Source organism: Silurus aristotelis (genome assembly GCF_946808225.1).
Source record: "Silurus aristotelis genome assembly, chromosome: 11".
In the NCBI taxonomy this organism is placed as follows: Eukaryota; Metazoa; Chordata; class Actinopteri; order Siluriformes; family Siluridae; genus Silurus; species Silurus aristotelis.
In genome coordinates this window covers 20550189-20612708 of record NC_139584.1, presented here as the reverse complement: position 1 = coordinate 20612708, position 62520 = coordinate 20550189, and the positions used below count along the sequence as shown (strand labels likewise).

At 37.6% G+C, this 62520-nt stretch overlaps 2 protein-coding genes across 7 annotated transcripts; one reads left to right on the top strand and one right to left on the bottom strand.

Annotated features, from left to right (window-relative positions):
• Positions 1 to 19056: 19056 nt before the first annotated feature.
• stac3 (SH3 and cysteine rich domain 3) lies at positions 19057 to 28830 on the bottom strand. 2 transcript variants are annotated; one of them, XM_083553371.1, is made up of 13 exons: positions 28624 to 28830; positions 27541 to 27611; positions 25424 to 25502; positions 24871 to 25027; positions 23359 to 23456; positions 23189 to 23246; positions 22485 to 22582; positions 22104 to 22167; positions 21202 to 21248; positions 21023 to 21114; positions 20239 to 20290; positions 19988 to 20125; positions 19057 to 19465 (listed from the first exon to the last, which is right to left on the bottom strand). In XM_083553371.1, exons 2-13 carry the CDS (start codon positions 27555 to 27557, stop codon positions 19367 to 19369), a joined length of 999 nt encoding a protein of 332 aa, XP_083409497.1. In that variant the 5' UTR covers positions 27558 to 27611; positions 28624 to 28830; the 3' UTR covers positions 19057 to 19366. The 2 variants fall into 2 exon arrangements, with proteins under 2 accessions (XP_083409497.1, XP_083409496.1); XM_083553370.1 differs by having other exon boundaries at positions 28654 to 28829.
• A 3390-nt stretch (positions 28831 to 32220) lies between these two features.
• kif5aa (kinesin family member 5A, a) lies at positions 32221 to 58792 on the top strand. Of its 5 annotated transcripts, none has more exons than XM_083554422.1 (30): positions 32257 to 32784; positions 33642 to 33729; positions 34815 to 34888; positions 35323 to 35427; positions 36072 to 36120; positions 36386 to 36441; positions 36531 to 36618; positions 41848 to 41972; positions 44465 to 44569; positions 44733 to 44881; positions 45108 to 45256; positions 45568 to 45785; positions 46365 to 46433; positions 47318 to 47524; positions 47852 to 47998; positions 48095 to 48283; positions 48391 to 48508; positions 48717 to 48766; positions 49538 to 49644; positions 49955 to 50056; positions 50169 to 50229; positions 50786 to 50857; positions 50997 to 51101; positions 51227 to 51443; positions 51792 to 51933; positions 52037 to 52101; positions 52203 to 52230; positions 55145 to 55319; positions 56863 to 56949; positions 57442 to 58792. In XM_083554422.1, the coding sequence occupies exons 1-29, from the start codon at positions 32656 to 32658 to the stop codon at positions 56866 to 56868; spliced, it is 3195 nt and encodes a 1064-aa protein (XP_083410548.1). In that variant the 5' UTR covers positions 32257 to 32655; the 3' UTR covers positions 56869 to 56949; positions 57442 to 58792. The 5 variants fall into 5 exon arrangements, with proteins under 5 accessions (XP_083410549.1, XP_083410548.1, XP_083410547.1 ...); XM_083554421.1 differs by having other exon boundaries at positions 55133 to 55319; XM_083554423.1 differs by lacking the exon at positions 55145 to 55319 and having other exon boundaries at positions 32221 to 32784.
• Positions 58793 to 62520: the final 3728 nt, after the last annotated feature.

Genomic DNA, 62520 nt, shown 5'->3' with positions numbered 1-62520 from the left:
TAACTATTTATTTGTATGATACAGCTGCAAATAGGTATTTGAACACCTGAGAAAGTCAATGTTAATATTTGTTAATATATAATATTGTATATATATATATATATATATATATATATATATATATATATATATATATATATATATATATATATATATATATATGTATATATATATACATACAGTGAGGAAAATAAGTATTTGAACACCCTGCTATTTTGCAAGTTCTCCCACTTAGAAATCATGGAGGGGTCTGAAATTGTCATCGTAGGTGCATTAATTTGTATGATACAGCTGCAAATAAGTATTCGAACACCTGAGAAAGTCAATGTTAATATTTGGTACAGTAGCCTTTGTTTGCAATTACAGAGGTCAAACGTTTCCTGTAGTTTTTCACCAGGTTTGCACACACTGCAGGAGGGATTTTGGCCCACTCCTCCATACAGATCTTCTCTAGATCAGTCAGGTTTCTGGACTGTCGCTGAGAAAGTTTGAGCTCCCTAAAAAAGATTCCCTATTGGGTTTAGGTCTGGAGACTGGCTAGGCCACGCCAGAACCTTGATATGCTTCTTACAGACCCACCCATTGGTTATCCTGGCTGTGTGCTTCGGGTCATTGTCATGTTGGAAGACCCAGCCTCGACCCATCTTCAATGCTCTAACTGAGGGAAGGAGGTTGTTCCCCAAAATCTCGCAATACATGGCCCCGGTCATCCTCTCCTTAATACAGTGCAGTCGCCTGGGCCCATGTGCAGAAAAAAAACCCCAAAGCATGATGCTACCACCCCCATGTTTCACAGTAGGGATGGTGTTCTTGGGATGGTACTCATCATTCTTCTTCCTCCAAACACGTTTAGTGGAATTATGACACAAAAGTTCTATTTTGGTCTCATCTGACCACATGACTTTCTCCCATGACTCCTCTGGATCATCCAAATGGTCATTGGCAAACTTAAGACGTGTCTGGACATGTGCTGGTTTAAGCAGGGGAACCTTCCATGCCATGCATGATTTCAAACCATGACGTCTTAGTGTATTACCAACAGTAACCTTGGAAAGGGTGGTCCCAGCTCTTTTCAGGTCATTGACCAGCTCCCCCCGTGTAGTTCTGGGCTGATTTCTCACCTTCCTTGGGATTATTGAGACCCCACGAGGTGAGATCTTGCATGGAGCCCCAGTCCGAGGGAGATTGACAGTCATGTTTAGCTTCTTCCATTTTCTAATGATTGCTCCAACAGTGGACCTTTTTTCACCAAGCTGCTTGGCAATTTCCCCGTAGCCCTTTCCAGCCTTGTGGAGGTGTACAATTTTGTCTCTAGTGTCTTTGGACAGCTCTTTGGTCTTGGCCATGTTAGTAGTTGGATTCTTACAGATTGTATGGGGTGGACAGGTGTCTTTATGCAGCTAACGACCTCAAACAGGTGCATCTAATTTAGGATAATAAATGTAGTGGGGGTGGACATTTTAAAGGCAGACTAACAGGTCTTTGAGGGTCAGAATTCTAGCTGATAGACAGGTGTTCAAATACTTATTTGCAGCTGTATTATACAAATAAATAGTTTAAAAATCATACATTGTGATTTCTGGATTTTTTTTAGATTATGTCTCTCACAGTGGACATGCACCTACGATGACAATTTCAGACACCTCCATGATTTCTAAGTGGGAGAACTTGCAAAATAGCAGGGTGTTCAAATACTTATTTTCCTCACTGTATATCTGTACACATGCTTGTTAGTGGTGATGAAATGGTGTGTATCTGTAAAGATGGTAATTAAAAACAACAAGGAGCATAAATAATTATTTACATGAATTCGTTTACAGTTGTTAAACAAAAAAATAAAAGTGAAAAAAAAAACCTGTAAAAAAATACAAATACATGTACACGAAGAAAACGAATTTACATGCATGTACAATATTTGGCTACTGTTAGATGGTTGACAACTGGCCGTCAGAGCCATAATGTGGTTCATCCTCAAACTGTTGCCCAGTGAGGGGAGCCCACCATTTAATATAATGTTTTTGTATGATGTAACATTAATATTTTACTTCTAGATGCCTATAATATTACAGCATGACAATACCCTTGTGCACCAAGGAAGTTCCATGATGATGTGATTTCCATTGGTTGATGTAGAATTGTCCTGCACATAGACCTGATCGCAACTGAACATTTATGATTATCTTTGGGATAAACTAGTAAGCTACACCCTTCTCTCATGACATCAGTCAAGACAATTTTTGTATGACTGAATGGATTAAATAAACGGGTAAATCCTCAAAGCTGCCTACCAGAATCTAAAGGTTAGCTTAAATCTTAATTCAATTCAATTCAATTCAATTCAATTCAATTCAATTGAGTTTAGTTAAGTGCAGTTCAGTTTAATTTAATTCAATTCAGTTAAATTCAGTTCAGTTCAGTTTAATTTATTTAAGTTTTTTGTACAGCACTTCCAACAAGGGACCTTGTCCCACAGCAGTTTTATATAAATAAATAGCTTACAAATATACATTTTTAAATTTATTAATTTGTCTTGATAACTTTATCGCTAAGACGAGGGTTAGTGATCAGAAAGTCAGGGGTTCAAGTCCCAGTAACATTGAGATGAAGCCCCAACTATATAGTGTGGTGGCCTACTATATGCAGGCAACCTTTACATTTGTTAGAGGGCTTTCAGCATATCTAAAAAATTACAGTAACCAAACACAAATCTCATAAACACCTGAGAAACTTTTATTTATCTCATAAATAAAACTTCAATCAGCTTTGCTTTCCTCTTCCTAACGTCACAGCCTTTACAGTGTATCCATTAGTCTTCAAACCACAACATTCCAGGTTAATGCATTGCAAGGTGAAACTAGCAGCATTGTTCCCAAAAGGAACCCAATACCTGTGGATCTTCCCTCTCTGTGCACAAAAAACACCTCTTTCAGTGAGATTTCTTTCAAGACACAAAAAGACACACTTTTGTGCTACTTAAATAAGTCAGATTTGCTCTGAATTTTAGATGCCTCCTCAATATTCACTTCACACAAAGATGCATATTGCTGAATAAGTAATATTTTGCTTCACATATCCTGTTTTGAAGCTGGGGTCAGTGCCCCTGAAGCGGAAAAAGGTGTCAGGATCTTGCTCAAACTTGGCAATACTGGGATTTGTATCCCTAATGGTCTGGGTACAATCACAGAGGTTATTTAGGAGAGTAGCTGTACTGATTGAAATCATAGCTGAATGTTAAATTTTGTGACATTTTGTGACATTTTGTGACAGAGATGCTACGTAATTGGAAAGTTTAGCTTCTAGCTGCATGTGGTCCTAGTAAAGGTATTTCTGTCTTATCCAAGTTGAGCAGAAGGAAGTTATCAAGCATCCACTGTCTAATGTTCTTTACAGTCTCCTCAACATTTTTAAGCTGATCTCTCTCATCTGGCTTTGCTGAAATATACAGCTGTATTTCATCAGCATAGCAATGGAAGCGAATACCATGTTTATGTATAATTTCACCCAGCATTCAAAAAGAGAAAAGCAGTGGGCCTAAGACAGATCCTTGTGGAACACCAAACTTTACCTCAAAGAGTGTGGTGAACTCACCATTTACGTCAACAAACTGAAAGCGATCAGTCAAATAAGACCTAAGCCAGAAGAGAGCTGTTCCCTTTATTTCAACAACATTCTCAAGTCTAGCAAGTCAAGTCAAGTCAAGTTTATTTGTATAGCGCTTTTCACAACAGACATTGTCTCAAAGCAGCTTTACACAAATCAACAGTTAAGGTGAATGGTGTGAATTTGTCCCTGATGAGCAAGCCGTGGCGACTGTGGCAAGGAAAAACTCCCTTAGATGTTATGAGGAAGAAACCTTGAGAGGAACCAGACTCAAAAGGGGAACCCATCCCTATTTGGGTGACATCAAGAGTTTGATCATAAATCTTTCAACAATACAGAACACTGGAGAGTGAGAACTAACATGATTACTGGAGTATAAGATTATAAGTGATGTTCTTTCTGCAGTCTTATACAGTCTATATGGTTAGTAGTTCCTAGTTTTATAAGCTCAGCATTTGTGATCATCACAGATCCAGCATCAGCTTGCTGCTCTGTACCTCTAAATAATGAATTTCTAATCCTGTCTAATCCTCATCACTCCCAATGAAAACTTCAACATCTTCAGCTCTGCTACCTCCAGCTCCACCTCCTGTCTTTTACTCAGTGCCACTGTCTCTAAACCATACAAAATCACAGGTCTCACCACAGTCCTATAAACTTTCCCTTTCAAACTTGCAGATACCCTTCTATTACAAATCACTCCTGCCACTCTTCTCCACCCACTCCACCCTGCCTGCACTCTTTTGTTCACTTCTCTAACACACTTTCCATTACTCCTCCACCTTCTTCATCTCTTCTCCCTCTAAGCGCACCACTCCACTGCCCTCCCTCTCATTCACACACATGTACTCTGTCTTACACCTACTGACTTTCATTCCCCTTCTCTCCAGCGCATACCTAGACCTCTCCAGGCTATTCTTAACCTGCTCCCTACTCTCAACACAAATAACAATATATTCTGCAAACATCATAGTCCAGGAAGACTCCTGTCTGACCTCGTCCGTCAACCTGTCCATCACCACTGCAAATAGGAAAGGGCTCAGAGCCGATTCTTGATGCAACCTTCACCTTGAACCAGTCTGTCATTCCTACTGCACACTTCACTGCTGTCACACTGTCCTCATACATGTTCTGCACCACCCTCACATACTTCTCTGACACACCTGACTTTCTCATACAATAGCACAATTCCTTTCTTGGCACGCTGTAATACACTTTCTCTAAATCCACAAACACACATTGCAACTCCTTCTGACCTTCTCTATACTTTTTCATCAACATGCTCAAAGCAAATAATGCATCTGTGGTGCTCTTCCTTGGCATGAAACCATACTGTTGCTCACAGATGGTCACCTCTTCTCTCAGCCTGGCTTCCACTACTCTTTCCCATAACTTCATGGTGTGACTGATCAACTTAATTCCCCTGTAGTTACTGCAGGTCCGCACATCTGCCTTATTCTTAAAGATCGATACCAGCACACTCCTTTTCCATTCCTCAGTCATCCTCTTACCTTCCAAAATCTTGTTGAACAACCTGGTTAAAAACTCCACTGCCATCTCTCATAAACATCTCCATGCTTCTACCGGTATGTCAGCTTGTCCAACGGACTTTTCACTCTTCATCCTCATAATCAATGCTCTCACTCCCTCCTTATTAATCCTATCTACTTCCTGCTTTTCCATCTCCACACCATTCAACCTTCTCTCTTGGCTTTCGCCACATCCCTCTCCACCTGCTGCCACATCTCCTCGTACTCCTGTTTACTTTTCTCATCACTCTGTCGATCCCAATTCTGTTTTGCCAACCTCTTTCTCCTTATGCTTTCCTGCACTTCCTCATTCTACCACCTTGTCTCTTTGTCTTCCTTTCTATTTCCAGATGTCAGACCAAGTGCCTTTCTAGCTGCCTCCCTTATCCCTTCTGCAGTAGTTGCCCAATCATCTAGCACCTCTTCACCACCACCACCGAGTCCCTGTCTGACCTCTTCCCTGAACATCACACTACAGTCTTTCTCCTTTAGTTTCCACCATCTTATTCTTCTTTCAGTCCTTACTCTCCTCCTCTTCTTTTTCACCTCTAAATACCATCCTACAGACCACCATTTGATGCTGTCTAGCTATTCTGTCCCCTTTCAACACCTTACAGTCTCTAATCTCCTTCAGGTTGCATCTCCTACAAAGAATATAGTCCACCTGTGTGCACCTCAACTCTTATAGTCACCCTATGTTCCAATTTCCAATTTGCAATTTCTATCATTTTAGCAAAATCTACCACCATCTGCCCTTCCACATTTTTCTCCTTAAGGCCATACCTACCCATCACCTCTGTTCCCCTCACCTACATGCCCATTAAAGTCTGCCCAATTACCAATCTTTCATTCCTAGGTACACTCTCCACCACTTTATCTTACTCACTCCAGAATTTTTCCAGAATTTTATCTCACAGTCCACTTGTGGAGCATAGGCACTGATGACATTTATCATCACCCCTTCACCTTCCAGCATCATATTAATCACCCTGTTACCACCATCATAGAACAGTTTAAACCCACCTCCAATATTCCTGGCCTTACTCCCTTTCCACACAACATATCTACCTTCTCCCTCTCCATCATATCAGCAATTCAATTCAATTCAATTCAATTTATAGTACCAACATTTAAATTACCAACCCTAAACTCTGCTATACTTTTCCTTTCCCTGCTGTCTCTGTAGATGTCTTCCTCCTCTCCTTCTCCTTCAGTAGCCCAATTTCCACTGGTACCCTGTTGGCTAACTAAACCTGTAGTGGTCGTTGGTAACCCAGGCCTCGACTGATCCGGTATGAAATTCTGATTCGTGTTCCGCCTGTTTGATTTGGCAAATGTTTTACACTGCATAACCTTCCTAATGCAACCCTCCCCATTTATCCGGAATTGGGACTGGCACTTAGAGTGCACTGGCTTGTGCAACCCTTAAGGCTGGGTTATTAAACTTAAATTTACTTGTGTAATTTTTTTGTAAATGGTTGATGGCTCTTGTTTTCTCTCTCTTTTTTGACTTTTAAATATGTGAGTTTTGGTAACCCAGCCATTAGGGGGGCACAAGCCAGTGTACTCTTAGTGCCGGTCCCAAGCCCGGGTAAATGGGGAGGGTTGCGTTAGGAAGGGCATCCAGCGTAAAACATGTGCCAAATCAAATATGCGGATCACAAATGAGAATTTCATACCGGATTGGTCGAGGCCCGGGTTAACAACGACCGCCACAGGTATCGTTAGCCGACAGGGTACCGGTGGAAATTGGGCTACTGTTGGCCGAAGGAGGAGAAGGAGAGGAGGAAGGCGTCTACAGAGACGGCAGGAAAAGGAGCAGTGTAGGAGAGTAGAGGTTCGGGTTGGTACTTTAAATGTTGGTACTATGACGGGTAAGGGGAGAGAGATAGCTATTATGATGGAGAGGAGAAAGGTAGATGTGTTGTGTGTTCAGGAGACCAAGTGGAAAGGGAGTAAGGCCAGGAACATTGGAGGTGGGTTTAAACTGTTTTATCATGGTGTGGATGGGAAGAGAAATGGTGTAGGGGTGATTCTAAAGGAAGAGTACAGTAAGAGTGTAGTGGAGGTGAAGAGAGTTTCTGATAGGGTGATGATCGTGAAGGTGGAAGTTGAAGGGATGATGATAAATGTCATCAGTGCCTATGCTCCACAAGTTGGCTGTGAGATGGAGGAGAAGGAAAGATTCTGGAGTGAATTAGATGAAGTGGTAGATGGTGTACCTAGGAAAGAACGATTGGTGATTGGGGCAGACTTTAATGGGCATGTAGGTGAAGGGAACAGAGGTGATGAGGAGGTGATGGGTAGGTATGGTTTTAAGGAGAGGAATGTGGAAGGGCAGATGGTGGTAGATTTTGCTAAAAGGATGGAAATGGCAGTGGTGAACACGTATTTTAAGAAGAAGGAGGATCATAGGGTGACGTATAAGAGTGGAGGAAGGTGCACACAGGTGGATTATCTTCTGTGTAGGAGATGCAACCTGAAGGAGATTGGAGACTGTAAGGTGTTGGCGGGGGACAGTGTAGCTAGACAGCATCGAATGGTGGTCTGTAGGATGGTTTTGGAGGCGAAGAAGAAGAGGAGGAAAGTAAGGTTTGAAAGAAGAATAAGATGGTGGAAACTGAAGGAGGAAGAGTGTAGTGTGAGGTTCAGGGAAGAGGTCAGACAGGGGCTTGGTGGTGGTGAAGAGGTGCCGGATGATTGGGCAACTACTGCAGGAGTGATGAGGGAGGCAGCTAGAAAAGTACTTGGTGTGACATCTGGAAATAGAAAGCAAGACAAGGAGACGTGGTGGTGGAATGAGGAAGTGCAGGAGAGCATTAGGGGAAAGAGGTTGGCAAAACAGAAGTGGGATCGACAGAGTGATGAGAAAAGTAGGCAGGAGTACAAGGAGATGCGGCAGCAGGTTAAAAGGGATGTGGCGAAAGCCAAGGAAAAGGCATATGAGGAACTGTATAAGAGGTTGGACACTAAGGAAGGAGAAAAGGATTTATACCGATTGGCCAAGCAGAGGGACCGAGCTGGGAAGGATGTACTGCATATTAGAGCAATAAAGGATGGAGAGGGAAATGTGTTGACTAGTGAGGAGAGTGTGTTGAGAAGATGGAGGGAGTATTTTGAGCAGCTGATGAATGAGGAAAATCAGAGAGAGAGAAGGTTGGAGGATGTGGAGTTGGTGAAGCAGGATGTAGATAGGATTAGTAAGGAGGAAGTGAGAGCAGCGATTAAGAGGATGAAGAATGGAAAGTCGGTTGGACCAGATGACATACCGGTAGAAGCGTGGAGATGTTTAGGAGAGATGGCAGTGGAGTTTTTAACCAGATTGTTTAACAGGATTCTGGAAGGGGAGAGGATGCCTGAGGAATGGAGAAGGAGTGTGCTGGTACCGATCTTTAAGCATAAGGGAGATGTGCAAACCTGCAGTAACTACAGGGGAATTAAGTTGATCAGTCACACCATGAAGTTATGGGAAAGAGTAGTGGAAGCCAGGCTGAGAGAAGAGGTGACCATCTGTGAGCAACAGTATGGTTTCATGCCGAGGAAGAGCACCACAGATGCCTTATTTGCTTTGAGGATGTTGATGGAGAAGTATAGAGAAGGACAGAAGGAGCTGCATTGTGTATTTGTGGATTTAGAGAAAGCGTACGACAGGGTGCCGAGAGAGGAGTTGTGGTATTGTATGAGGAAGTCAGGTGTGTCAGAGAAGTATTTGAGGGTGGTGCAGGACATGTATGAGGACAGTGTGACGGCAGTAAAGTGTGCAGTAGGTACGACAGACTGGTTCAGGGTGAAGGTTGGACTGCATCAAGGATCGGCCCTGAGCCCTTTCCTGTTTGCAGTGGTGATGGACAGGTTGACGGACGAGATCAGACAGGAGTCTCCCTGGACTATGATGTTTGCAGATGATATTGTGATTTGTGGTGAGAGTAGAGAGCAGGTTGAGAAGAGCCTGGAGAGGTGGAGATATGCGCTGGAGAGAAGGGGAATGAAAGTCAGTAGGAGTAAGACAGAGTACATGTGTGTGAATGAGAGGGAGGGCAGTGGAGTGATGCGGTTGCAGGGTGAAGAGGTGAAGAAGGTGGAGGAGTTCAGGTACCTGGGGTCAACAGTGCAAAGTAATGGAGAGTGTGTTAGGGAAGTAAAGAAAAGAGTGCAGGCAGGGTGGAGTGGGTGGAGAAGAGTGACAGGAGTGATTTGTGATAGAAGAGTATCTGCAAGAATGAAAGGGAAAGTTTATAGGACTGTGGTGAGACCTGCGATGTTGTATGGATTAGAGACAGTGGCATTGAGTAAAAGACAGGAGGTGGAGCTGGAGGTAGCAGAGCTGAAGATGTTGAGGTTTTCGTTGGGAGTGACGAGGATGGACAAGATTAGAAATGAGTTTATTAGAGGGACAGCACATGTAGGATGTTGTGGTGACAAGGTGAGGGAGGCGAGATTGAGATGGTTTGGACATGTGCAGAGAAGGGACATGAATTATATTGGTAGAAAAATGCTGAAGATGGAGCCACCAGGTAGGAGGAAAAGAGGAAGGCCAAGGAGGAGGTTCATGGATGTGGTGAGGGAAGACATGCAGGTAGTTGGTGTAAAAGAGGCAGATATAGAGGACAGGGTGGTATGGAGACGGATGATCCGCTGTGGCGACCCCTAATGGGAGCAGCCGAAAGAAGAAGAAGAAGAAATATGTGAGTTTTGGTAGTTACATTATTCCAAATCTTTTGAAAAACTTTTGAAAGGGAACAGTCTCTTAAGTGCAGTGTTTCAAGTTCCAGATCAGTAATGCTTGCAATAGTGGCCTGTGTGTTTACATCACACCTTCAGAGTAGGCAACAAGGTGGCCCTGAAAACAACAACACATGTAATTCTGCTGGACGAGGCAATATTCCTGGTAGAGTGCACAGAGGATGACATAGAGAGACTATAGGGCAGGTATTCTCATTGACATCTTTAACATCTCCCTTTGATTCCAACATACTTTAAGGTCACTACCATTGTTTCCATAACAAAGAAGTTTTAAGTGTCCTGCCTCAATGACTACCATCCTGTCACACTCACTCTCATCATTTTTAAGTGCCTTCATGATCAAGAGCCTTCTTTCACTTGACCTGTTATAGCATGTGCGTTGACCTAACCAATCCACAGACTAAGCCTTCTGCATCATATTCAGTTACATTTGATTTTCCCCTAACTCCATCTGGCCATCACCAACAGGGACAAAATGAAGACCTACATTTGAGTGCTGTTTATAAACATAGAATAGATTTCAACACCATCATTCCTTTGCATCAGGTGAATCAAAACGCAGTGTTGTGCCTCATCACCAACCTTTTGCAACTGGATCCCTGGACTTCCTTACTGTAAGTGCTCAGTCAGACCTGATTGGAAACAGGGTCTGCCGCAAAACCACGCTATAGCCCCTCCAGGCTTGTGTATTCACTCTGCTGACCCAAAATTGTGCAGCAATGCACAGCTTGAACCATATCACCAACTTAGTCAAAGACACAATTTTGGTGGATTTCATCAGCAAGAACAATTAATCAGCATTTTGTGTTAAAGGTTTTGTGTGAAGTTCATATACATTTTATATTCTAAAAACCCCTGATACACTCAAACACACTAACTACCATAACTTATCTAACTAAATGCTACTACAAGTAGACAGTGAAAAGGCAAAAGTTAAATAGCATGTCAAAACAGCAAATGCCAATGATGACAGAAGAAGAAATATCAATGAGGGTGTGCTCACGTGGGCTGAGCTAATTGAAAATAGCAATAGCATTGAAAATGCCCATTTCAATCATCAGGGCAATATTTAAGATGTTCCAGTCACCTGGAAATGTGATAAATCAGCTTAGAAGAGAATAATGTTGCAATGCATTGTGAAAAGAATGGTTTGAATGGACAAAACAATCTTCAACGAAAGATCATTGCAAGCTGGAAAATTGCAGAAGTTTGCCTTTCGTAAGTGCCTTTTGTCTTTCGTATGAAAGCATCCAAACTACAATCCACCATTCACATATATCACCACAAGTTGTTTGAAAGGGTTTCAAGAAAAAAGCCTCTACTCTCATCCAAAACCCAACTCAATTGTATTCACTTTGCTAAACACTCCTGGAACTAAAAATGGAATGAGAATGGAATTTACCTCTCTGAGGTAAAGTTTGGTGTTCCGCAAGGATCTGTCTTAGGGCCACTGCTTTTCTTTTTATATAATGTATGCTGCCTTTGGGTGAAATTATACATAAACCTGGTATTTGCTTTCAATGCTATGCTAATGATACACTGCTGTATATTTTAGCAAAGCCAGATGAGAGAGATCATTTTTAAAATGTTGAGGAGTGTGTAAAGGACATTAGACAATAGATGCTTGATACTTTCCTTTTGCTCAACTTGAATAAGACGGAAGTACTTTTATTAGGACCACATGCAGCTAGAAGTGAACTTTCTGATTACGTACCATCTTTGGATGGTGTTTCTGTTTTAGTGTGTACAGTAGTCAAAGACCTTGGTGTGATTATTGACCGTAGTCTTTCCTTTAAAGCTTACGTGAATAACATGACTAGGATGGCCTTCTTTCACCTTAGAAATATTATTAATAAAATTAGTGCATAAATAAGCTTTAGTTAGTTCAGAATGCAGCAGCAAGGATCCTTACTAGATCTAGAAAATAAGACCACATCACCCCTGTTTTAATCAGTCTACACTGGCTTCCATTTAAAACTCTCATTAATTATAAAATACTTCTACTGACATAAAGCACTTAACCGTCTCACGCCACAGTATCTGAGTAAACTTCTGTACCAATATGATCCTTCATGCCTATTTAGATCAAAAGGAGCAGGCTATTTGTTGGTACCTCAAATCAGATCTTTCTCTTATAAAGCACCACAGTTATAGAACACTCAGATTTATTGACGGTGGGGTGGTGGGCCGTCTCTTATCCCAGAGATCCCTCATGTCTGTGTTACCTTCTGGTTCTCCCTTTTAGCTATGATGCCATAGCGAGTCTTGCCAGAGTCCCCAACCCCAACAGTGTCCTTAGCTTTCATACAACACTAAGGACACATAATAATCCATATACTGTCCCTGTCACCCCTCATTTCTCTCTCTCTCTCTCTCTCTCTCTCTCTCTCTCTCTCTCTCTCTCTCTCTCTCTCTCTCTTTCTCTCTCTTTCTTTCGGTCAAGTTAAACATGCTCCTGAGGTTCCAGTGACCACTGTTCCCGCCCCTCTTCCCTTCTCAGATCTGACCACTTCATCCTGGCCTGCCTCTGAATAGTGTTCTCTTCGATTGGAGGCCACGTGCAGCTGGGGATGGTTTCTCACCCTGGGATCCATGATATTATGGAGTAAGAACAGGAGCTTTGAGGTTTTGGATTTAGTTTATTGTAAATGTCAACAGTCTGCAACACTGTCTCAGGACTACTGATCTGATCACCATTGCTGCACACCTCAACATTGTTTATCTGTAATAAATGAACATTCGGTGCAACCCAGATGAGGATGAGTTCCCTTTTCAGTCTGATTCCTCTCAAGGTTTCTTCCTCATGCCATCTTGGGTAGTTTTTCCTTGCCACAGTCGCCACCAGCTCGCTCATCAGGGACAAACTTACACTTAAAAAGAACATCTTATTCATTCTTTTTCACCAGATTATCTGTGTAAAGCTGCTTTGAGACAATGTTAATTATTAAAAGCGCTATACAAATAAAAATTAATTTAATTTAATTTAATTAAGTTCTATGAAATCAATATAAAGCTTATGGGTAACAGCAAAAATTGGTCTGGCCTCACAAACAATACAAGGCAACATAGACTCAAATATCAACAGATATTAAATTAACACCTGACTGCATCTGCCAGAACATGTAAAATCAGCCATGGATGAAACTTTCAGCAGGATAATGATACATTTTTTATTTTTATTAAATAAATAAAAGAAAAAAGAAAAACCCCATAAAAATCCATGAAAAAAATATTTTGCTGACCAAAAAAAATCAAGATCCTACTGCAGTCATCCAAATCCCCTGACTGTTACCCCATAGAAAACCTGAGGGGTGAACTGAAGAGGAGGGTTCACCAATTTGAAGGATCTGGAAAGGTTCTTCTCGGAGGCATTAGTCTTTGATTCCTTGTAATCTATTCTCAAACCTTATCAGGCATTATAAGACACAGAGATGTTACAGTATGTTGTAGCACAATAGAATAAACTAAAAGGGGTCTAATAACAATAAACTAATATTTAACACAGATATTTTTGGATAAAAATCGTGTTGTGTTTGCAATTGCTTGATATTCATGAAAGTGGTGTTGTCATTGCCATTTGCTGTTTTGATTTTGCACACTTGTTTTTACTCATTAGAGTCACTGTATAGGTTCTGGATTTTGACTGTGTCTTTGTGGTAGGATTTAGTTAATAACTTATAGTCGTTAAAGGGTCGACTAAAAAACAAGCTTTCTCTCAAGTAAATGCTGCATTCTGTCATTGGCTGCTTTAACATTCCCTTACTTCTCTCTCTCTTTTTATAGAAGGACACATCAGACAAAGGGTGGGGTGCCATTTTGTCTTGGGTGGTGTATTAAGAAAAGCAACCCTGGCCCCTATATCAGCTGCACACTCTTGGTGTGATAGAGCAAATACAGCATGATACAGAAGAGTGAATTATCAAATGGGCAGTCTGGTGGTGGGTGTTTTTTGTAAGTGTGCGTGTGATTGAACACCAATTGCTCAAGCTGTTTTCCTGACTGCCCAAACATACTGTAACACATTTATTCAATAAGGATAAAGTGGAGACATGTCATTAATGCAGTAAAACCAAAAACGTCATAATCAATGTTTCAGCTTTAGGCTACTTTCCTAACACTACTCTGCAGATTTTTTAGGTGCATTTTCATGGTGTAAATCTCTCATTCTCCCATTCTTCCAAGTGTTCTATTGAATTCAGAGCCAGTTGCTGGGAAAACCAATGAAAAACACTTTTAGCATGTAATGAAACCATTTTCAGATGATTTTGGATTGTGACATGGAGCATTATCATACTAAAAGTGACCATCAGAAGAGTAGAAGATTAAAAAAATTTGATTTATGCTGTTGCACTAAATTCATGTCTGACAAAGAATTGCTCAATGTATTGTGCATTCTGGTATGCGTTTGTGTTTACCACAATTTTGCAAAATGGTTTCTAGTCTAGTCTAGTCATTCTCTATTAATCATACAAAACTTTTTTGTTTCTGTTTTTTTACACCAATTTAAATACACTCTAGAGATTATAGTGCACGAAAATCACAGAGGATTAGCAGTTTGTCTGGCATTTTCTCCGAATCTGATCATGTGAACAATACCCAAAGCTGCTTCACAATGAAAATTGCAGTCGCCACTTTAACAGAATTGGTCCAACAATGCCACCTAGAGGTTTTAATTCAAAATATTAAAACAAAAGTAAATATCTGGAAGAGCATTACTCTATGATTTGGATAGTTGTTGTGGGATTCTCATTCACTCACTAGAACAGTCATAAAGTCAGGCTATGATGCCAGGAATGAAGGCCTGGCAAGAAACTGGTTGTTCAATTTATCCAAGAGGTTAGGGTGATGAAGCAAGAGCTTTGAGCAGAACACGACTGTTTTTGGACGCTGATCACCATTGAAATTTGAAACCCCCCAAACCACCATTGTTCAGCTGTTTAGCTGTTCTTCTGGCAGATCTCTTCAGCTCTTTCCATAAAATGTCAAGTCCTCTGCCATTTCTAACATCCCACTGAGAAATTGTGTGTGTGTGTGTGTGTGTGTGTGTGTGTGTGTGTGTGTGTGTGTGTGTGTGTGTGTGTGTGTGTGTGTGTGTGTGTGTGTGTGTGTGTGTGTGTTGCTACACAAAGATGTAGAATTGCTAACAGAGGGTCTGCAAGTTTGAAAAAGAATAGAAAACTAATTAATGAATATTGAAATAATATGAATTTATTTATTTATTCTCATTGATTTTAAACCCTTAATGAGTTGAACCAGGTAAGCTATGGGTGAGAAAATCTACAAGTATTTAATACACACTACAAACATTATTTATTTATTTGCTTGTTGTTATTTATTTACTGTCAGGTCACAGTCAGCAGACACACGGTGGACTCTCTCTGTGCAGGGACAAGATGTGGAAGAGCAAAGTCAATATGACAGAGAGCAAACTAGCTCATTGCAGTAAGGATGCCTGTACATCAGCAAAGAGGAGATGAGGAAATGTCAGCGGGAGTTCGCTGGGGATCACTATTTACACTTAGCCTCTGGCCCCACAAGTAAGAGGACTCCATTATGAGAGCATTACATTTACAATCTCTCCCAAAAATCCTCTTATTCTTAGCTTTCCATGGTCAGAGTTTCATGACCCAATCATTTTCTGGTCTACACAACAAATCACTCATTGCTCCAGCTACTGTCATAAATACTGTCTTGAAGCACCCATCACAGCCTAGTAACCATTACAAATGTGAGACCTGCATGTAAATGTATGATTAAACTTCCCCCAGAGTACCAGAAACTCCAAGAAGCATTTTTTTAAGCAACCTACTTCACCCTCATGTAGTTGAATTTATCCCCTGTCAAGGGTGAAACACAAGGCAATAGAAGACTACAATCAAGTAGAACTAAATTTAGACTACACCTGGCTGTCTTCCTCTACAGTTTCAGTGGACCTCTTCTTTGTGGAGAAAATAGATGGTGGCCTTCAACCCGGTATCGACTACAGTGGTCTAATTTTTCGCACAGCAAAGTACCTGGACCCCTGAACAGCTCTGTGAAGCAAACATATTCACCCAATTGTATCAACGCAGTGTCTACAACTTGGTACCAATCAGAGAGGGGGTTAAATATACAATCACTTTCAGTATTGCCACTATCTACTACAAATACGTGGAAGTGGTAGAGTGGCCCTTTTCAAAGACTATCAGGAAATGACGGTGTCTCCGTCTCCTTTATTGGCTCGTTATAAGGACTTCAGCCACACTGCACATCCACTCACTTCATGGCTGAAGGTAGGGTGGGCTGGGGTGTGGTGTGTGTGTGTGTGTGTGTGTGTGTGTGTGTGTGTGTGTGTGTGTGTGTGTGTGTGTGTGTGTGTGTGTGTGTGTGTGTGTGTGAATCATGCATCTCTTTTTTTTTAATGCATTGCTGCCTGAGGGCCTGAAGATCATGGGCATCCAATATTGATTTTTGCTCTTGTCACTTGTGCACAGAGATTTCTCTAGATTCTCTGAATCTTTGGATGACATTATGTATGGTAGATGATGAAATATTGTTTGCAGTTGGATATTTGGGAACATTATTCTTTTTTATTTTTTTTTTATTTTGTATATAACTGTGGAATTATTATTATTTGTTTAATTTGTTTCTAGTAATCTGTTTGCTTATATTATTTTACATATGCATTAGATATAATGGAGATTCTTACAATCTATTAAAGACATTTATAACGTGCTGCTTCGTCATTTGCTTTGTTGATTTTTTTGGGATGATCTTTTTCCACTTACCATCCACCACCCAAACACACACAAACACACACACACACACACACACACACACACACACTACACATAACTGCAAAGAGTTCCTCACAAGCAAAAATCTGATACAAAAATAGCTGCTTTATTTAGAAAGTGAAATGTATCTGGATAGTATATAAACTGGCATGAATCTTTGAAATGTGTGCCATTTTTCTTAAAGAAAATTTGTAGTCCAATAACTCAGGGCCTCTATATGCACAGTAGATAAAACAGATAAAATCAGAATGTCATTAGAGTGTAAGATACTTAAAATCCAAACTGGCATTTAAAACATAGGACCATTGATTTTCATAATTTCTTCTACACAAATTATTTATATTACCTATATCTTTTCTATACCTATACACACACACACACACACACACACATATATATATATATATATATATATATATATATATATATATATATATATATATATATATATATATATATATATATATATATATATATATATATATATACTGTGTGTGTATATATATATATATATATATATATATATATATATATATATATATATATATATATATATATATATATATATATATATATATATATATATATATATACAGTGAGGAAAATAAGTATTTGAACACCCTGCTATTTTGCAAGTTCTCCCACTTAGAAATCATGGAGGGGTCTGAAATTGTCATCGTAGGTGCATGTCCACTGTAAGAGACATAATCTAAAAAAAAAAATCCAGAAATCACAATATATGATTTTTAAACTATTTATTTGTATGATACAGCTGCAAATAAGTATTTGAACACCTGTCTATCAGCTAGAATTCTGACCCTCAAAGACCTGTTAGTCTGCCTTTAACATGTCCACCTCCACTACATTTATTACCCTAATCTAGATTCACCTTTTTGAGTTCGTTAGCTGCATAAAGACACCTGTCCACCCCATACAATCAGTAAGAATCCAACTACTAACATAGCCAAGACCAAAGAGCTGTCCAAAGACACTAGAGACAAAATTGTACACCTCCACAAGGCTGGAAAGGGCTACGGGGAAATTGCCAAGCAGCTTGGTGAAAAAAAGTCCACTGTTGGAGCAATCATTAAAAAATGGAAGAAGCTAAACATGACTGTCAATCTCCCTCGGACTGGGGCTCTATGCAAGATCTCACCTCGTGGGGTCTCAATGATCCTAAGGAAGGTGAGAAATCAGCCCAGAACTACACGGGAGGAGCTGGTCAATGACCTGAAAAGAGCTGGGACCACCGTTTCCATGGTTACTGTTGGTAATACACTAAGACGTCATGGTTTGAAATCATGCATGGCACGGAAGGTTCCCCTGCTTAAACCAGCACATGTCCAGGCACGTCTTAAGTTTGCCAATGACCATTTGGATGATCCAGAGGAGTCATGGGAGAAAGTCATGTGCCCAGATGAGACCAAAATAGAACTTTTGGGTCATAATTCCACTAAACGTGTTTGGAGGAAGAAGAATGATGAGTACCATCCCAAGAACACAATACTCTGAAGCATGGTAGCATTAAGCATGGTAGCATTATGCTTTGGGGGTGTTTTTCTGCACATGGGACAGGGCGACTGCACTGTATTAAGGAGAGGATGACCGGGGCCATGTATTGCGAGATTTTGGGGAACAACCTCCTTCCCTCAGTTAGAGCATTGAAGATGGGTCGAGGCTGGGTCTTCCAACATGACAATGACCCGAAGCACACAGCCAGGATAACCAAGGAGTGGCTCTGTAAGAAGCATATCAAGGTTCTGGCATGGCCTAGCCAGTCTCCAGACCTAAACTCAATAGAGAATCTTTGGAGGGAGCTCAAACTCCGTGTTTCTCAGCGACAGGCCAGAAACCTGACTGATCTAGAGAAGATCTGTGTGGAGGAGTGGGCCAAAATCCCTCCTGCAGTGTGTGCAAACCTGGTGAAAAACTACAGGAAACGTTTGACCTTTGTAATTGCAAACAAAGGCTACTGTACCAAATATTAATATTGACTTTCTCAGGTGTTCAAATACTTATTTGCAGCTGTATCATACAAATAAATTGTTAAAAAAATCATACATTGTGATTTCTGGATTTTTTTTTTAGATTATGTCTCTGACAGTGGAGATGCACCTACGATGACAATTTCAGACCCCTCCATGATTTCTAAGTGGGAGAACTTGCAAAATAGCAGGGTGTTCAAATACTTATTTTCCTCACTGTATATATTATAATATTATGAATTCCAAACTAGTTTTTTGGTGAAAAATATAACCAAGGTGGATTTTTCCCTGCAAAAGCAGACTCAAGTTAAAGTCAATGTATGTGTTTTTCCAATGTAAGGCATTTTTCCAAGACCCTGAAACCTTGTGCACCAAAGTGTTTCCTGAGATTTTAGGTTTTTGCAGTTTTAACCACAATGAAAATTCTCATTTTTATTTTTATGAAACTGTTTTCTTAATAGTTTTATTTAAAATATATTTGCATCTGTGTGTGTGTGTGTGTGTGTGTGTGTGTGTGTGTGTGTGTGTGTGTGTGTGTGTGTGTGTGTGTGTGTGTGTGTGTCCATCCATGTTGTTATGATTCCAATCTTTTGTGCTTTTTTGATTGAACCTTTGATAACATTTGGATTCTACTCTATTTCTTTATATTGGGGAAAAGCTCAAACTTTTTTGTTGGTTAGGTTATATTGGATGGCACAATGTAGGCACATTGTTCCTTCTGCCATGTTCTCATTTAGATCTCTTGTAGTAAATCAGCAGGAAAGAATCCAAGTTTACGGCCTGTACTGACTTTCAGATAGCCGTTCACCTCCTCTCCTTTCTTCACCACTATCTGCAGGATACACACAGGAGAAAAGACACTGTAAGCTCAGATTCTAACTGGTGGTGAATCTCAGTTGCAGGATAGAGACACTGCACATTTTATTTAAAAATCATTTTAATTTTTTTTCAAGTAATATATTTATTTTTGCTCAACAAGACAAACTGTTGTAAATAAACAATCCCCTTTATTATTTTAATGTAAGTTTACAATAACAGTAATGCGTGTTACTGTACTATTACTGTCAGTGAGTCACCTAGGTAATCACTACTACAAGACTACCACTAGAGGTCGTGTTTGTAATTTAAACAAAAAAATACATTTTAGATTTTACACAAAAAACACAAATAATAATCAAATGTTTATTTTATGCTTGTAAAATGATTTATGCCATTGTTTTAAAAGCTATTAAGACTAATAGAGTTTTATATTGAACAGCATGTAATTGAAGTAACATGTAATTATCAAGGACAATTTAATGTTTAATTGTTATACTGTTGAAAGAGTTTTTAACTGTATGGAACACACACGTACCTGGTCCCTCTTTAGTGTGATCTGACCCATCTCCCTGTTTCCAACAAAGGAACGTGTAACCTTATACACTCTCTCTCCAGCACGCACCCTAATAATGTAAGTCATGGGAAGGTAACCTGTTTTCTCCCCAATCTTACCCTAAACACACACACACAAACACACACTTTATTTTCTTTAGGTTACAAGAAAGCAAGTAAATAGGAGAAACATAGGAACGGTTCAAAAGTTGTAGAGTATCTTTCAAAACTCACCCGCCACCATTCTTCATTAGAGTCGTCTATCACAGTAATCCGATCACCAGGACTAAATAGAAATGACAACAATAAGCAGTTTAACATTAGTAAATATCTGTTGTTGTGAGCAATTAGTAAGGCTGAATCAAAAATAACAACAGCATAGTTATGAAATCATAGTATGGTAGAAAAAAAATGTAATCAAATTAGCCCAACTAATATTGGCACTTTTGATACATTTGAGCACAATTGTCTTTTTAACTTTTGAATATTCACAAAAATACTTTGCAAAATGTAAATGAATCTATGAAAACTTATTTATACAACTGAGCAGCTGAGGGTTAAGGATCTTGTTTAAGTGTCCAACAATAGTGCTGGGATTTGAATTCTAAACCATCTAATCAGAAATCAAAGACCTTAATGACTGAGCTACCCCTATGAATGTAAACACAATTTTTATGTCCATTCCAGTGGAATCTCCTCTTCAGTTCACTGCACAGATTTTCTTTGGGATTTAAGTCAGGGAACTGAGATGGCCATGGCTGGATCTGGATCATGATTTATTTTTTTTGGCAGTAACCAGTTCTGTGTTGATTTGGTGCTTGTTTTGTATAATAATCCTGCTAGAAGATTCAACCACAGCCCATTTAACAGTACTTAATTACCGCAATGAAGTGGAAATAAACATTTTCATTTTCTCTGTGTGTTTGTGTGTGTGTGTGTGTGTGTGTGTGTGTGTGTGTGTGTGTGTGTGTGTGTGTGTGTGTGTGTGTGTGTGTACAGACAAAAATTATACACTTACTGAAAGTCCAGGTCATCCTTCTCAATTGCTTTGAAGCGGTACAGGGCCAGGTAGTAGTGACTCTGACTAAAGGTCTGCTGCTGCTTTTTATTCTTTAGCATTTAGCAGACAAACACACGGTTAGTTTAGCATTTGATATTTAATCAATTTAAATTATTTAATGTTAACACATTTGTCACCTTGTCATCTGCAGTTGCTTTGTCTTTTTTATCCGCATCCTGCTTTCCTGTAACAAAAATATATACATGTATTATATTTTGCAACACCTTAATTTTTTTCTTTAATGACATGAAACCAAAAAATTTTAAAAGTTTTACTGGTAAAAGCAGAACATTTATTTGAGGAATTTGTTTGGTTTATCATTTGCATTATTTGTCATTTTTGGAAGGAATCTACATGATGTGTTTTGCCATAATTAAAGTTACAAAGTTATATATTTGGGACAGTTTTTGAAAATGTGGGAAAATCTTTAAGATCCTTTTTGTGTTATTCATTTTCTAAAGAGATTTGATTCTCTTTAGGAAAGAGAAATGATTGTGCTATAACAAATGTGATAACAGGAAGCTGTAACTAACTAACTTATTAACTAACTAAACAAAAATAAATGAATAAATAAATATTAATAAGAAAGTTGCTAAATTACATTAGACTGAATCTTTAACTATAGTTAATGTAATATCTACTGATCATAAACCTGGTCAAAAAATAAATAAAAATAAATAAATAAATGTATACAGTAAACCATTCCAGTGAAAGTCTTAACAATATAATAAAATATTTGGCAGATGGCACAAAAAAAGAGCTGTTATATAAAAAACATTTTAAATGTAACTATACTGAGTAGATAATTTTGTCAATTTGTTCGGATTTCATTCTCAGCAATCTTCTTAACTACTCCCTAATAATAACACTGAAATATTGTGTTAAAGAAAACACATATTGCATTAATTTTGCTTATTAATTATTATTCTTTTCTTAATCCACAGCCCATTCTGCTATATTCTGGATTAAAACATGTGACGAGAAGCTATTGATAAGTAAGAGCAAATTATTTATTACTATAATATACTATTACATTTACCTTCACCCCCCTCTTCACCCTCTTTGGGTTGCTGAGCCTCCTCTTCCTCCATCATCATCATCATCTTAAAAGAATATGTTGAATAAATTTTTATTATAAAGAACACAAACCTTTTTTTTAATTTTAAGTTTTTTTTTTTTAATAACTTGGAAATTATTTATCATTTTAAATAATGTAGTAGAACGAGAAAACAACTGAAGTAAATCTCTGAAAACATCTGCGCATTGCGAACAGTTTCCGGTATATTTGTTTGGAATTATAATATAGCCTTGTTTCCCCCTATTTTGAAGCATCCTGTATTATCACTTCACTGCTCTTCTCCCATTTCTGAATTTGAAAATTAACTTTATAGCTTTAACTACATTTAAAGTGTTCACTTACATTCTTTTTATCCTCTGAACTTTTCTTTCTCTCTTTATTTGCCATGATAACTCCAGTTCGCAGCGTGTCGAAGACTGGGTCAGTGCGATTTTGCTGCCCTGCACACACGTACATATATACTGTATAATGTATGAACACAAAACTACAGTTTTTGTATCTATGGTTTACACAGATCATTTCTAGAAACAAACTTTAAATGCTTAGACCAATTCAATCTGTATACTGTATGGATAAAGAGCATCCCTAGACTCTACAGTGTGAATTTGAGCTCATTCAGCACAAGTGGCTGGGTACTAATGTTGGCACTCAAATGAACACTCCCAAAACAAGGGCTTGTGCAGACCGGTCATTCACTCCAACCTTATCAAACTATTTTCTCCATTCATTCCAAACTTATCAAACTATGTCTTCCTGGATCTCACTTTGTGCACAGGGGCATTGCTGTAACAGGTTTGGGCCTGTTATATCCAATAAAGGGAATTATTAAAGCTACAGCATAAAAAAGACATTCTAGACAATTATTTCCTTTAAACTTGTCGCCAACAGTTTGGCAAAGAATCACACAAGCAAAAGGGTTAGGTCTTTACATCATTTTAGTCATATATTGGAGGTAGAAAAACATTAATCAATAGAACATATTTAGACATAACTACTATAATATTTTGAAAGGAGAGTGTAGTTAGTTTTAATAACATGATACTCACCACTATTTATCTCCTGATCATACAAAGGGGAGCTGTATGCTCTCCTAAAACCTGGAGGCTAAAATAAAACAGTATAATTGTTCATGTTACAGTGTTGTGTTCAAATGCAGTGGACATTATGCTATAGTTTTATGCTCTTAATTAATTTAAAATATTAATGATTATCTCACTATTTTGCCGAAGCATCTCTGGAACTCCACATAGGATTGGCATGCATGATGAATATTTGTCTTGCAGTTCTTGCAGCGCAGAGCAAATTTGTTATTGACTAAGAAGAAGGGAGATTACAGAGAGATTACTGTGGCAAAAAAAACCCCCACTAAATTATATTCAGTATCAAAAGACATATCTACATTGTACTGTATTCAGATACTTGTAAATTCTAAACATGTGTGGGTTTGCTTTCAGATAAAGAATGTGTGTGTAAAAGCTCAAACACATAATCATTGTAGAATGCTGTGCATAACTAATAGTACGTTATGCACAGCATTGCATGGCTATATACCCTAGGTAAAATAACAGTAAGCAAAAACTATGGAAATATGACCATACTCTTAAAATTTGGCCATTTTTGTGAAACAGAAATGAGATCGGAATAACTGTATAAATAACTTATTACATTACAACTAACCATTTGTATTACATTCCTAATCATGTTTTATAAAAATGTGTCTCACAGGATCATTCTGTATTAAGAAAATAATTTTCATAGTTCATCCCCATCACTGATCATAACGCATACACCACAGTTACATAAGCTATACATCAGAACCAGATAACTCTGTTTCTCTGTACTCTGTATGCCAGAACAACAGAACTATAGTAAATGCAAAAAGGCTGTGGCATTAGGAGTTTCTTGCCTCGTATGACACAGCATTTTTGCAATACTGATGTGATCAGAGATATTTATAAAGCTATTTGTCTATAGTGAGTGTGCCAGGGGTAGATGTCCTTGCCTGTATCATATCAAGTTGCTTTTAGGTGTTTGTTCTGAAGGTAATAATACGGTAATCTTTTTCTTTTTTTATTATTATTATATATTATTTGACTAATTCAAAAGTATTGAACACTAGTTACTATACAATTTAATAGAAGGACAGACATTGATTGTGGTTCACAATCATGTTAATGACTAAACTAAATACACAATGCCATAATTGTTTGAATTGTTAATTATTTTATTGCTGCCTTGTTGGTAGAAATCTTTTGTAAAAATATCAGGGTTGTGATGTACAGTGATAACTTGCTACATGACATCAGGAGTTCTGGCAGGATGTAAACAAGTCTGTAGAGGACATGCCTGTACTCTTATTAAATGTGTTCCACAACAAAGAGTGTAAGAGACAAGGAAAGCTTAAATTCCTTATCTGCATGAGATAAATGATCACTTTGAAAGCTTTTATTTATATATATATATATATATATATATATATATATATATATATATATATATATATATATATATATATATATATATATGAAAGCTATTTGTATCAGACATAAAAATGTGTGCAAAATCTAAATATATGCAGATCTGATAAGCTGGCAACCCCTAAACATATCAGACCCTAGATCTTAGCATCTACACCATAAAACAATATTAAAACAATAATACAATCTGAAATCATTCACTGTACCACCTTTAATCAATATGACAGTAAGAATGTGTGTCAAACACTTACGGACAATCATTCGAGCACAGACGTCGCAGAACTTGGGCTTCTTGCAGTAATGATCCTTAAACTTATGTGGCCTGTCATTCACTAGGAATACAGGCTCAGGAGTTGGGGGAGGGGGGGCCTCTTCTTCCTCTACCTCTTCATCATAGACAAAATATACCTGAGATAGAGACAGATAGTGTGAAAAAGAATAAATCATTTTAATGTCTTAGTTATAGATACTGAGCCTGTTTTTTGGGAACTAAGTTGTTGGAAAGGCTCAAGATCACTGTGTGTTTTGTTTAACGCATGTTTTATTGCACATTTGAATTTAATAGTCAGTTCAAAGCTTTACCGTAGTGGTTACTAGAGAAAAAATTATGGGGAAAGTGAGCGAGTTTATAAAAGAAAAAGCTAAACAGGGAAAGTGTGAACAGCATCGCTGTTCTTTAACAACAACATAACACCATGAGATTACTCAATTACTCTGGATTGTACCACATAAAAAAATGCATATGGCTGTGAACATTTATCCTTGGATATTCTGAAGCTTCCAGTCTCTAACAATAATACATACAGTGTTTTCATCCTCTTTGACGACATTATCAGGTATGGGAGGGTTATCATGGATATCCAGAGAGTCCTTATCTTCTAGTCTGTAATAAACACACAGAGACTTTGTTGTTAAATGTTGTTTGTTGTTTTTCTGTTGTTATTATGTGGTTTTCTGTTGACATGTACAGTGGTGGGCTGTCCTTACCGGGGTCTTGAGTTATATGTCATAATTATTAATAATTAATGAATACTAATAATAATTAATTACCATGCAGAGTTAAATTCACTTTTATTTCATTTTATAAAATGTTTATCCACAAAAGGTTTTGCAAGTTCTCCCACTTAGAAATCATGGAGGGGTCTGAAATGGTCATCGTAGGTGCATGTCCACTGTAAGAAAAAAATCCAGAAATCACAATATATGATTTTTAAACTATTTATTTGTATGATACAGCTGCAAATAAGTATTTGAACACCTGTCTATCAGCTAGAATTCTGACCCTCAAAGACCTGTTAGTCTGCCTTTAAAATGTCAACATCCACTACATTTATTATCCTAAATTAGATTCACCTGTTTGAGGTCGTTAGCTGCATAAAGACCTGTCCACCCCATACAATCAGTAAGAATCCAACTACTAACATGGCCAAGACCAAAGAGCTGTCCAAAGACACTAGAGACAAAATTGTACACCTCCACAAGGCTGGAAAGGGCTACAGGGAAATTGCCAAGCAGCTTGGTGAAAAAAGGTCCACTATTGGAGCAATCATTAGAAAATGGAAGAAGCTGAACATGACTGTCAATCTCCTTCGGACTGGGGCTCCATGCAAGATCTCACCTCGTGGGGTCTCAATGATCCTAAGGAAGGTGAGAAATCAGCCCAGAACTACACGGGAGGAGCTGGTCAATGACCTGAAAAGAGCTGGGACCACCGTTTCCAAGGTTACTGTTGGCAATACACTAAGACGTCATGGTTTGAAATCATGCATGGCACGGAAGGTTCCCCTGCTTAAACCAGCACATGTCCAGGCACGTCTTCAGTTTGCCAATGAACATTTGGATGATCCAGATGGGAGAAAGTCATGTGGTCAGATGAGACCAAAATAGAACTTTTGGGTCATAATTCCACTAAACGTGTTTGGAGAAAGAAGAATGATGAGTAAAATCCCAAGAACACCATCCCTACTGTGAAGCATGGGGGTGGAAGCATTATGCTTTGGGGGTGTTTTTCTGCACATGGGACAGGGCGACTGCACTGTATTAAGGAGAGGATGACCGGGGCCATGTATTGCGAGATTTTGGGGAACAACCTCCTTCCCTCAGTTAGAGCATTGAAGATGGGTCGAGGCTGGGTCTTCCAACATGACAATGACCCGAAGCACACAGCCAGGATAACCAAGGAGTGGCTCTGTAAGAAGCATATCAAGGTTCTGGCGTGGCCTAGCCAGTCTCCAGACCTAAACCCAATAGAGAATCTTTGGAGGGAGCTCAAACTCTGAGTTTCTCAGCGACAGGCTAGAAACCTGACTGATCTAGAGAAGAGAGACATGTAGAGATGTGAGAGACATGTAGAGATGTCTCTCACAGTGGACATGCACAAGATCTTTGAAATGTATTAGTTTACAGTATATTGATAACAGATAAAAATGTGCGAATAAGTTTTGATTAATAATGAGTTAACTGATGACAATCATGCTAAATCTTTCTCTCTCATACAAACACACATGTTCACATGCACAAGACATTGCAAAGAGAGTATAACTGACATTAAAGTATAATGGCAAGTGTATGTTGGTGCAAATTTGTATCAATATATGCTGATACATACACTGATACACTTACAATTTTCACTGTAAAACCAACACCCGATACTGTCACAGTGAAATTTCATATAAATAAATGACGTTACTCTTTCTCACACAAATTGTTTCATGGTTTTTATTTTAGAAATAAATTGTATTTATATTGTATTAAGTTGTATTAAAATGTTCATTTTTATTAAATTTCTTCTGATTTAAAATCACCTAATATTTTTTCTGTAGTCATGATTCGTTTTTAGTTATTATAGACTTCTTGTTAGTCAGGACACTGTCATACATAGTTTGGTTTACAAAAATTTAAGAAAGAAAAAGGTTACTTACTGATCATACTGGGCCATGGTGCAGTGTTTAAACCCGTATAGACTTTGTAGTGATCAGATTCTGTGGTTGTTCTATAATACACAAACACACACACATGTACACAATAAAAAATTATACTACATTACGTTATATTCTTAGGTGTTGTTGCTTCATATGCAGTGGTTGCCGAAGTACACAAACCATGCAGTTGAGTAAAAGTAGAGACACACCAGTAAAAATACAAAAGTATTTGCCTGCAAATGTACATAAGAATCAAAAGTACTATGATTTATTATTTCTATTATGTTCCTATTAGAATTTTTGTCACAATACTCTTTATTAATGAACTCAGTTTATGTGAAAAGACTCTAATGTTACTCTTAGCACACCGATCTATAAATAGAATGATATTAATGAGGCAAACACTGATTGAGATCATGAGCCCAAAGCTTTTTTTCAACTACTTAAAAAAATTACATAAATAAGGCAACAGGTGTTGTGGTGTAAGTTAGAGAAGTTTGTTCCATCATTTATCCCTCTAAATGTCCTGCTTGCTGTTGAACTGACACTGAACCGTATGTTGGTGCTTAGTAGACACCACCAAGCGGCAATCAAAACAGAGCGCTAGCTCTACCCTGATTGGTGGCTTGCTGCATATGTGACCATTTATGTTTTTATCCACTCATAAATAAAAAGGAACATCTGATTTTGCAAAATGTACTTAAGTAAAATGTAAAAAAATTTACTTTAAAATGTAGTGAAGTTAAAGTCTCCTCGAATGGAACTACTTCAGTAAAGTACAGACGTGAAAAAGTTACTTAAGTACAGCAACACATTACATTTACTTTGTTACAGTCCACCACTGTTCATATTACATCCAATGTTCAGGCAAACGAACTGCTACACACAGACGGACATAACTCTGCCTCAGCAAAACTAAATTTAAATCTCCTGCCAGACAGAGTTCAAGCAGTCAATATGAATAAACATGAATTACATTTTGAGTATTGCCTAGTATTATAAATGCTCTGCTATAACTTTTATTAGCAGCATAATAAGCACACAAAGGCACATGAGCATACATATAAACACAGAGATACACACTCTGAAAAGACCCAGGCCAAGACCACATACCTTCAGGTGGAAATAAACCACAGCTGACCGATTCAGTTTATTTTAGTTAGGTTTTTTTTTTTTTATCAAAAGTATTACAGCAAAATAATCATGTTTTTAAAGTCCAGGGCAGTGGCTGTAAGAGTAAATATCCCCTCTGGCTGTATGTGAACTATAAACCACAGTTGTTCTCCTGATCATTAAAATAGACATATGTCTGTGTGTCATGTTGAGTGGTTCAGACAGGTGAATGCCTCAGATGGTGGATGACGAAGGGTAATAAGATACTTGCTAACTCTACCTCTCTCTCTCTCTCTCTCTCTCTCTCTCTCTCTCTCTCTCTCTCTCTCTCTCTCCTCTCTCTCTCTCTCTCCCTTTCTCTATCTCTCTCTCTCTCTCACACACACACACACACACACACACACACACACACACACACACACACACACACACACACACACACACACACACCCTATACTAGTTTTCATACTAGCATATATAGCCATAGACATCGATCTACTGTAGGTTCGGATGGCAGAGATACATCCCTACCCTCTTTCATGAACTGTCTCTACCGACATTTCCTCTTTTAATAAAATTGTCTTACTGTAAATTAGTAGCTAGCTGATATAGTTTGAATGTGACTCAGCAATTTGTCACAAACAGCTCAAAGTGTTGAAATGAAGCAGTTTTTGGTGCATTCCCCTAAACGAAAGTCATGTTTCCAAGCTAGTTATTAGATCAAATGTTGTCCATTACTATTGTGTCTATGTTGTTGGCCAGTATTTTATATGTGCGCCTAAATGTAAGGTTTAGCAAGCATACATGTACAGTCTGTACATATTCAAATCACAAATAGCATCATCTAATTATTTAAAGTGTTGCATTTTCAAAAGTATTTATACCATTACATTAATTCATTATCACTATGAAATCTCAACTTCAAAACATGGAATTCATTTTGGATAAATTCACATTTACACATGAGTAATTTAATAAGTAATAGGTAATAGAAATAAATGAAACCTTTTCATGCAATTTTCTTTTGCTGATTTCAATGTGTTTCTAGTTACAGTTCTGTTTTTGGGTTTTCTTTTAGGTTAGGTTTCTGAGTTCTCCTGTTTCATTCTAAAACATGCCAATAGGGTTTGGGTTGGACTGGCAACTAAATTGTTCCTCGGTGTAAATGAGAGTGTGAATGTGTATGCGCACAGTACTCTGTGCTCAGGGAGTATTTCTAGACTGTACGAAGCATTTGGACACAGGATGTTAATGTTTTTAATGAAGGAGTTTCAGTGTTAAACATTTATTCACTCACCCGCTCATGTTTATTAATATTAAACTGTTAATAGTTACATACACTGTGACAATTGTGCTTAGAGAGGTGTATAAACATTGACTGTAGAAATTAATATCTAAAAAGCAACAAAAATTGTTTTTATGTTAACCCAAATTTTGAGTTGTCAGCACAGCAGAATGTTTTGGTTTGCCATGTAAACCCTACATTTATTTCCTGATTAATTTATGTATTTAGTTTTTTTTTTCAATTAGTTAATGCTTTTTGTTGTGTATAAATGATAATTATACATTTATTTGTATTTAAATGTTGTGATAATTATTTACTTATTCAAACTGTATTTTAACACACTTGGTTTAGCTGTTTTGTTTGATTTCTAAGTAAAATATAAAAAATTTGGATTTGCCTGATCCCTACTTCTGGTTGGTTTGCATCACATTTAATCCCCTTACTGCTGGTGAGGAATCCATCTTAATGTTTTTTTTTAAGTGGTGCTATCCACAGTATTCTAATGGATCATTACTGTATGATGTCCATGTGAAGCCATCCTCATCATTTAATCCCCTTACTGCTGCTGAGGATGGGTTAACATGGATACAGTGGATACTACCACTTGAAAGAAACCATTAAAATGTATTTGGATTGCAATTAATTATATATAGGTTTGCTGCAAAAAAAAGTACACAGTTATAGAACAGATTTATCTATACTATAAAACTGGTGTCAACCAGATGAGGATGGTCAAGTTTCTCTAAAGGTTTCTTCCCTAATATTATCTCAGGGTTTTTCCTTGTCATTGTTGACTGTGGTTTGCTCATTATGAATAAACATAAAAGGAAAGGATTATTTGTTTAAAATGTATTTTCTGAATCTGTTTTTCGTGTTGCACAGCACATCTATGTTCATTAGACCCGTTTTTCATTTCTGGTTGTTCATGAGCCCACTCCAAACTGTCCATCAGCTTCTCAGCCATGTGATTAGGATACAAACAACTAATGTAAATCATTTATTAAAGTAAAACATATTTGGGGAATTTAAAGGTCACATAAACTTTCAAAATGATACAAAATGATTACCACAAAGAATCTATCTAGGTGGAACTTAAAATGGAGGTTTGGCTTGTTGTCCATTCACTTGCATGGGGATGGGTGGGGTTAAAATGTCAGATGTACTCAAAAACATTTTGGCTTCAATTTCAGCCCCTGTTACACCTACTGATCCTCCCATTTCTACAGATTTTGATATTGATTTTATATACCAGAACATATTCTGAGTTTATCTTAACACATGCTGTTGGGTAAGGTGTAGAATCCCACATTCTGGGTTGCTCTTAAAACTCAAAAATTTGTTTCATTGTGACCATGTAATAGGGTTGTTGTTGCTCTTATTCATGAAATAACCCCAAATAAATATTGTGATTTTCTGTGATAAGGTTTTGTTTATTTTATGAAGCGTGTTAATGAGGATTGTATATTAATTTGTTCTGACAGTATATACATGTGCATATTGAGAAAGTATAATAATTTAATAAATTAAGAAATGTATCCTAACATGTGTGAGTGAAACTGCTTAATGAGGAATTGACATTAACATGCTGTTTCTAGGCCCTGTGCTCAGATCAAAATTCTCTTAAACGTCCTCCGTGCACAGGGTTGGGTTCCGAGAAAGCATGATTCAGAAAAGCTTCATCTTTCAGAGTCTCACACAATCTGATACAAATCCATGCATCACCATGCAGGGGTGAGACTCCCAGGCCCATCACCCCACCCATCTTTTCCAGACCCTGCATCTCATCCCATCCATCATCTTAATACTGATCTTCAGACTACATCAAATATGAATGCTCTCATTTGCATCCATATGGAAAACACTGGAGCTGTTCGTTTAAAACAGGGCCTTTTGTTGCTATGTGTTCCCCTGAATATTGTGCTCCACTGACCTCTTTGCTTTGTCATTGTCGTGGAGCTGCATGATCACTGCCTGAGTAGCAGGTTGCCATATCGCGCAATAACATTCAATTGTTACATTTACCATACATTGCCTTAGAAATGAATAACTTTTTTCTTTAAAATTCTTTAGAGTATTTTTTTTTTTTTTTTAATAAACGGGATCCTCATTTTTCATTTGTCTGACTTACTCGGTTTAGTACTCGAGTTTAGACAAAATAAAATGTCTATATCTTAAACAGACCATTCTTTAAAATCAAACATTGAATATATGTAAACAGACCGAAAAAGAGAGATAATTTGAATGAAGTAAGTGATCCTTAATGAAATTTCGGGACGATCTTTATTCGCGCTGCAGGAATAATAGGAACAAGGTTGTTTGTGATGATCTGGCAACCCTGAGTCTGGCTGCACGCACAGCAGACCGCACCCTGGCCTCCGCATCCGCTATAAACTGAGCGCAGCATCCTTCGCAGCATCATCTGCTAATAGACCGCCATCTCGCGCAGCCTGTCCAGGCAAAGCAACAACAACAACAACAACAGCAGCAACACTATTTTTGGAGGAGGAACCGTTTTTAACCAGCTTCATCCACAAGTCAGAAGGTCGGAGCCGAGATATTTCGAGCGTCTCTTAAAATCACACGCTCCTGATCGCGGTGTCATCCGGATATTTGGACACTGCAAGTATTTACGCCATTCCAGGACCATCCGCAAACCCTGACACTGTTCGTCTCCGAATCCTAAGAAATTCCCTGCTTGCGCTTTTTTTTCTGCCAGCATGACTGAACCTGTCGCAGAATGCAACATCAAGGTGCTGTGTCGGTTTCGTCCTCTGAACCAGGCCGAGATTCTGCGAGGAGACAAATTTCTTCCGACGTTTCAAGGAGACGACAGCGTCAGCATCGGGGTACAGATGCTTTATTCTTTTATTTTCAAACAATAAAATAAACCATAATTTCATAATTACAAAGTGTAATGATTAGGATTAGTATATTGATATGACGTCTACGATAGTGATAGAAAAAAAAAGGTCAAGATGACGGCCCGGATGACGTCATCGCGATGGTTTTATTCATCTTTGCTATAAAAAAAATTAATTTGTGTTTGGACACATTTGTACACATTTGTGATATACACCAATAAAAGGGCTTGCCTTTTTTCACCTTACAGTGAGACTTGATTGTAGCCACACTGCATTGCACTAGGCCATGTCCTTGGATTTTTATTTTTATTTTTGCTTTTTTACACTATGTCTGTTTAATCATCATGCCATATGATGCTAATACTGCCCAATTAGCCTGTTATACATGATATAATTCTTTTCAAATAGAAAATCCTTTGCTCTTAGAATAAAAAAGGCGGAGGTGCGGAAGGGATGTGCAAAGAAAGATGACCTCAGAGGTTGAGCTTAATTTAATATTGCAAATAAATCAACCAAACAGGAAAGTGCATTCAGATAGAGCTCAGGTTTTGTTGAACTTCATTGAAAACTGGTATCGTATTCAACAAATCTAATTGAGGGAGGGTGGGAGGTGAGTTTGAGAGGGTAGTAATGATACATATTCCTGGTGCTTTGTTTGGGAGTAAATGGTAGCATTCAATTCAACTAAAGTCTTTTGGCTCTGGATGAGGCCTGCTCCCTGCATTAATCTTATAAAAACGGAGATCTAAAATACACTGGAGAATGCATTTCTCTTAGATGAATATACAGTATATACTTTATATATATTTTTTAATGCATGGGTGTGACTCTTGCCTCTTTAGGGGAAGTCTTATGTATTTGATCGTGTGTTTCCAACCAACACCACCCAAGAGCAGGTCTACAACACCTGTGCCAAGCAGATAGTTAAAGGTAAGGCCAAAACTGCTCACATATCAGCATTCATCAGCATTCATTCATTTAAAGGTATCAGTACAAAGACATTCGCTTGCACTTGCATCATGTTGAATAAAGGTGAATTTCTATCATGAAAAATAAGGGAAATTTAAACATTAAAGATAATCCTATTAGTATTGGTTGATTGCTTTGTGCTTACATTTATTTAAAGTCTTTTGAGGAAGTGAACTTAAATGATGTTCAGAAATTTGAACCTTTATGTGTTCTCTGGTTGGCCTCAGGGGAAGACTTAAATGTTCTCTGTAGAACCCAATATAGAGTATTTCTATATCTTTAAGAAAACGCTTTCAGTACAACCCTTTTTTAGAAGCGAAAAAGCTTTAAAACATTACAACAAAAGGGTTCATCAAAGGTTTTGTGAATACACCAGCCAGTTTTGTTTTGTAAAAAAGGTTTGCAAAAAAATTTATTTTCCTATTAAAATTTATTTTAATAGGAAAACACTCTGCTGTAGGGTTCTACAAAGAAACACATTAGTGCCAGGTTTTATATAGAACATTAGGGGTGTCCTTAGAAAGTGAAGCCAAAAACCTAAATAAGTGGAATTTTCTAAATTGTTCGAATAACATATTAACATAGAGGTTAATGTTTTGAAAAACATTCGAGGTTTGACAGTGTGTATGTATGTAACAATAATAGATCTATATTTCCAGTGCAGTAGCATTGCATTTATGTGTAGTGATCATTAGAATGGTAGCTCCTCTATATGAGTACAAGGATAGACAGATTGTTTATATTGTATACATGGAACAAAAATCCTATGTCCACACACAACAAATCAAATGAGACCCCTGACTCATCAGCCAATCTGATTTCAGGTTGTTCTCATCACTTAGGCAATGATGACTTCAATATGCATGGAAGGTATAAGAAAAATAAATGACCACATGTCAGTGCAGTTGCATCATTGACTGTGCTGATCTAATGAAGCAGATGCAAGTCAGCTGTGTCCAAGACAATAAATTGAAATAATGATGGGAAAAAGGGGAAAGTAATCTTTTCTGGATTTTTTGTGTGTGTTTGTACCTACAATCATGCAGATGTACTGGGCGGCTACAATGGCACTATATTTGCTTATGGGCAAACGTCTTCTGGAAAGACCCACACCATGGAGGTATGAAACAATTCTAGCTGCTTTTTAAGTAATCCCAGTGCTGTTACCAACCTGGAACTGATTATTTCTTATAAACATACATCCTAAAATGTTTTGTTTCTCTTATACTACAATTTTATAGGCCAACAATTAAAAAATAGCAATTTATTAACAAGGAATCATACTTTTGATTTGAATAGAATTACATTTAATGGTGTGAAAAGTCCACGTTCACTTTAACAGCTGCAAACATTTGTTGAAAAAAATTTTTTAATAGCAACTTGTGACAAGAGGAAAAACATTGTCTAAATTCACTGACACTGAGTGTGTCCTCTTAAATAAACATCTTTTACATTTTGTGGTTTTGTAAATCCCAAATGACAGAATCAAAGCCACGATAATATGCTAATATGAATGGTATTAATAATAATTCTATTATACCGATTTGCTTTCAGGGCAGCCTGCATGACCCTCATGGGATGGGCATCATACCCCGAATTGCTGAGGATATTTTCAACCATATTTTTTCCATGGATGAAAACCTGGAGTTCCACATTAAGGTATTTGATGACTTCAACACACACACACACACACACACACACACACACACACACACACACACACACACACACACACAAAAAGATTGTTGAAATTATTGTTGAAAGATTTATGACCAAACTTTTGATGTCACCCATATGAGGATGGGTTCCCCTTTGAGTCTGGTTCCTCTCAAGGTTTCTTCCTCATATCATCTAAGGGAGTTTTTCCTTGCCACTGTCGCCACGGCTGCTCATCAGGGACAAACGCACACCATTCACCTTCACTGTTGTTTTCTGTAAAGCTGCTTTGAGACAATGTCTGTTGTGAAAAGCGCTATACAAATAAACTTGACTTGACTTGACTTGACACACACACACACACACACACACACACACACACACATATATACACAAATGTTTCTTCTAAGGATTTTCTAATGACAAAATTACACTAATAAAAAACATCCAAATGTCCAAATAAGGTCTAAACTGTTGACAAAATTTTGATCCCACCAAGATATAAATTTTTTTGTACATTTTTTATGACTAGTAGTAATCACTAATATAATGATTGTAATCCAAAAATTATTACTTATATTAAATGCATCTGCTTTACCAAACCCATAAGTCTGTGTCTCTATCTGTGTGTCTTAAACAAATGTTAGGTGTCCTACTTTGAGATCTACATGGAAAAGATCCGGGATCTTCTAGATGGTTTGTTGTATTCTCTCTCCTCTCTCTCTCTCTCTCTCTCTCTCTCTCTCTCTCTCTCTCTCTCTCTCTCTCGTTATACATATATACACACATATATATATATATATATATATATATATATATATATATATATATATATATATATATATATATATATATATATATATATATAAATATATATAATAATTTTTTTTTCACTACACTATAGTTTTTGCCATTCCGCTATTCTGTTTTATTTACGTGCCCTTTCACATTCTGTATGTAGTCACCAAGACAAACCTGAGTGTACATGAAGACAAGAACCGTGTCCCCTATGTTAAGGTACACATCCTCATCTTTCACATTTTATAAATTTGTTTACTATTTGTAATTAAGTTTAGATCTGACTATTGCCTGTTACTCACTTTCAGGGCTGCACTGAACGCTTTGTCTCAAGCCCAGAGGAGGTGATGGATGTGATTGATGAAGGAAAGTCCAACCGTCATGTTGCTGTCACCAGTAAGTCTTTTAACACACTATTTCAAAATTAGTCCATTCGAGTGTGTGCATTGATTCAGTTAATATTTGTAACATAATTTACTGCTTATTGTCTGTATATAAGAAAGCAATGAATGAGGGAAATATTTGGGGAAAAATATAATTTTAGTATGACAAATACATTTTATATGAGTTGATGACATGTGAAGACTTTTTGGCTATTAATGAAAATTTTGTTTTGCATTGTTATGCAGTAATGTATGGCAGGTTCTTTGGTTTCCCGCTATAATGTTTCATCATAAACAAGATGGTTATTACCAGTTATTGGTCTTTAATGAGTCCATTAAATTTCAAAAGAGTGTCTAGAATATCACTCACAAAACAGCCTCAAATGTATTATCAATCACCAGATATGCAATATAGACCAAAGTATTGGGGCACCTGACTTTTCCAGTTACATCCACCTCAAATTGTTGTGACATAGTTTGAGGTGCACAATGGTATACAACAGCTGTGGCTGCATTAGCATAAACATTTCGCCTCACTTATGATGGGTTTGGTTGTGACTTGGCATTTACACTTGAACTTGGAGATCTCAACCTGTTCCAGCATGACAATGCCCCTGTGAACATCTTCCCAGAAGACTGATGGTTGTTAGAACAGCAAATAGGGACCAAATGTAAAAAAAAAAACCCACACACAAATCTTATGATCAGGTTTTTACAAATTCTTTTAGATAATTGCTTCTTTTATTTACTAAATGTCGATTTTGTGCTGAGAGTCTGTAACAGTCTGCAGGAAGTGGTACAAACATGATTCTACAGTATTTATGAATATCTAAAATAAACTTTAAAACCAAGATGTAAGACATGATTTCAGCTGGTGGTCTCTCCAAGTTGAGGAAACCAATATATTAACCACATATAAAATCCAACACTACTCCAATATGTAATCATACACTCTCTGAATACCAAAGTTTGGGCTTTTATGTTAATAAGTGTAGTGAAAGATTTGATCTGAACTATTAAACATTAAAAATAGATGAGATGATTTGTATATCAACTCACTATATAGGTAGTCTAGATAAAGTTGAAACTGCATCTTTTTCTCTTGTTTTGGCCTTCCATCCACACTAAGAGTTTTTTTGTTCAGCAAAAAAAAAAATGTATGTAAACCTCTAAGGCAAAAAAAAAAACCCACACATTAAAGAATGCATAAATTAAGCTCTATGTAGAATTGGTCTTCTCTGATTTTGTTCACTACGGATGAAAAAAGAGACTATTTGCATTCTGATTTTGAACCTGCTGAAATGATTTATTTAAAATATTAAAAATATTGAAGTATACTGTAGGAATTTTAGTGTTTAGTGTCACTGCATTGGTTTTTGTTATCTGTGTTGCTGCTGAATAGTGGATCAGTACATATTACATGTGTGGTATGTATTGTGTGATCCTTCAATTATTCAGTGCTTATAAAATTTTAAAACACAAAAAAATAAAAAAAAACTGTTTGATTCTAGGATTTTTTTATTTTTATTATTTCATCATTGTAATGTGAATCATAAACAGAGAATATATATATGAATATATGAATACATGAATAAAGCATGGCTTATGTGACTCGACCAGGTATTTATTCACACACAGTTTGATGAATAGACAGTGTGGTTTGGGCATATTATGATCACTGCCTTCATCAAAACAATTAGTTATCATTCTAATTATAACATGTTACTTTGACATAGGAGATTAATAGAAAAAAATACATAATTGAAAAAAATATATTATAATAGAAAAAATATATTTTACTCTGCAAGTATTTGAACAAATAAAAACATAATTAAATTACTTATATTTAAAGTTGTATTTTTTTCCCCAAATGATATTTTGTATTATTAATCAGTGCAATAAAAAGATAGAGTTGATCATTTTATATATTTTTTTCATAGTCTTGTACTAATACTAAAGATAATGATATTAAAGTTTATATTGATACCAAATAAAATTTATTGTAATTTAACAACATTAATGTGATGTGCCTAGTTTAATCTCGTATATTAACTGAATTTCTACTAATATGGAGTTTTGAGCAGCTTGGTTTCTTTCTTCATAACAATTCCCTACATCTTTCCCGAATCACTATGCGGTTAATTGAACCATACAACATTACTCATGCTTGTACAGCCAGTGTCACCTAGACACTAAAGATGAGCACTCACTACATGCTCAACGTCTTCAGTGTTGACTATCTTAAAGACACAGTGTCGGGCTTAGACATCCCCAGTGCTGACTGCAAAGAGATGCTTATGCTGGCACAAAGCTGCTGATGCTTGAAAGCTTGGCTAGCAGATTTATGTTTTGGCAGAGTCACATCTGAGCTAAATATCTGCACTCTAAACAGCTCACCACTCACATAATCGACAACCACTAAGCATAAAAAGTACAGAAAGTAACTTTCTGGGTAAATTACAGATCTAGTGGCATAGCTAAAATCGATGATTCACAAGCTGAGACTGTGCAATGGCCAGGTTACATGAGCCTCTAAAAGGGTTCAGATAGTTCTACAGTTCACAACTACGAATTTAGACAGTAAGCTGAATCACACCAAAGCACACTGGCACATGTTTCAGTGAATTGGAGAGCATAAGCAGGTCAGATTGGGCAACAGAAAATCCACTGATGACTGTATTACACCACTGGTACTCCCATTAGACAGTGCTCTAAATTCAGATTCATACTTTCCAAGCGCAAAATGCAGACATGCTGATTACATTATAATTCAAATGTATGATCTTGTTGGAAGAAATGCTAGCTAATTTACTGCTAGCATTAGAGCAAGTGGTCCCTATTGGTAGTGGTGATACACCTATGCAAATATATGGGCTAACTCTTTTACACACAGCTCTCAAATGTTTTAATGATCCACCCCACTGGATGTGTACACATCCATCATGTCCACTGTTAAATGCACTATACAAATTACATTGAACACATATCAACCATGCAAAATCTGTGCCATTCTTTGGATCAGCATCCATATAACATGAACATAGCAACAAATAATATCAGAATCTAGACAATACATGTGGCATTTTCTAGGTTAATGCAACCAAGTGTGGATAGCTACAAATCATCAGGGGCAAATTCTACGGGGGTCCCTTAGGAGATTTATGTCCAATTCTCTCTGTTTCTGTATAATTTGTTTTTTGTATTTACCTTTGCTGTGCAAACATGCTATGGTTTGCATCCAAGGATGTGATGACACCTTTTTCATGTCTTAATTTCAGGCATTATTATGCTCGCCTCTCAGTTTCAGCTAGGCTGCTTTGTGTGTTCCTGGATGCCAGGTTTAATAATGACAGCTGTCACAATCCAACTAGGGTTGCTGGAATTATGTTTTTCAGCAGTGGGATATTAGCCTGCAGCCAGAATTCTTTTCAGCACTCTCAACAGTTGCTTGTCCTTATCCCATTCAGATGGACACAGACTTTACTTTTTCTCATGTCTTTAGAACAGTGTGCAATTAACAAGAGTTATCATAGGTGATTACTTAGCAAACTGTGGAGCAACCTGGTGCCACAGGGATGAGGGGGTGTATGGCAAACAGCTGTTCCTTTGCTGTGTGTCAGTTTGCACAGAGAGAGCTGTGACGGTCAGCTGCACCTACTATCAGAACAACAGAGGGACAAGAAGTTCTCTTTACTTTGCACCGAATCTTATTATCCTATCCAGGCTTAACCACACTGAAGAAAACACATCAACCAGGAATATGCAAACTGTGGCATAGACATTTTGATTTTGTTTTTTAATCAAATTCAGTACTTTAATGCTATTCAGTTCTTACTGGTCATTAGGTAGTGGCAAATAATAATAAAATAATAGTATACTGTACAGTGCATTAATTTTCAGTATTACCTTTTTGTATTATTATTGTTCATAACCCAACAGTATAAAACAGTATTAAATCTGAGAATATTTTCAATATTGAACATTATTTAAGCTAATTTCCTTTCTATTGTTCACCATTAATGAATTAATGAATTGCATTAATTAATACTAAATGGCCATTGGAACCTGAAGGAGAGCAGCCCAGCATGTGATATTGCCCTATTGCTGAAGCTCCATAAAGTCTCTGTTTACATGTGTGATGTAAACTCTCCAAATCCTAAATAATAGTTTTATGCTTGAATAGAATCAAACAGAACAAAGTTTATTACAAAGAAAATAAGATCCTCGGCAGAGGGATGTCTGTCACAAGCACACACAAACAAACACACACACACACACACACACACACACACACACACACACACACACACACACACACACAAACACACACACACACACACACACACACACACACACACACACACACACACACACACACACAGACACACACACACACAGACACAGTGTGTGAGTGAGGAAAGAGATAACTCCTCTTCTTGCACTTTTGCTTTTATTACTCTTCACTCCTACCCCTAACATTCCCATGCAGCTCATACAACATATTCATACAACAAGTTGCCTTTTCCTGGAACAGAATGTTTTAGAGCATGTAGCCATATGAAAACTCTGTGAAAAAACGACCTATGGGGGGGAACGGAATGTTCTTTACTGACGCACTCTAAGGTTCATAATGTGTTAAAACTGTTGTTAGACTCAAAAGTGAAAAAAAGTAATTAAGTATGTAGTATGATTGAATATGATTAAAAGTTTTCCATTACACAAGCCTCTGTGAGATACCAAATTGACATGTTTATCGTTTTTTTTTAGTCAATACTGCAGCAAAAAGTTGGAAAAAACTGTATGCTTGGACTATTATCTAGTCTTGCGTATGTTGCTTGCAAGAGGATTTTGAGATGACCTTGAGAATGATCCTGGAACTTCTGCCTAAGATAATATAAGCATCAATCAGCATCAATTATCTAATAAAACCCAAAATCTCAGTCAGTTCCTCGTAACATTATGGCATATGTGGTTATCACTACCCCTAAATCGGGTACAAGTATAGCTTTTTTAGCATTTTTATTTTTCAATTTTCTTATTCTGGTAAAGGTCATTTTTAGAATAGTAGAGTTATGATACTCAAATGAGTGTTCATAGAGTCCACTATGTTTAGTGGCTTGTGTGCTGGAGAAAATTGCACTTTGGTTACTGAAATATACTGTAAATATATCCTTTCTCCTTATTTCATTTTAACATTATTTCTGATTCATCTGTCTTTCTCCTCTTTTTTTCATTTTTGTAGACATGAATGAACATAGTTCTCGCAGCCACAGCATATTCCTGATCAACATCAAGCAGGAGCATGTGGAAACCGAGCAGAAACTTTGTGGAAAACTTTACCTTGTGGATCTGGCTGGTAGTGAGAAGGTGCTTTTGTGTTGTAAACTTGCAAATACAGTATTAAATGCATGTCATTAAATGCATGTCAGCATTTAGTAACTCAGGTATGCTTTATTTTAAGGTAAATTGTGGAGGATAAAGGGTGGAGTTTCTCAACAGTAAATGTTTTCAGGGTTTTTGCTAAAACACAATGTGCAAACAAACCATTAGGGAGCAAAATGGAAATGGTTAATATTCTTAGCTATACTATCCCTGTGTTATTCAGTACTATCAATATATCTGTGCTTAGAGTGCTGGGTAAATGAGAAGAGGTTGCCCAAGTAATGAGTTTGAAATTATACATGTAAAACAGTAAAATAGTTCTCAGAATGTGAATCTGACTAATTCCTTCATCACTGTTAGAGTATGTATCTTTCATAATGCAGGATTGAAGAAACAGAAGTTTTAGTTTTTAAGTCTTAATGAAACCAAGTGGAATTTAAATCATACTTACAGTTTATTTTATATTTGTTTATTTTACCAGATATGCATTGGGCAAATATTCTTTGTCTCTTTGAGATAATATAGCAGAACCCTGTGTCAGATAACCTATGGTTATAATAAAAAAAATCTATCTAATTGGTTAAGTATGCAAGTCCTTTTAAAACATGCAATATCCAGTTCTACATTAGGATATGGGTGCCGCCTTTTCATAAGGAGACCATCTAACAAAACACCTGTAGAATTGTGTAAACCCAAGCAAGCAAATTTATACCTGTAATAGTGGGAGTAAAATTATTTTAAATAGTTTAAATCTTATATAATTTATAGTGACTATATCTACACTAATGATAAACTCAAAGTAAATACTGGTTGAGTTTCTGTGCAGATTTTTATCTGTGCTTACTTGGGCCTGGGATTAAAAGGATAGAAGGGACATTTACTAAGCCATAATTGATATTCAGATATTTATAGTGACTATGTTATATAGATATGCATAAATTGAGATGAGATGAGATGAGATGAGATGAGATGAGATGAGATGAGATGAGATGAGTTGGTTCAAGTTGAGTTAAGATGAGTTGAGATGAGAGGAGTTGAGTTGAATTGAGATAAATTGAGTTGTGATTAGATGAGTTGAGTTGGTTTGACTTGAGTTAAGATGAGTTGAAGTCAAGATAAAATGGGTTGAGTAAAGATGAGGTAAATTGAGATAAAAATTTGATTAGATGAGTTGAGTTGAGTTGAGTTGAGTTTAGATAAGATAAGATAAGATAAGATAAGATAAGATAAGATAAGATAAGATAAGATAAGATAAGATAAGATAAGATAAGATAAGATAAGATAGAGGAGTTAAGTTGAGATGAGATGAGATGAGATGAGATGAGATGAGATGACAGGAGTTGATTTGAGATGAGTTGAGTAAAAATGAATTGAGTTGAGTCAAGATAAGATGAGTTTCGTTGAGTTGAGTTAAGTAAAGATGAGATGAGTTGAGTTAAGTTGAGTAAAGATGAGATTAGATTTGATTAGATGAGTTGAGCTGAGCTGAGCTGAGCTGAGCTGAGCTGAGTTGAATTGAGATGAGTTGAGTTAAGATAAGATGAGATGACGTGAGGTGAGGTGAGGTGAGGTGAGGTGAGGTGAGAGGAGTTAAGTTGAGTTGAGTTCAGATGAGATGAGTTGAGTCAAGATAAGATGAGAGGAGTTGAATTGAGTTATGATGAGTTGAGATGAGTTAAGTTGAAATGAGATGAGTTGAGTTGGGTTGAGTTGAGTTAAGATTAGTTGAGATAAGATGAGTTGAGTAAAGATGAGATAAATTAAGATTAGATTTGATTAGATGAGATGAGTTAAGTTAAGCTTAAGATGAGTTGAGTAAAGATGAGATAAATTAAGATTAGATTTGATTAGATGAAATGAGATGAGTTAAGTTGAGTTGAGTTTAAGATAAGATAAGATAAGATAAGATAAGATAAGATAAGATAAGATGAGAGGAGTTGAGTTGGGTTAAGATAAGATGAGTTGACTTGACTTGACTTGACTTGACTTGACTTGACTTGAGTTGAGTTGAGTTGAGTTGAGTTGAGTTGAGTTGCCTTGAGTTGCCTTGAGTTGCCTTGAGTTGCCTTGAGCTGAGATGAGATGAGATGAGTTGAGTTGAGTTGAGTTGAGTTGAGTTGAGTTGAGTTGAGTTGAGTTGAAATGAATTAGATTATATGAGTTGAGCTGAGTTGTGTTGAGTTGAGATGAGATGAGATGAGATAAGATGAGATGAGATGAGATAAGATGACATGAGATGAGATGAGATGAGGTCAGTTGAGGTTAGTTGAGATGAGATATGGTCAGTTGAGTTGAGATGTGTTGAGTTGAGGTGAGGTGAGGTGAGTTGAGTTGAGGTGAGGTGAGTTTACGCTTAGATCTCAGAGATCTTTTCACAGAACGCGTATTTACTTTATATTCAGTCCTGCATGTACCGACTAACCTTTTTTTTTTTTTTTTTTTTTTTTTTTTTTGTTGTTGTTGTTGTTGTTTAATAGGTCAGTAAGACTGGTGCAGCCGGAGCTGTCTTAGATGAGGCTAAAAACATCAACAAGTCTCTGTCTGCACTGGGAAATGTCATATCTGCTCTTGCTGAGGGAACTGTGAGTACACACACACACATATACACACACACGCACACACAAACAAACACATACAAACAAACGAACAATACATTCAAATGCAAATACAAACACATAAATGCACATTTACTCGTTCATTAACTTGTGTGTATGTATGCGTGTGTGTGCCTGTGTGTGTGAGCAGAAGACCCATGTGCCATACCGTGACAGCAAAATGACTAGGATCCTTCAGGACTCTCTAGGGGGGAACTGCAGAACCACCATGTTTATCTGCTGCTCTCCTTCAGGTTTCAATGAAGCCGAGACCAAATCAACACTCATGTTCGGACAACGGTATGAGAATTACACAAAACACAATAATGTAACCAAATAAAAATAATAAGCCACTGATTTTTATGTTAGTAAAGTTTTAGTAAACTCAGATCTCATTAAGAATTTTGTATTCATTTTAATGCAGTTTTTAAGAGAATTATTTTCTTTTTGTCACTGCCCCAACCCCTTTTTTTTTTTATTTCTGATGTGCACCATCTTGAAAAATCTTTTTCTGTCACCCTGTCAGAGCTAAGACAATCAAGAACGCAGCCTCCATCAATTTGGAGCTGACAGCAGAACAATGGAAGAGGAAGTATGAGAAGGAAAAGGAGAAGAATAAGACTCTGAGAGACACTATTCAGAGGCTGGAGGTTGAGCTGAAACGCTGGCGCAATGGTGAGACAAACGCATGGTACCCACATGTGCATGCACACACCTACACAGACACACACACACACACACACACACACACATACACACACATACAGTATAGAGAACAAAATAAAAATAAAAAAAATGCAAATAAAAAAAAACCTATCACTTTATTTTGTTATCTTAAACTGTGTAGTTGTAGGCTTGGCATAATTTAACCTCACCCGTTGATTTACTTTATAGCCATTTACACTATTAATTTAGAAATATAACCACATGATAAATCTTTGCATGCTGCTGAGTCACTGCCTTCTCTTTGTTTATTAATTATTAAGGAGAGGAAGTGCCAGAGGTGGAACAGGCTTCTGCCGACATAATGAAATTTGAGAACACTGATGAGTCTCTGGACAATGAGAAAGAAATCGAGAAACAAAAGGAGAAAGAAAGGGAGAGGAACTTGGACACCTCCTCCATCGTGGTGCGTATCTCGGAGGAGGAGCGGCAGAAGTATGAGGAGGAGATCCGGAAGCTTTACCGCCACCTGGATGACAAGGTTTTCTCTCCAACATGCCCATGCACCATCTGTTTGTGTAAACGTGTAGCTTTGTGCTGCTGTACTTCAATTTGGCAGAAAAAAGTTTCCAGAAACCCTAAATGCCTAGACATTGGTATCTTTTGCTTCATTAAAATTTGTCACACGTTTTAAACTGATTTTGGCTTAAGAGCCTGCACAATAAGCAGCTGGCTGAATAACTCAGCCAAGAAAATGGTGCAGAAGCACACACGTACACACACACACACACACACACACACACATATATATATATATATATATATATATATATATATATATATAAATATATATATATATATATATATATATATATATATATATATATATATATATATATATATATATATATATATATATATATATATATACAAATATTAAGTAAGAATCAGCAAGTATGAAATATTGTTCAAAATGTCTGCCCTTGTTCCCTTGGAAATCTTTTGCTTAGATATTAATTTCTCTCTCTCTCTCTCTCTCTCTCTCTCTCTCTCTCTCTCTCTCTCTCTCTCTCTCTCTCTCTCTCTCTCTTTCTTTCTCTTTTTCCGTTTCTGTGTATAGGATGATGAAATCAATCTTCAGTGTCAGTTGGTTGAAAAGCTTAAACAGCAAATGCTGGCTCAAGATGAGGTGATTGTATTTATTAATTAAAGACTTTACTATACTCAAGCAGTTTACATTTACTTGTGACATTTATGTTAATATGCTGTCAGTATTGTCCAGAGGTGGAAAGAGTAATCAAAAATATTCTATTAAAGGAAAAGTACTGTTACTTCAATTTTACTTAATTCTAAGTAAAGTTACTTGTTTATAAATCTAATCAAGTAAAAGTAGAAAGAAGCTAATTTAAAAATGACTCTGTTTTCAACAGTGGGGGTGGGGTGGGGGATTCTAGGGAAGATCAAAAAGGCCAAGGAGATGTAAATCTCAAACTAGTTGTTTATAATTGAAGGAACACCTTTACAAATTAATGTGCAATAACACAAAAATGCTATAGTCTATAAGATGAGTCCAATGTAAGTTATGCACTTTTACTGCTGCAAAAAAAATCCCCTGTTATAATGTAATTTATGATAATTAGAGAAATTGCAAATGCAGATTCAGAATTCAGCATTTCGCTATCAGCCGGGTTTGCATAAATGACATCTGGCATGTCCATCTGAATCTTTCTTTCTTGTGAGTTTCGCAAGTTTGTTCTCCGCCCATCAATCAATCAGTTTTCGTGGCACGATTTTTGTTTTTATTATTTGATTTTTTTGTTGTTTGTTTTTTACTCAGTAACGGATATGATTTAAAATGTAGTTAAGTACAATACTTCAAACAAAACACACTTTACTAAAAGTGAAATTACAGATTAAAAAAAATACTCCAAAAAGTTAAATTAAACAAAAAACCCTGCTAAATTAGAATAAAGAGAGTAAATGCAATTCATTACTTTCCACCTCTGGTATTGTCTATGTGTGGGTATATTTTTGTGTGTGTTCACGTTTATGAAAATGATCTGTGCGTTATAGCTGCTTGCTTCAACACGTGGGGACAGTGATAAGGTGCAAGGTGAACTGGGCCGGCTGCATTCGGAGAGTGAGAGCGCAAAGGCTGAAGTGAGGGAAGTGCTGCAGGCGCTCGAGGAGCTTGCCGTCAACTATGACCAGAAGAGCCAGGAGGTAGAGGAGAAGAGCCTGCACAATAAGCAACTAGCTGAACAACTCAGCCAAAAAATGGTACAGCAGTACACACACACACACACACACGCAGACGTGTATTTATATATATATATATATATATATATATATATATATATATATATATATATATATATATACAAATATTAAGTCAGACTCAGCAAGTATAAAATATGTTTCAAAATGTCTGCCCTTGTTCCCTTGGAAATCTTTTGCTTGGAGTTTTCTCTGTCTTGCTCAGATATTAATTTCTCTCTCTCTCTCTCTCTCTCTCTCTCTCTCTCTCTCTCTCTCTCTCTCTCTCTCTCTCTCTCTCTCTCTCTCTCTCTCTTTTTTCCCCTCTCCCTCTTTCCCTCTCTCTTTCAGGCCAGTCTAATGGAACTGGAAGCTGAACTGGCTCAGATGCAGGAGGTGAGCTCGCAGCAGAGGAAGCGCATTGCTGATGTCTTGAATGGCTTGATGCGAGACTTGAGTGAGTTCAGCGCCATTGTGGGCAATGGAGAAATCAAACTGGTAAATATGTACACACAGTAGTTATTTCTAAATAATGCTAGTCAACGATGATCAGCCAAAAAATAATTGTTTTAATTTGTCTGTGCGTCTTTTCAGCCAGTAGAAATCAGTGGCGCTATAGAGGAAGAGTTCACAGTGGCCAGGCTATACATCAGCAAGATTAAATCGGAGGTGAAGTCGATGGTGAAGCGGTGCAGGCAGCTGGAGAGCATGCAGCTGGAGTGCCACCGCAAAATGGAGGAGACTGGCCGAGAACTCTCCTCCTGCCAACTCCTCATCTCCCAGGTTTAGATTCTGAGAGTGATGATAAACTGTTTAGACTACTAGTCTACTAGGGACATATTATATAATGAATTGATTGAAACTAACCTCCGTGTGTGTCATGTTTGTAGCATGAGGCAAAGATCCGCTCTCTCACCGAGTATATGCAAAATGTGGAGCAGAAGAAGAGACAGCTAGAGGATAACTATGATGCTCTGAGTGAAGAACTGTCCCTATTACAGAATCCAGGTAAGGCATGCATATAATGCATATTTAAATTATATATTAAATGTCTGGAAAAATAAGTATTCAGCATATTGTTCAGTATACAGTGTATTTATTTTATTTTTTTTATAATTAATAGTGTTTAAATAAAAAATAAAAACAGACAAGCTTTCATGTTCAAGAAAAGGCATGCATACTCAAAAGTAAAACCTGGTTTAAAATGGCATTGCAGAACAGCTGGAAGGAGCAGAAAAGCCAGAGACAGGTGAATCTGAAGCAAGGGTAAGTGTTTATACTTCTGTCTATGAATTTTTCCAGTCAAATGCATTAGCATAAAACCCCAGGCAATTTTATCCAAGTTTAGTAACCACTTTCAAGAGAAAGGTTTACAGTCAGAAAAAAAAAATAGATTGATATTACAATTACACCTTTTAGATCTGCCAGGGAAGTGTAAAATTAGTTAGTGACCAGTAGATAAGGTGAAATAAATGTCCAGACATGGTTTTCAAAACATATTAGTACAAATCTGAAAGCAGAACATAAGTATAAAACAAGAGGCTTCCATCTTAGACTCTGTAATTAAGTATTAACAAAGACGTGTTCCAGTATGAATTGCTTGAATCAAGCACAAATTAAAGTTATTAGTGATGTTATTTAGGTATTAATTCAGATAATAGACAGACAGACTGGAAACATAGACGGCATGCAAAATGTGATGACCAACCTACCTATCCAGATGAAAATTCTACAAGTAAATAATGCATAATTCATAATGCATAATAAATGGTTATGCTGCATTAACTTTTACAGCATTTAACATGCACCTTACCATAAATAATAAACAGTCTCATCTGAAAGTACTGGATTAGTGAGGCCAAATATTTGTTGTGCTATTCAGTGAAGGCATGTGGTTTTAAAGCTAAAATTCTGATCTAGCATCTCATACGTCTTCTGTGTACAGCAAAAACTAAATAACTTGTTCTGCCATTTGAGCGGACTGAATATATTTGCATCTATAAATAGCATTTTCTCTCTCCATTTGTGTCATTCCAGAAGGCTGTTCACAGCGCTGCAGGCCAACGTGAACCTCGCCACACTCAACTCAGCCAACTGCGTGATGAGATCAATGAGAAACAACGCCTTATTGATGAGCTTACTGAGTCAGTAACATTTATATGTTTTATTAATAATTTATTCAACTAATGATCTATTAAACACTATGTTCTGTAAGTTATTAGCACTATAGTGTAGGGGACCCAATTAGACTCTTACTATATCTAATAAAAATATTGTACAATTTCTATGCATAATATCTAGTAAATACAGTAATTATTTGGCAAAATTAATGACTGGCTAGTTCTTTATTATAAGTGATTAGCTTTCATTGATAGTGACACATATTGTGTAATATCTTTTGTCAATTAGAATACAAAAGCTATCCATATAACTTTTCATAACTTCTTTCAATAGTAAGAACCAGGCTCTGGAATTAGAGCTAGCCCATGTGCGATCCGACTTCAGCAACCTGAAGCTACAGGAGGACACAAAGAACGCACGCTTGGAACAGCTATCGTAAGTCAGAAACAGTGGCAGGACATGTGTAGAATATATAGATTGTATGTCTGCAGTATAGCATCATATGTTTTGACATACTTTTCTCACATACATTATGTTTCTCCCTCAGATTTCAGCAGGAGAGGCATGAGCAGTCAAAGCAAGATCTCAAGGGCCTAGAGGAGACGGTCGTGAGTTTATTTTTTGAGTTCATCCATTAATTCTTTCTGCCCATTCTTATGGCAGGTTTATGGATATTTTCCACACCGTTCTGAATGTAAATCTAAATCTCAATCTAAAGCAGAGTGCATAAATACTATATTGAATGTATGTCTGTCTGTTTCTTGAATCCCAACTGTGAAAAGTCACACATTTGTTAAGAGATGACAGTGGCAGCGTAGACCTAATTAGAGAACAACATAGAAAACAACAGAGAGACAGAATTTGACAAAATAAGTAACAATATATTAGGATTTCACTATAAAGTTTTTCTAATGATGTTTCTTCACTCAGCAGTCATGTGGGCCATGTTCCTGAGCACTCAATTTCAATTATACAAGACCAGATTTCAATCTATATAAATTGAGAAAAAACATTACAATAAGTATTCAGACTCTTAACATTTTACTGTTATAGAATTGTGATGTGTGTATATTTTATAGAACCTCCAGTGTGAGCAATGAATCATTTTCCTTTTTAGTTCACCCTCAGCACACTTTTATCCTTTTATGTCCTTCTATATGATAGGCCCGTGAGCTCCAGACCCTCCACAACCTGCGCAAGCTGTTTGTTCAAGACCTCACGACTCGAGTTAAAAAAGTGAGGACCAGATCAGGTTGCAACAAATACATGCTAGTGACTGAATGATACTTTACAGGCACATATTATAGCCTGTACTATTATAACTAGATAAAGTATTTTGCTCCTCTCTTTATTATTCTATCCAATTTCTGGCCAGAGTTCAGAAATTGGACCTGATGATAGTGGGGGGTCTAACACCCAGAAGCAGAAGATTTCCTTTCTTGAAAACAACCTGGACCAGCTTACAAAGGTTCACAAACAGGTAACAGAACCATGTGTTTTTGTTTCCTACATTGAACATTTCCATTAAACATTGAATAATGTACATTTGAATTGAATTAATGTCCTGAAATTAAATTCCTCTTCACATCTCAACTTCCTCTCCAGCTGGTACGTGATAATGCAGATCTGCGCTGTGAGCTTCCGAAACTGGAGAAGCGTCTTCGCTCTACGGCTGAGCGCGTTCGGGCACTTGAGACGGCACTGAAGGACGCCAAACAAGGTGCCATGAATGATCGGCGCCGCTACCAGCAGGAAGTGGAGCGTATTCGGGATGCCATGCGTCTGCGCAACGCCCTGCGCCGTCCACACACTGCTCAGATTGGTACTGTAGCCTGAGAGTGTCGCAACTAATACATTTAAAGGAAATAACAGATAGACTTTTAAATCTAACTGTTATTTCCACAAGAATAAAGGACAGGGTTACTAGGTTTCTTTAAGCCTCTATATGAGTTAATGTACATCATTAACCATAGAAGTCCCAAGAGTGTATCCAGAGGGTAACGTGCAGAATTATACATAAAATTTGAGGTTGGGTTTTATGAGCTTTAAAAAAATATATAATATGAGCATATACACAAGCTAAATGTGCAGGCAAAAAATTATTCACATATCAGATTTTATAACTGTTTGCTAAATTTTAGTATGTGTCATTTGCTTTGTTTTTTCTTAGCAAAGCCAGTGAGGCCTGGGAACTATGGCACTGCTACGTCTCCCACTACATCTCAATCCATGCGAGCTAGTGAGCCTGTGACATCATTCAGCAATGTTCTGTTCCAGAGAGAGGAAAAGCCAGTTCCTCAGAAATCTAATGTGTAAGTCATTTTAACCCTTCATATATTTATTTTCTTTTTTTGTCTTCTTTTATCGACACTTCAATTTCTCTTCATGTATTCTGTATATTCTTGTGTTTTGCAGAGTTGGTTACAGCACTGTGAGATCTATAGACGTTTTAAGCTCCTACCCGCTGGATGTGGAAAATGGTTGGTGTATCTACTAAAAGCATGATGTTAATGCGAATCAGACTGTACATCTTTGTCTTTGAGTGTGCATCCAAAACTAATATCTATTCTTATTATTTTAGGAAACAGCCCAGACATTAATGACAACAGGTGGGTTATTATACATATTTATATGCTCAGTGATGTGATGTACAATTAAGTGGTAGTGAACTTCTCATCATAAAGACATTTTTTTTATCTCTCACTACTAATCAAGTTGCAGCTCACAAATGCTCACTAAAAACTGACTAAATTATTACACAATACAATATGCACTAATTATCATAAAATGAAACTAGAAAAAAAACTAGAATAATAGATATGTTGAATAGAAATGAGAAATAAGTCAGCATAAACAGTAAGTTTCAGACACACACACTCATGAATGAACACAGAGACAAGCACAAAAACATGCATCATAATCAATTCATATTATTATCTGTTATAAGTTTGTCAGCAATTTATACAATTCATATTTTATTAGCCACAAACATAACCATGCCTTTTTATGATCATTAAATAAAATGGAATTTTAAATGTAAAAAAAATGTAAATATGTAGTTGTCACGGATAGACCAGGCGTCGGGAACCGGGAGTAAAACTTCATTGTCGTTTATTGATCTTAGCAAACACGAGAGTAAGAACGGTAGGTAGGCCGGATGATCTATGGTTAGGTAACGGTAGATCAGACGGTGAGTGAAGGGAAAGAGGGACCATATAAAGGGCACGGGTAAATGGAAGACAGGTGTAGGTGATTAGTAGTAGGGAGAGGCTGAGCAAGAGTGAAGAGCATTGGAGGAAGGCATGACTGGTGGCTCTCTGACATTACACCCTCCTCCAGGGGCTGCTCCCGGCGCCCTAACCCAGCGCGGGACCTCTGGGTGCATGGCGGTCAGGGTGATTGAGGTGAAACTCCCCCAGGAGTGCCGGGTCCAGGGCGTTTTGTCTTGTCCTTTTTGTGGTCCTAAGGGCTCTTTGGAGCTGGGTGTGTGCCGACTCCCAAACTCTCTCGCTCTCTCGGAACCAGTGATCCACCAAGGGGACATTTGAAGGTTCCTCCATTCAGGGAAACAGTGGAGGTTGAAAGCCAAGCACACACTGAAATGGGGTCAACCAGGTGACTTCTTGGCGTAGGGAGTTTTGTGCGTACATAGCCCACGGGAGGAATCTGTTCCAGCTGTTCTTGTCCAGTGGCAGAAGGATCGTAGGTAGCGTCTAAGCTCCTGTATCTTCCGCTCTGTCTGGCCATTAGTCTGTGAATGAGTAGCTTAAAAAACGCCTTCCACACGTGGGACATGAACTGAGGACTGACACTATTTCTTCCGGGAGGCCAACATTTTGAAACACGTGTTGGAAGAGTACCTCCGTGGTTTCTAGAGCTGTAGGCAGACTTCGGAGGTGAACCAATCTGCAAGATTTGGAGAAGCAATCTACAGCTTCCAGGGTGCATGTGTTGCCGTCAGAGTTCGGCAGATCTGTGACGAAGTCGATTCCTAAATGGGACCAAGGTCATTGTGTGGTTGGTAGGGGAACCAGTATTCCCACTGGTAAGTGGCATGGTGTCTTTGACATAGCCCGGACAGAGCAGAATTGGACGTATCTTTCAACATCTCCAACCATACCAGGCCACCAGTAGCAAGATCGGCACATAAGGAGGGTCTGTCTCCTACACGGGTGGCCTGAACCTGGAGCCTCGTGGACTGACCTCAACAGAGGTTGACGGCAAGTCCATGAGATGAATGTCCTCCCCTCAGGGCATTCTGGTGGGGCAGGTTTCCCACGGGTTGCCATTTGGATCTCCTCATCAGAATTCCACACGATGGGACCGAGGATGAGGTTGGGTGGAATAAAAGGTTCCGGGTCCGTGGGGTCATTTCCCATTCTTGGATCCTGGAGGATAGGTGATGGTGTAGTGAAAGGGGGTGAAGATCAAAGCCCATCTGGCCTGATGGGGATTAAGGCGTTCTTGTGATCACCGTAAACACATGCGTCGTCCCTTCCAACTGGTGCTGCCACTGTTCCAGAGCCAGTTTGATAGCTAGAAGTTCTCGATTACTGATGTCATAGTTCTGTTTTGCGGGAGAGAGTTTCTTCAAGAAGAAGGAGGGTTACCCATATGTTGGAATAGAGCGGTCCCTACGCCTGTGGAGGAGGCGTCCACCTTCACAATGAATGGAAATTGAGGATCCAGGTGTCATAGAAGTGGTGGCGGTACTGAACCTCTTTTTGAGTTCTATGAAGGCCTCCTTGGCCTCCTGGTTCCAGACAATGGTTTTGGTCTTTTCCTTCAGGAGTGAGGTGAGCAGGACGGTGACCAAACTGAAATAACGAATAAACCTCTGATAGAAATTGGAGAATCCCAGGAAGTGTTGGAGCTCTTTTGTGGAACCCGGACGTGGCCAGTCCAGAACTGCCTTAACCTTCCCCTGGCCCATTCGTACCCCTGACGGACTGATGTCGTACCCCAGGAACTGTACATTGGGTGAAACTTACACTTCTTCAGCTTTAAATAGATGTGGTGCTTCCGTAATCATTCCAGGACTTGGGTGACATGACCCCGATGTTCCGTTAGATTTTAGAAGTATATGAGAATGTCATTAATGTAGACGATGAAGAACTGATGAAGAAACGGTCGAAACACCTTGTTCATAAACGTCTGAAATACGGCTGGAGAAATGGACAGTCCAAATGGCATTACTTAGTACTCATAGTGCCCTGTGGGGGTGATGAAGGCCGTCTTCTATTTATCGCCCACGCTGGAGAAGAGGATGGGGTGATGAAGCCCTGTTTTAAGGCTTCTTGTATATAGGTCCGCTGTGGTAAGTGCCCTGGTGGTTATGCTGAACACTTCAGCGAAGTGGCTGGTAAAGAGCGAATACAAGGTGGTCAGGGCACTATTGGCATTCCATATAGCTCTCGCCCATGACAGACCCTTTCCGGTTAGCAGGGAGATGAGAAAAGCCACCTTGGAACGATTGGTGGGGAATTTAGTAGGCTGCATTTCAATGTATAGGTTGACTTGCAGAAGGAAGCCGCTGCACTCGGCCGCTTTCCCGGAGTATGAAGCCGGAAGAGTCATTGGGCTGCCGGAGGCAGGCGGTGAAGCCACGCTGGTAGAAGCCGGAGTGAACGCCTCCTGGAGAGCGGCAACGAGTTCCTTGACTGGATCCGTGATTGGAGCTGGTTGGGGATCCATCAAGGTTAGTTCTTTTCGGTCCGATCCTCAGTCAAGGATAGACCAGGCATCAGGAACCGGGAGTAAAACAATGTTTCTTTTATTGATCTTAGATAGGCATACACAGGTCCCCTGGTGGTCTAGTGGTTAAGATGCAGCGCTCCCACCGCTGCGACCCGGGTTCGATTCCCGGTCAGGGAACCATCCCCAGCCACTCTTAGTGCCGGTCCCAAGCCCGGATAAATTGGGGAGGGTTGCGTTAGGAAGGGCATCCAGCGTAAAACATGTGCCAAATCAAACGTGCGGAGGATCCGCTGTGGCGACCCCTAACGGGAGAAGCCGAAAAAGATAGGCATACACAAGAGACTAAGTAACAGGAGTGCAGGAAACAATTAACTTAACTGAGGCATGCTTCACAAGAATCGTAGCGGGTAGCATTGACAACTCAAGAGGTCGTAGGAACGGTAGTTAGTCTGGATGATCTATGGTTAGTTAACGGTAGATCGGACGGGTAGTAAAGGGGAGTAGGGACCTTACATAAGGGACGAGTAAATGGAAGACAGGTGTAGGTGATTAGTAGGAGGAAGAGGCTGAGCGAAAGTGTAGAGCGTTGGAGGGAGGCGTGACTGGTGGCTCTCTGACAATAGTATTAGAAGAATTTAATATATGCTGAAAAAATAAAATGGAATTTAAAATATAATAAAATATAATAAGAACAAATACAATAAAATAAAAAAAAATTATACATTTGGCTATGAGTTATAGTAGCAAGTGAAATAGAATATACAGTATATAGTTGAGATGAGATTCAATACTTGCAGTCTGTGCAAGTTGTGCAATTAAAATGTGTGTTTGCAAAGAGGCAATATAAGTGTATTCATTTATTTCTACACAATTTTACAATTGTCAACTGATTGAATTAATGATTGTATTGTATATAGAAACAAAATCTATAGAAACAGAATATTTAAAATCATCCTAGCTTAATTAGAAATGTATACAAAACATGTTAGAAAGACAGTTTTTGTGTTTATTCTGTATTGGAATAATCAATATTTTTGTACACACATTATTATTATTATTATTATTATTATTATTATTATTATTATTATTATTATACTCAGTAATATTGTAAGGCTGTTGAAATATAATAAATTTCAACAATACATATGTGTATAATCTAAATAATTATCTATATATTATGCACATTCTTAGGTGAAAAACACGTATACACAGGTGGATGGGTGATACATGATACATTGTGGACTGAATCATTGGTTTTGAATGGCTGTAACTGGAACAATTAAGAGGAGATTTTATTGTGACTTGGCACGTATTCTACCTGTGTTTATCATTTCTAAATGAGATTTGTATTACAGTAAATTTAATAGTGAGCCATTTTGAAAGTATCACTAAGCACAGCTTAAGATAAGCTGTATTGATTGATTTAGCCCCACCTCCTTTTACAGTTTTATTCACTTCTGATCATAGAATTACAGAGAAAATACAGTGTAATGCTTTATGTGTGTGTTATATCTAATAAACACTATGAACTCATTGTGTTGCAGGAGTGATGCACACTGTGGCAGTAGGGTGGAACCATCCAGACATTATATCATGCAGCCAGAGGCTGCAGCCAGTTAATCACCTTACTGGTAAGCACATTTACACACTTGCATACACTCACTTGCTCTAACATCATTGTGCACCGAATTAAACATATTACGTTATAGGTTTTCGTCATTACCTTGTAAATAATCACAACAATAATAATAAACTGTATACTTTACAACCAATTAGTGTTTAAATGACTTTTACATTGTCAGTTGTCCAGCAGACACACATAAAGTACATGTAATCAGTATTAGCATTTAACTAGCCTTTGATTTCCATGGCTTAATGTTATCTTTTTTCATAATTATTTGGTTTTACTTTAACTAGTCGAAAAGTATAAACGTAAAACATCAAAAACCAGTTGACTGGACATTGAGACAACAATGCAGATAAATTACACATACATGCAGTGGGGCTTTCAATATAATTCAACTCAAAATCTGTTCTCAGACTGATCTTTTTTATTTATTTTTATCTATGATCCATTTTTTGTAACTGTTGCCTGATGGGTTTATTTCCCTTTCCTCTTTCAGATTCCATGCATGCTGTCTGCTTTCTACGTCTACTTAGAACTTGCCGGATTTACAAATTCCCAGACTTCCTTGTTTTGTCCTGTCTAAAACTGTATATCACCGAGTGGTTCCTCACTATCACAGTCATTATTTCCATACTGCACTCTTATAGTTCTACCTTGTATATTTCATAGCAATGCTGCATGTTTGTCCTGTATAGTTTAAGGAGCATAATTTATATCTTGAGACACCTGAATAATTTCCTGAAGCATTGCTACTTGTGAAAGAATATAAAAAGAAATGTAATTGTTGTAAATTCCTAAAGTGTTTTTAGAGCAAGTATATGAAAACCTTCAGTAAATCCAGACCATAGTGACAAATATACATTGCAGCCTTTGGAAAATCTAGTCTTTTGCTGAGCCTTAAAATAGACCGCTTTTCCTTCCTGTATGTAAATGCAAGTCTCTGTATTATTAATAGAAAGCTGCAGGTGTGATTGTATTGGTGCATACATTTTATTGCACATGCTATATCCATGTACTGACTACCTCCAGTTATTCTAACATCATGTAAATGCTGTCATCCAGTTGAGAATGGTCATATCAATGTCAGGAGGATCATGGGAAGTTTTTCAGAACATTCTATCAAACTTATTGTCAGCCTCAAGCATTAACAACTTCTCAAAATGGATTGAGTTGAGTTGGGTCGATTTTCCCAAATTCTAGTGAGGGGTTCTCTTTCTCTTTGGACAACCTGATCAGCCAGTCAGGATAGGAGAAAGCATGAACAATGTGGAGCAGATATTGGTCGTCATCTACAAGGGCTTAATGATGTGTGTTTATAATTTTTGCTTTGCTTCAATCTACCTTCTTATTCTTACACATGTGTCTTTTATCCATTTTGTCTTCCTGCCTATCACTCTCTTCCCCTTTCCCTTCTCTTATGCACCATTTCACCGATATTAGTTAGAACTGTGTGTGTATATGCCAGAATCCATCTCACTGGTATCTATATTTTATCAGAAGAATATTTGTAAATTATGAATATTGATCCTACTGTTCTTACCTGATGAAAATATCGATGCAGAAGGTTATCGATATAAAAAAAGATTAGTGTTAGAAATATGAATCACAATCCTTTTCCTAAGTGCTTAGCCAGGAATCGTTCTTAATCAAATCTGTACTGGAGCCATCCAGTAGATCCATAGATTCATCCATAGATCTACTGTAATAGTGAAGGACTGAAACTTGAGATTGTCTACACATTACTCATGTCTTATGTTCAGGTCAAAGAGTGTACATTGATGTAGTTTATGTAGTTTGTTGGTTACCAGTTGCAAGAAATAAATGTTCATTAAAGACAATTACACATACTCTGGATGTGTGTTGTGTTGTGTTGTGTCTTGGATCTGGAGTAATATATTACATATATCATAGTTTGATTGTCATCTGGTTACGTGCAGAATTATTGCCAACGTTAAAAAATGCGCAGAAAATGACTACATAAAAAGTGCATGGAGATAATAAGAACATTGTGTATTTCCTAACTATTTGAACAAACATTTACACACATAATGAATACTTAGCTAATAGATAATAACACCACTAAGGTTCTTTTTGTGTCTTTCTATATCTAAGTAAGTTAGGACATAAAATCGAATGTTTAGGAATGTAGCTGTAATGTCCAAGAAGTTTGGCAACATTAGGTTTGTGTATATGAACTGCTTTTTGTAATTTAAGACACAGTTTTTCAATAGGATTCAAATCCCGAGCCTGGCATTACGACAGACAGCATGGATTTTGATATTATACAGCCATACTGTGCTGATTTCGATGCATGTCAGCTATAAGGTAAGGGTATAAGGATAGGGGTATCATGCCATAAATATAAAATGTTATTATTTTATTTGAAGATTTATTTTTAATCGATAAACCCACTCAGTTTAAGTTCCTGCAAAGGAAACCAGGGCTAAAATATTCTAATGCTTACAAGTCAAGTCAGGTCAAGTCAAGTCAAGTCAACTAGGCTTTATTGACATTTCAACTATATGCTGTGCAGTACACAGTGAAACGAAACAAAGTTTCCACAGGACCACGATGCTACACCAAACAACATCAGTTAACAAAAGAAACACAGAAGTACACAAACATCTAAACTAACAACAGAAAGTGCACATGTGCAACATTTAGTGCTAAAAAAACAGACAACATGAAACAAGGAGACAGTAGACACAGTAATTGTCAAAAACAGCAAACACAGTGACACTGTTGCACCAGTCAGTACGGTACAGATGATTGGGCAAGTGGATTGTCCATATAAAACTAAAAACTAAATACTGTACATGTAAACCTTTGGTTAGATGTAAACATTAGTTTCAAGTTGGCAAACACCAATTGTGTGCAGATTATTTTTTATTTGCTGTTTATGTGTGCATTTGCGCATGAGTGTGTATGCGTGAGTGCGTGAGTGCGTGTGTGTGTTCTGAAAACATTCAGTTTAAGTGTTTATGTTTGTGCACACACACACACTGTTAGAAAAACACAAAAAATTAGAGCTATCTTCAAAAACTCATCAGTCTGTTTTTGTTTTGAGAAATGAATGATATTCCATGTGGGAAATTGCTAAGAGATTGAAGCTATCTTAAAAAAATTTGCATTAGCTCTTTTATAGAACAGTACAAGCTCTATCTAACCTGGATAGAAAAATAAGTTTGTGTATTATTGTACAGGAAGGTGAATACCAAATTTACTAATAGCTGCAAAACACCTATGACTGACCAATAGTAAAGTCAAAATGGGGGAAAAGAAACACAGACACTTGACAGAGGATTACTGGGGGAAAATTTTATAGATGATGTTTGAATGATATATGATATAGAGATGTTTCAAGTGTTAAAGAGTTTTTTTTAAGGTGCAGAATAAATGTATGATAGTGCTTGACAGAACAATGGCTCAAAGCCCTGCTTCAAATATGCAAGACTTATGTAGAGAGGCAGCTGCAGCAGTGTTCTGTCTATCAGGAGTTAACAGAGCAATCACTGGGGCTTGAACCTATTGAGCTATTGTGGGAGCTGCTTGATCGAATGGTACATTAATGTGAATGTCACGCAACTGCAACTTGTAGAAAGTGTTCAGGAATCATGGAGTGAAACTCAAGTGAAATGGACATTGAGATTGCAAAGGTCCCCAAAGCTGAATTTTATATAACATATATTGTACAAGTCTTGAATATATTGTCCATTCATTTTGCAAATCATTTAATGAATAAAAGAGTGAGCTTTAATGAAACGGGTGACATTTTTAAAGCGAATTCAAACTTTTGCACAGAAGTATATATCATGTTTCAAATCAGCATCATCACACCAGTTCTCTTAACACATATTCATATGATGTTGGTTCAGTGTCTATAGGATCATTACGATGCATGTATGTAAAGTATACAGAATGTCTTTGTCTGGGCTCACACATCTCTGGTTACCATGTCTTATTACCCAATCAGGAACAGTTTTACCTTAGGTTTTTCCATATCAACTTATGTGTATAAAAGACACCTGTCACAGAATCAACCTCTTCCATTCAAACCTCTCCACCACCATGGGAAAGACCAAAGAGCTGTCAAAGGACATCAGGGACAATATTGTAGACCTGCACAAGGCTGGAATGGGCAACAAGACCATTGCTGCCTTGGCCGTATGTTTTTGGTTATTGTCATGCTGGAAGACCCATCCATGGCCCATCTTCAGTGTTTTGGCTGAAGCCAGAAGGATTTCATTCAAGACTCTACATTGCATGACCCTGTTCATGTGGTGAAGTCTTCCTGTACCCTTAACAGAGAAACAGCCCCAAAGCAGAATGTTTCCTCCTCCATGTTTGGCAGTGGAGATGGTGTTCTTGGGGTCTTTTTGCATTTCTCTGCCTCCAAACACGGTGGGTCGAGTTGATGCAAAAGAGCTCAATTTTGGTCTCATCTGACCACATCACATTTTCCCAATCCTTTTTCAAATCCACCTGAAGCATTCAGGTGTTCATTGGCAAACTTCAGATGTGTCTGTTTATGTGCATTCTTGAGCAGAGGGACCTTGTTGTGTTACCAATGGTTTTCTTGGTGACTGTAATCTCAGCTACCTTGAGATCATTAACAAGCTCCTCCCCTGTAATTCTGGGCTGATCACTCACCTTTCTCAGAATCATCCTTACCCCATGAGGTGATATTTTGTATGGAGTTCCAGAGCGAGGGCAATTTTCTTATCTTGTATCTGTTTGAATTATCGTGCAAACAGTGGTCTCTTTCTCACCAAGCTTATTGCTGATGGTCTTGTAGCCCATTCCAGCCATGTGCAGGTCTACAATCTTGTCCCTGATGTCCTTTGACAGCTCTTCGTTCTTGACCATGGCTGTAGAGAGGTTTGAACGGAAGAGGTTGGTTCTGTGACAGGTGTTTTTTATACACTTTGATATTAGGAGTTATTTCTTAAAGGGACAGGACTAGTTTGGGTTTGTGGGAGTCAAAGTTCTTGCTGTTTGGTAGGGGATCAAATACTTATTTCACTCGATCAAATATAAAAATCACTTATATTTAATATTATTTTATTTATTTATTTATTTCATATATTTTTTCTTCCTAACAAAAATTCTAGACTGTTAATTTCTTTGTAAGAAATATTTGTACAAAATCAACAGGGGATCAAAAATGTATTTACCCCACTGTACAACTGTGTATCATCAGCATAGCAATGGAAGCTAATACCATGTTTACATATGAAGTTATGCCATAGGGTCTCTAGCAGGTGCTATCTATCTTATAGAGCAGGTTCTAAACAACACCCATAACACTTCAATTCATTTTTATTTGTATAACGTTTTTAACAATGAACATTGTCTCAAAGCAGCTTTACACAGATAATGTGGTGAATAAAAGTGAATATGTTCTTATTAAGTAAGTTTGACCCTGATAAGAAAGCCGGTGGCGACTGTGGCAAGGAAAAACTCCCCGATCTGGCATATGAAATAAACCTTGAGAGGAACCAGACAACAGAGTCTACAGAGGAAAACCCAGTGCATTTCCTGCATGTATCAACAAAGAGTTCTGCTAACCTATGAA

Excerpts from the sequence above, each read along its gene's own strand:
- stac3 (XM_083553371.1), bottom strand. Across the intron at positions 25,028-25,423 it reads TCAAAGAGGATGAAAACACT|GTATATTTTGTCTATGATGA; the intron begins GTATGTATTATT and ends TCTCTATCTCAG. Across the intron at positions 22,583-23,188 it reads TGATCAGGAGATAAATAGTG|GGCAGCAAAATCGCACTGAC; the intron begins GTGAGTATCATG and ends ACGTGTGTGCAG.
- kif5aa (XM_083554419.1), top strand. The coding sequence starts at position 32,656 with ATGACTGAACCTGTCGCAGAATGCAACATCAAGGTGCTGTGTCGGTTT. Across the intron at positions 51,934-52,036 it reads GTTCCTCAGAAATCTAATGT|AGTTGGTTACAGCACTGTGA; the intron begins GTAAGTCATTTT and ends TGTGTTTTGCAG. Across the intron at positions 52,102-52,202 it reads CCCGCTGGATGTGGAAAATG|GAAACAGCCCAGACATTAAT; the intron begins GTTGGTGTATCT and ends TTATTATTTTAG.